At 43.0% G+C, this 60,016-nt stretch overlaps 1 long non-coding RNA gene across 1 annotated transcript; it reads right to left on the bottom strand.

Moving 5' to 3' along the window:
* Window positions 19,431-59,430, bottom strand: LOC110401585. Its single transcript, XR_002440443.1, has 4 exons — window positions 59,163-59,430; window positions 25,657-25,869; window positions 22,093-22,188; window positions 19,431-19,559 (listed from the first exon to the last, which is right to left on the bottom strand). It is a non-coding gene; the product is annotated as an uncharacterized LOC110401585 (long non-coding RNA).

Genomic DNA, 60,016 nt, shown 5'->3' with positions numbered 1-60,016 from the left:
TGACAATAGTCTCATAAAAAAACCTTCACTTATCACATCTAACATTTCTCTCTCCAAGTTCAAGTTCTTCAAACCTCAAACATGCTGGCCCAAAGTTGAAGCTGATGCCATTCTTTCTGAAACAGAGAGAGATGGGGATAATAAATTTAATGGAAAAAAAGAAATTACATTTAATGTGTTATATCAACAGTAGAGATTGCTGGCCGGTGGGAAGCAGTGGTTACATCATGTTAGATCTAACCTTGGCATTAGATCTGCCAGCGTATCTGAGTACTTCCCAGAAAGGCCTTGGTTACATGGTAAAGTGACACGAGCAGCTGCTCTTCTTCAGCAGGAACCAATGAAAACAACGGGTAAAAACATCTGTATAATGAGAACTGCGAGGCCACAAATACATAAAAAGTAATTGCTAAGAGATGTCACTCTATGAAAACTGACTATTCCCATAACTGATTATCCCCTCCTCGTTTATTCTCAGTCCTGTAATTTTTCCTCTAAAATGTCTGTAATTGTCTGTTTTGCCCCACCGATACACAGACTGTCACTAAAATAGCAGATAATCATTCAGAGCATGCGAGATGTCACTGCTTTCATGTTTCAAATGTACTGTGTAATTCAAGGAGTTGAGAGAATGTAATTTTATAAAGGACTACTTAAGAAAATTCATGATTATTTAAAACTCAACTTTAATGCATTGTTCTATTTTCTTTTTACCCTTCGGATAACTTCAGTCTTTATACTGCAATATAATTCGGTGCTGGGGAATGGAATGAGTAAAGATATAAGTTATTTAGTCATTCAGACCTGCTAAATGAAAAATAATGGCTTCGAACAAGGAAGGGACATTATTAACTGCTCATAACATATGCTCTTACAGATTATTATCATTCCAGCAACCTTTCCATTAATTCGTTTTGCTGACTATCTGGACCGAAAGCGATGTCTGCTTTTTTTTTTTCCAAATTCATCAACGTGCTCCTGGAGTCATCATTTCTCATTTGCAGTGTGAGCGCTCCATTCAGCCAGCACATCTGTCATGGCTGACACCGGGCGATGAAACCTTACAGCTCCCTATAAGGCGTCTAAAAGCAAGGAGAACGGCATGCCATGAGATGCTCGAGGAGCTACAAGTCTATAAAAGTGCATTAACTCTGGCGCTGTCATTCTGACAGAGGCAGCGCAGACCTCAGCAGAGTTTTATTGCCTGCAGGCTCAGGTGTTTGCAGTGATACTCGGGGCGTGTGACAGAAGGGACATCGGGGAGCCTGGATTATCAACGCTTCTCTTCCAGCGCTTGGAGCAGTCTTTGGCATGATGAGCCCTGCTGATCTAACACGGGGAATATTTAGGGAACGTAGGAAATATTCAAGGACACGCACGCACAATATAAAATCCCACACATGCACTAAAAGTGATGCAGGGCAATCTGACCTTACAGGAGTATGGAAGGAGACCAGATAACTGATAAGGGAAGCCCAATGGAGCGAGGAGGAAGCGATGCCCAGTGGGCAACGTTAGCATTTCTTAAAAATCAAATACGAGGCTTTTGCTAGAGGTAGATCACGTGGCTAATGCAGACATATCCTGCAGGTATCTCTTTGCCGTTGTAGGTGGAATTAGAGTTTTATCTTTGGCAGCAAGACAGATGTGATAGTATCTGCCAGAATCAAACACCTCAGATGAAAGGCTGTGAGTATCCTCAAGGAAAGTGTCGAGGCTTACGAATCACTGCTGTACTTTGTTTCCAAGCTGGGTTAATACACAACAGTTAACTGTTTTCTACTATTGTCCTAAGACTTAAAAAACAGGAGAGATGATCCAAAGGAAAAGAGTGCAGTCAGTACAGTTAATAACACCCCAGAATGTAGGGGATGTGTTGGACAAATGCTGTACCAAATAGGTGTCTGAGAAAGTGCTTAGGAGAGCTCAAGAGGAGCTTTTACTGATGTGATGGCACTGAGATTGTCTTCAGGGACGAGTTCAGCCATGAGCACAAAAAAAACAAAGGGTGCATCACGAGCTCCTCAGCTTCTGTATATTAAATCTGTGGAGCAATGCTCAATAAACAGATTGGTCAGCAGAGGGTTAATGCTTTCAAAGGCCTTATTGCAAGCTGCCACTCGCGTGCTTCAGACATTCCAGCATCTTTCCTTGTCTACTTCTAATTTCCTAATAAAACTGCTGACATTAAAAGCTGATTTTGGAACAACATTCAGTGGGCCTCAGCAAAGCTGTTTTAATGACTAGCTTCTGCTTACACGTGTGCTGGAGAGAGCGCATGAGGCTGGAGACACGCATGCACATAGATCAGCAGGAACTGCACAGCGCATCACTGAAACAGGAATTAATGTGATTTTAAAAAATAGAGATATATTACTTACCTTTTTAGATTTATCTTTGAATCAAAAGGACAAAAAAAATATTCCGATAATTCACTGAGATCTCCAACCACAAGAAATGTGCTATTTCATTTATGCACTGTGAGTTTCCTCAATTTTTTTCTTAGCCCTCCTAAGGCTAGGCTTCTGTGTTCTGCTCATCGTGCAAAGCTGTTGTCTTTCTTTGTCACTTCTCCTTACCTATATTAGAATTTGAACAAATAAACAGCTGGCATACAGAAAATAGATGGAAGATTCTTGCTATTTCATGTCGCTTCCTGAAGGCACCCAAATTTCTCCATCCAGCACATCAATGACCAGAGTGTTCCATAAATAAAGAACAAAGCAGAAATAAGAGAAGTTAAAAAGCAATGAGAGAAGGCAGGATACAAGTCCCTTTCAGTGTCACATGTCAACAGGTAGTAGGAGAGGGCAGGAGGAGAGTCCTATCGTAGGATCAAAGAATCACAGAATCATAGAATTGTAGAATGGCTTGGGTTGGAGGGGACCTCGAGGATCATCAAGTTCCAACCCCCAGCCACAGGCAGGGCTGCCAACCACTAGATCAAGTACTAGATCAGCTTGCCCAACCCCCCAACCCCTAACTTGGCCTTAAACACCTCCAGGGGTGGGTGTATGTTAATGTGCTATCAAGAGAGCAAATTGACAAAGCTCCTGTCCTGCTGTGGGCCACAGCTCACATTTCTCCTTGTTTCTGTGGCTTGTCATTTCAGGGACACCGCAGTAGCCCTGGTCATGTGCCAGCACATGTTGAGATGAGGTTGGCCACATCACTGAGGCTGCTCAGCCTCTGCCCAGCTGTCCAGATGGAGCAGGAGCCACAGGCTTGTGCCCAATCACTCCATCCTGCACTTCACCTAGACCCCCCCAGCATCTAATGAACCTAAAGAGGTTCAACAAGGCCAAATGCAAGGTGCTGCACTTGGGCCAGGGCAATCCTAGGTATTTATACAGACTGGGGGAAGAACTCCTTGAAAGCAGCCCTGCAGAGAAGGACCTGGGGGTCCTGATGGATGAGAAGCTGGACATGAGCTAGCAGTGTGCTCTTGCAGCCCAGAAGGGAACAGGTTGCCCAAGGAGGTTGTGGATGCCCCATCCCTGGAGGCATTCAAGGCCAGGTTGGACGTGGCTCTGGGCAGCCTGGTCTAGTGGTTGGCAACCCTGCACTCAGCAGGGGGGCTGAAACTTGATGATCTTTGAGGTCCTTTTCAACCCAGGCCATTCTATGATTCTATGACTCAGGTCTTCATACAGGTGTAATTATTTTATTTCTACTAGGTTATAATTACTCTCCACATTGCGCGATCTTTGCCTGGTAAAACTAAATAAAGAGCAGTAAATTGTGCTTTAAAGTACTATTGAATAGTCTTCAAAACAAACAAAAAACCAACTGCATAATTTCATTAAGGAGATGGCAATGATGTAACATACTGAAGCCTTTACAGAAAGCATAAAAATGAGTTGTAGAAATCTTTGTGTCAATCAAACATTGACAGCTTATGTATTTCCATGAAAATACCAGCATAATTCAGCCAGAAAAAGTAAATGGTCGCAATATTCTCACATTGTGTTTTAAATACCTTATGCAATCAGGAAATGACCTTGCAGATTGATTTAGCTAACTGATTACATATAAAATACGCTTTAGAAAAATCTTTCTCATTCTACTGTGTCTTTCACTTCTGATTCCAACAGCTGTTTAAGTTATTTTCCTTCAAAAGAAAAGCATTTTACAAACAACTGATAGGACTAAATTATAATTTTAAGTAGAAGAAAAACAATAACAAGAACCATAACGTTTCTCTCTTTCAGGATGGAAAGCATCACACACACAAACTTCACACTCTTCTTACACTGCACTACGAGATAAGGACAGAGGTCACAGAAACTGAAAGTTGTCTCACCTCAGTGCAAAGGAGTGAAAAAGCAATAATCATACGATGAGCAAAATCAAAAGGTATGAAGAACAAGAGGAGATCCTATGGGCAGAGAAACATCAAGGCCAAGAATAAATCACTCTGTTGAGTCTGTACATAGTTAAATAACAGCAAACTAGTCCGTTAGACACTGAAGTGTGAAAAAGCACATCTAATAATGCAGGGCATATTGAGATGTGTAATGCTTTTTTTCCAGTTACACCTAACAAAAATTCCCATAAAACTACTGGCACATATCCTGAAACAAGGCATTGGTCAAGAGTCAGGAGATGGCAAGGACGTCGTCAGGAGACAGCATGGAACTGTCAGGTCATGTCACGCCAAGACAATCTGTCTCTATGACATTGTAGTGTGCTCCATGGATGGGTGAGAGGTACCCATGCCTTGTACTTTCATTGAGCAGGGCTTCTGACCCTGACTTTTATGATATGTTTTAAAGCAGGATGAAGGAAGATGGTGCAGGGAGAATATGTACAACAAGTGAAAAAAAAAACTGGCAAAACATCCATTGGTTATCAGAGGTTCACATGTAAAATGTGACAAAACAGATTCCACTGAGATTTTGTCTAGTGGCACAGAAGGAAACATAAATATCAGCACCACTTTAGCTTATCTGTGGAGCATTCACTTCTGTTTTAACAACAGTTCCTACCAGTGGCCCAGCTCAGGGTCCAGGAGGTCAGGGCAGGTCTCACAGTTGATGGATCACACGCTCTTTAATGTATACTGAGATTTTCCCAACCATGACTCTACTTGGACGTCTTTGGAGTCTTGGTGGACGTAGCTAAGAAAAAAAACAGGTGACAAGGACACAACCAGTAGGAGTTAGATAAAAAATAAGCTAGTGGATTGTCTCCTGGAAAGAATGCAGTGCCTTCAGCTCTGAAGCAGGTACACTTCCCAAAGTACCAGTATGTCCCTTTCCTTCTTCAGTATTTCCGTACTGCCATTACAACAGGCAAGGTTGAAACTGTGCCTGATTACTCTTCTCTTTGTAACAAGAAAAAAGGTAAGACTATGATTATTCTGGAATAGGTTGATCTCGTCACCTGTTCCAGATCCTGATAATAAAATATAATAGAGGTGATCAGTTCCAGCTTCGACCAAAAGGAAAATAGCTGTAAATGCTGGCCAAAGGAGCAGCTTTGGTTTTATTTCAGGAAGCTGAATGCTTCCAGACACCAGCAGGAAATGTTAAGCTACTTGTCTCATCAACATCACCAAGAATGAAAGGAAACAACACTGAATTATGACTATCACCTAAGGAATTCACAAATAACAGAAAATAATACAATCTTGTGGCTTGCAATCCCATTGCACTACATACGCATCAGAAATGTGCCCGACTAAAGTAGGACATAACTAAAGTACCACCAGTTAAAGAATCGAGGGAAAAAAAGAATTCTCCTGAATGATCTTTTTCAATTTTCTGGTGATTTTTAGGGCATGTCACAGGACAATGAAGATACTAGAATATCTGGTAAATGCTTACCTTTCCAATTCCTGGACTCACAAAGAAGAAAATGGGGAAAGGGGGGAAACCAACAAGGGGGGAAACAAGGAGAAAGAAAGGGAAAGGAGAAGGAGAAGAAAAAAGGAAAAAGAAAAAAGAAAAAAGAAATGGAAAAAGAAAAAAGAGAGAAAGAAAATGAGAAAGAAAGAAAAAAGAAAAAGGAAGAAAAAGAAAAAAAAAGTAAAGATCAAAGTTGGTTTGATTCTGTAGAATTGAAATAGATCAATTCATTCATTTTATATTTCTATAAACAGGAAAAAAACCCCTCAAACTGTATGTTTAGGAAAATCATTATAGTAGTCAGTGTGAAATATTTATGGAATTGGTTTTTGAATAATTGAAATTGCTGGCAACCATTCTAGTAGCACTTTAAGTAAAATGCACATTCAAATAATGCAAGGAAAAAGATCAAAAAGGTGATCATTTTCTTGCTATATTACAAAAGGCACCATTTTATTCTCTTTATTGCAGAAGCACTTGCAAATCACTGAGTATGAAACACAGTTGTATGAGGCTTTTTACAAGCATACACTGCAATATAATACGATATCACATGAATTTAATGGATGTTTATTAAAAACAGCACCAGCATTTAGTCCCTCTTATCCTTAGCTGAATGTTTTTTCTCCTAGATTATGCCACTGCTTAGAAAAGCTAAAAAAGTGCACAATGACAGTGCTTTGAAGGCACCTGCATGTTTGTTCACAAAAAGCCTTAAACGTGCAACTTGATAGAAAAAGAAAAAACAAAACAGTTTCACATTCCTGAAATTTCTTATCTAGATAACAGGGGATTGCTTCCCTTTATAACAGCATTTGGAAAAGAACGACTACTGCCGTCAAATTATCCCCTGCTCCCAGGCACTGTGCATCAATGATAAGAAGCTCTTTCAGTTTTACAAACACACAGCAGTTTACTTCCTTGGACAATCACTGCAACAAGTTCATGCACCTCCTAATTAAGCCATATTTTTGAAAGGAATTGGTGATACCCTCAATTGAAAAGAGTTACCAACAACATATTTGAAGCATTTCTTTTGTGGGTCAGAGGGATGGTAAAGATCAGTCAGTAGCAGAAGCTGTCTGGTAGGTTCTCACAGGGTTAGTGGGCATGGGGGGAGTGGGCTGATGGTTGATCTTAGTGGTCTCCTCCAACCAGAAGGGTTCTATGAGTCCATGGTTCTAATAACAGCAACAACGTGGCTGTTTCATTCCACCCAGGCTACCATGGTCTGTGCTGGTACATAGCAGTCCTGTATCTCTCTATGTCTAAGCTTCCTCTTACTGATTTGTTTCCTTCACTTGCACCATGGCTGGCTAACCTTTTGGCTTGCCTGGGCCACACTGAGTGAAGAAGAATCGTCTTGGGCCACGTCGGTCGCTCTAGAAGTAATGCCTCCTATTTATTTCCATGGAAACTGCAACAGCTACAATGAGCACAACACCAATGTTTGATAGAGCAAATTCTCTGCTACAAAACACTATTTTTTAAACACAGTCATACTGTAAGCTATGCATTTTTGCCAGAGGAAAGCAGAAATCCTTTAACTTAGCCTGGGCATGAGGAGCAATGGATGGTCAGTGGGGATGTTCACATGAAACCTCGTGAGGAGAGCCTGAAGCTGATCATCTACCAGGGGCTTGGCCATTTCTCCAAATAATAGAATGGCTTGGGTTGGAAGATACTTTAAAGATTATCCAGTTCCAACTCCCTGCCGTAGGCTTGGAGACCCCCACCAGCTCTGCTTGCCCTGGCCTTGGGCACCTCCAGCAGTGGGGCACCCAAAACTCTGGGCATCCTGTTCCAATTGGTGAGGCATGTTCATATTTACATCTACTCAGACTTAGGTCTACAGACCCTCATTTTCATGACATTGCGGAATGGTTTCTTAAGCCTACATCAATTTTATAGCGTCCATCATGTCCTCAGAGCTGTGTAATGTGTGAGTAAATTCTGCTTTTCCTGTCTTGAACAGAGCATCTACTGGTTTCACAGGGCTACAGATTTCACAGCAAGCTTGGTCTAAGCTTGCAGAAACAGCATACAAAGTAAAGAAGCTCTCCAAAGCACGCATTCCTGATGCAGCATTGCCCTGGGAGATGCTGTGCCAATGCATCCACACCTCCTGTCTGTGCCATCTTCAGGTTCCCTCTAAATGCAGATTTGCCCTTCACCTTTTGGTAGGAGCCATTCTAGCTGACGTTTCCCTGCTTTACCTCCACCCCTCCACATGATTTCCCACCAGCACAATGTTTGCAGCTCTTCATGTCGGTGCTGGCTTTGTCTGTTGTCACCCTGGTGCGCAGGGAAGTGACTGAACCCGCAAGCCCCCGGCCTCCCTGACATGCCTGGGCACAAAGAAAACAGGCGCTTTAAACAAATCAAATCCAGCCCCCTGCTGCCATCAGACAAGGGGACACAGGGTTCATCCATTCTCATCGCTGTGTTCGTGACACACAGGTAGGTCTCCTCTATTTTCTTTCAATCCCTTAGAAATTGAATACAAAGCAAAACACAGGCCCTCCACTGCGCGTACTATTCTGTTACAAATCGGATGGAGAAAAGTCTTCCCCTCCAGCTATGCTGGCTGCAAGGATGTCTAGAACAGAGAGAGAATGATTTTTGATGCTGACTTCTCTTCTTTTTTTTTGCATCAGGTAGCTGCAGTGCATACCCATGGCCCCAGTATTCTGGGGAACCAGCCTGCCTGAGATGGATGGAGTCTCCTCAGTGCTGGGCATCGAGTGCTTCTCCAGCTGATGTGAACCCTCTCTAACTTAAAGGAAGATAAATATTTCCAAGGGGAAAAATTAATGGCTCAGCTTGTGTTCCAAACGACAATGAAAAAAAACCCACAAAAAGAAGACTGCGTGTATGTTTTGATCACTGCAAATTTTTCATTTGCTGCAGATTAAATCAACATCTCCAAAAGCAGCTGTGGGCTACTGGCTGAAGCCAGCTGTTCCATGACACGTTTTCAGTTTCAGGAATTTGGAATTTTCTGGTTGGAATTACTGGGCTGAATAACAATGAATTTTCTGCGATCTCAGTGGGCATTACCAGGATTCGGGATCTCCAGATCACATTGGTAGCTGTCCAGGCCTTTACCTTTCTCATGCAGTTGCTAAAACTTAAAAATCAGAGCTTTCAGCAAACTGTATTCCCTTTCTCTTCCTAGGAAACTGGGAAGGAATCTTCAGCATGGATGAAAAAAAGAGATGCTCCAAAAAAAACCCAAAGGACTACAAGAACTGCAGCTGAGAGTTTCTGAGCTGTTTTCTGTTATTCTGCATACAGCTAAATGACTAAACTTGGCTTTGGAACTTAAACGAATCTTTCGAAAAGAAATTTCTAAGTTTGCACTTCTCCAAATTCAGTTTTAAATGATTCAGTCTTAAAATAACCGTGAAATCTAAGACTATCAACATTTAAGTGGCTCTCCTTGGAATAGCCAGGAGCTCTCCTCTGCAATGCTGCTATAAAAAGCTGCCAGGATTGTAAGAGCAACATAAAGCCAAGGTTCCTGGATGTTAAGTTTTGCAATATTTCCTCTAATAAAATATTGAAGGAAAAGATCTAAGTTGTCGAAAAGAGAGTTTCTCACAGGTTTTAATGGAAATAGATACTTGAGTTTAACATCATCACATAAGAACATGTGCTCTAAGGAACTGATAGGAAAACACCCATAATTGCTGCACTTGAATGGGACGATGCCAGATACATGGACAGACTGGGGGAGGAGGGGAGTGACTTTTCATGTGGGCAGACAGCGATAGGACAAGGGGAATGGCTTTAAGCTAAAAGAAACAAGATTTAGGTTAGATGCGATGAAGAAACTATTTCCTATGAAGGTGGTGAGGCCCTGGCACTGCTGCCAAAGGAAGCTCCAGGAGCCCGATCCCTTGCAGTACTCAAGGCATTTGTAACAGGCAAAGCTTAAGAGTCTCAACCATACAACAAATGTGCGACCATAATTATTTTCTGCTTTTCACCAGAATAACATAATTCCACCTGGCTTTGCTTTTTCCGTCTATGTATCTTTGAAATTGATCATCATCACTATGGGTGGGTTGTTGCATTACAGGTAACAGAATCACAAAGTGGCTAGAAACAGAGTGTCGGGGCTTGCTCATCACCCATCAGGCACCAACTGACTGTGCTACATACAGTCATACTTCCCTACGAGAGGTTCTACTATATTTATGGACTATGCAGTTATTGCCCATTGAAAAAATATCTTTCTCCATTGGTTATCTAACACTGCGGATAACGGCACCATCACAAAAACTCAGGACAGCAGATGATGGACTCCACGCTATTGAGAAGACAATGCCATCCTTGTGCCTCCCTGAGTTATGTATACACTTACCAGCTCGTATATATTTAGGTGGATATGCTCGGATGTAGAAGCCTGCACATAAATTCAGCTGCTACAGTCATCATCCGCACAGTGGCGGTAATTATTCAAAAGGCACGTAGGCCTGGAGCACTCAGGTATGCTTTGTGGTGCACTTCCTTCGCATGTAAAAGACACTCTTGCTGTTCAGTCTGGTGGCACCATATAAATCACCAGCCGACAAACGATACGTGCTGGAGAGGGGGCAATGCATCATCAGGAAGTTTCAGGTGTCTGCGGTCCCAGCAATTTATGGTGGATGACTTTGGAAAACACAGCTCTGCTGCTGGCAGTGTATTTCATGCTGTTGTGTCACCCCAGCAGCACGTATTGATGGTTCTCAGTTTACCAACATGAGAAAGGCTGTGCGAGCATTGGGAGCTGTGGCCAGCTCATGGCCCACAGCCCGTGTTCTGGGCTTGGGTTTGAAATGGACAGAGGCAGCCCTGATCCCAAGCATTCACCCCAAGAGCACCCTGTGTGCTTTGCTCTGTACTTGCTAAAGCTACAGGCTGCCCAGCAAGCCTTGTGATCCCAGCGTGGGCAGGGTTTGCCCCTCCATTCCCACTGGTTCTCACACACTTGAACTCACCGCCAGCCTCACCAGCCTGAACCCCAGGGCTCTTCTCCAGTCAATCCCCAGAGCCCAGCTGCTTGCTCACTTCTGTCAGTGGCTGCTAACAAATCATTGGAGCAACTCTACAAGACACCAGCGCATCCTCCATTCCACTGGTTTCCCAACCCTGTTTCACTCCACCTGTGTTCATTCAAGGGAGCACAGATTCAGATGAGCTCCAGCAGCCTGTGTCAGGTGGAGGAACAAACTGTCAGACCCAACAGGTCCCTTCTAGCTACGTGCATCCGAACAAGGAAACTCTTCTGCTTCTACCCCTGAGTCCGTCACAGCTTCTTTTTTGCTTATTCCTGTTGGTACCTTGCTCTCCAGCATTTGTCAACAAGATCCTAATCTATAATTCAATTAAACCACTTTGATTTTCTTTCTCAATGGACAGGCTGGTAAAAGACCGTGAGGTATCCAAGACTGGACTAAAATGTAAATTAGCTTAATCAAATCTTTCCTTTTAATTAGAATAATTGTTTCTCCTGCACTTGCTGAATTCATAAGGATTTTCAGCCTATGGGGGAGTAAATTAAATTTAAAGGTATGTAATTCACATTGTGTTTTTATTGGACTCTGAGTCATAACTTATTTGTAATCTTAATTAGAACTGCAGCTCCTCTAAACAAGCGAAACATGGCAAAAAGGTTTAACACATTGCAGGGCTGGCTGCAAACTGCGCTGCTCAGAAAGCAGAGCTGAGATTCAGGGCAGTACAGCCCAAAGAGAAGCCATCCTCCCCATCGTGTAATCCTAATGCACTGAGTCCTCCAAAACAGTGAGCCCTAGAAGTGGCAAAGAATGGAAGGAAAAGGGCTAGAGTAAACGCTCTAAGTGCTAGATCTTACAGGAGAGAGGATTTAACAATTTATTGGGTGTTCTATAAAATTAACGACGCGCTAAAAAAAAAGTTTTGCTTTTTGTTTTGGGCTCCCATTCCTTATGGTGCCACTGGAACGAAGAGACAAATGGGAGAAAAGAGGAAAGAAAGAAAAGGCAGAAGGAAAGGGGATAAAAACGCCAAGTAATAGAAAGCGTTAATATTCATGAAACGCTTTGCAATAACACGAAAACACAACTCTTACATTTCTTCTTCAACACAGTAAAGAAAACCGGTTTTGAAATTTTAATCTTCTGCGGTAACTCATTATGGGTGGTTTGTTTTCTTCCTAGCTCTTATCACACCCCAGAGAACATAACGCAGTTAGTAGCAAGAGTCAAGAATATTGAATCTCCCACCTGTCGAACCAAGTGCAGCTTTTGGGCAATTGCAACAATAAATCACCTGTATCACTTACTGAGCAATCGGGCCCTACCTCAGAATGGGCATCTTGCTGGGGAACAGGTGGCTGCAGAAGACAAGGTAGGAGCAGGAAAGCACGACAGACATTGCAGTGCATAAGGTCTGATCGGCAAAAAGAAAATAGAAGGAATATTTGGATTTGGTATCAAAAATTCAGATTTCAATACTGACGAATTCTTTGAGCAGGTATATGGTTTAAATTCATAATCTATATGTGTATATATACACACAGTCCACCCTCAACAAGATTCTGGTGAACTGCGTGTCACAAAGCAGGACCTCAAATAACAGAACCAGCACAGGTCAGAGAAGGGAACACATAGTCATGCACAGTGAGGAATGGAGCACTGCCAGCTCTGTTATGCCAGCACTGGGCACCTGAGGGGAAAATTGTCGGGCTCAGGTGAGGGAGGAGGAAGCTGAATCCAGGTCATCAATAGCATTGTGTGCCAGTGGGACTGCTGGATGCTGCCAGCATGAAATCGTCACTGCCCGTGACCTTTCAGTGACAGGGAAAATATTAAAGAAGAATGTGTTGTGATGCTTCAAGTCGAACACAAAGCATAGCAGAGACGTCTATTTTAGGACACAAATAAGATGAAGAATGTAAGGGAAAGGATCAGAAGAAGAAAATAGCTGTAAAAATAACACGTGCTGAGTTTCCGTGTTACAGAAGCACAATGGCTGAAGATCACAGTGAACACATCCACAAAGGGCTGTTGCGGAAATGTTGCTAAGCAGCATCACAGTCTGTATCCCTCAAGTGGCATTTGGAATCAGGATCATCTCTACAAATTGCAGGAGAGCTTCCTCCCTTCCCACCTTGCCAGTTCATTTTCATTCAGGGTGCTGGAGGCGGCAAACTTTACAGCTTCCTCCTAAAGCTGAGCCTTTGAGCAAAGCGTTCCCCAGACTCTTGTCAATGTGCTAAAGCACATCTAAAGCATCAGCAGAGGTGAGCACTGTGCTGGATGATGTGCAGTCTCTGACTGATGACCTGTTCACAGACAGCACATCCTCTGGTCAGTTTATCCCAGCTGGTACTCATTAAAGAGAGAGCTTGGGAAACAGCAAGTAGGAAAAAAAAAGACATAGTAATGCTACTGTATACTATATACAAGTTATTTTAATTTGGAACTGAATTTGCATGAGAAGGGTGTGAATACCTGAGAGACTGTAATATGCAGATGCTTATGGGAGTTTGGCAGAAGAGCTTTCAGGCAGAGCTGGAAATGAATGTTTTAATAGACTTAGAAACTAACGCACAAGACATACACGTCTGACCTGTGGGATTGGTGCACAGACACAAACAGACAGGGCAGTGTTTTTTAATCTGGTGGCAAAATCTTTGTAAGTTCCGCCGCAGTGAAACAGGTGACAAAGGAAAGGAATGACAACGTTCCAAACTGCAAGAAAATCAGGCTGAGAAGATTAACCAGGAGTCTGCAAGGCCGTCCTGCTGACAGGGCTTGCTGGCAGCTAATGGAACTGTAGTTACTCCATAGACCCAAAGAAGAGCCCTGGAAGAGCATTCCCATAGCACTAAAAACTGCTTTAGGCCCATGCAGAGCTGCCCCAGCATCAGACCATACTGAAGTCATTATCACAGAATGGTTTGAGTTGCCAGCGACCTCTAAAGGCCATTGAGTTCAAACTCCCACATTGAACAGAGACACCCACAGCTCCATCAGGTGCTCAGAACCTGTCCCCTGACCTTGGGTATCTACAGGGATGGGGCACCACCACCTCTCTGGGCAGCCTGTGCAGTGCCTCACCACCCTCAGTGTAAAAAACTTCTTTATCTCCAGTCTAAATCTCCCCTCTTTCAGTTAGAAATCATTTCCCCTTGTCCTATCATAGCAGCCCTAAAGAGCCTGTCCTCTTGTTCCTTATAGCACCCATTTAGATAACATATTTATATATAAAATATCTATATAGATATTATAACTTGGATTCTTTGGTCTTCACAGGATTGCACAGAAACTGTTTGTAACAATTCAATTCATTAAGTACCATAGCTTCACTATTGCAGGTTCTCTCACACCTGCAATGGGGCATCACCAGGTTCTGCGAGGGAAAGTGCAGCATAAAATACTAATATTTTATGTGTGTGTTTTATCTCTTCATGGGCATGAGGTCCATCTGCTCCAGGTGCTCTGAGGATAACTTGGAGACAATAAAATCCACATTCAAACACAACCAGTATGCAGGAGTGAGACTACAACTGATTCACTGCCAGCACACCAGAAAACCAAGTATTTCAAGTCCCTTTTCCTTTCTAAGAGATATATGCTATATTAGTACTTTATGGGACCACGGATGATTTCAGAGGGAGTGCAGGAATTACAGGGAAATCATCCAGACAGCAGGTTCCCCCTCCTTGCTTCTTCCAAAGAAACACACCCTGATAGGGAGGGACAAGCAAAGCAGATCAATGCTCTGCGGGCTGAATGAATGCTGCCAAGGCACACCGTGCATGCTAAAGCCTCACAGCCTCCTTGAAGGGTACCACCCCTGGGGCAGGTGCCTGTGCACTGATCACAGCATGGAGATCAGCAGATGCTCAGGAAGATGGCCTACGAGCCATCCCCACCCGCCCCAAGACATCCTCCCTGCTGCCAGCAATAAGCAGCTTAACTTCCTTCCAAACCAGCACTTTTTTTTTTAAACACGCTCCCAAGAACCTACCCCCTGCGAGCATGCCTAATCCCCTCTGAAAACATCTCTATTCTGGGCCACTTGCTTTGACGAGGAAGTTGCAACTTCATTATTTACCGCGCGTTTCCCCGTTCTCAGGATCCGCACATCAGAGCTTTTTGTGCTTATGGGGGAGAGAGTCTGGGCTTGGGACACAGTTTGCCTGTTACAAAGGTAGAAGTGCTTCTGCTCTTAAGTGCTCTTTCCTCATTCTGGCTATAAAATAAAAAAGGATTATGAGGATGTTGCACGGAATAGGATGTACGTGATTTGCGCGGCATATGGATGACAGGGAGGTGGGGAAGGGCTTCAGGCAGTCCCCAGTGCTTTGGCATAAGGCACCAGCCCACCCTCACTCACTGCCCGGGGTGCCAGAATTCAGGCAGCCATCGCTGATCCCCGGCCCAGAGGTCCTCCTGGGCAGCGAGCTGGAATAAGGCGATTATCACTCCCTGCTGCAGGGGCTCCGGGGTCAGCCGGAGAGGGAGGGAGCCTGGAAGGAGCGCAGCCCTGGGGTTATGGCTGCCAAAAGGCACTCTGCCATGCCACAGCCTCCAGCCGGACCTCGGCACCCAGCCACGTGCAGCCTTCACAAAGGAGAGCCCTCTTCCAGCAGCAGGGACACGTTTCAGCCGAGCGCTCGGCTCAAAAATCCGCACAAGGCTGCAACCTGAGTGCCCGCCCGTCAGTCTTCCGCTGCGGATTAAACCTCTATCTTTTAAATGAGCGATGCGTAAGGCACGGAGACAAAACAGCACTAACAGCACAACATTTCCTGGCACCGTCTGCTGCTTTTCATGACAAAAATCTAGGTCAAGCTTATTTTAAAAGTAGCTTGCCAAGCGAGAAGTATCAGACATAGAACATTGGCCTGAAAATAGCTAATATAAAATAGGCAGAAAAGTGTCAGATAAGCACGGGGTGCAAAAACATTGTTCCTTCTCTTAGCAATGCCACAGCAGCTTCCCAGCACATAAAAACTAGCTGTAATCACACATTTTCCTTCGCTTCTCTCTATCACACTGATGGCCAATTTATCCACAGCAGCGTATTTACTGGCCTGTTTACCAAATTGAAATTCTTCTCTAGAGCGGCTGCTACATTGCCTCAGAGCGCAATAGGATTTAATTGAAGCAGCATGAGAGAGCTGATGAATGGGATGCTTGCATCGGGGGGACCGGGGCTGGGGCAGAATTTCAATGGGGGAATTAAAAACCACACTACCCATTCTACGCAGGTAGCAGAGATGATTCAAGATCATCTCCCAGGCATGCAGATTAAGGCTACTTACTTCAAACTACCCACAGTTTCCAATCATGGGCCAAAGTCAGCAGAATTTAATTTGGTTTGGGAAGGTTATATGTGCTTACCTGTGACGCACACAGTGCATGCAAAGCGCATGCAAGAGATAGGTAATACTAAGACCTCATGAAAATTATTGAAGATGGGCAATGTAAGGATATTTCTCTTTCCTATTCCAGACATACAGGGTTCAGCACTGCAATTCTTTCCCTCAACTCCAAGGATATCCATGCCACAGCTCTGGACAGCAAGCTTTTTACTCTACATGCAACACGCTCCCCAGCACCTTGCTAACAAAGGGACACAACCACAGCCTTCAAGACCAATAAACAAACATCGTTTTTTACATCTTTCCTCTTCATCATTCTGACAAAATTGTCTTTGGTTTAAAGGAGCCGTGCAGTATTTCTGATGGCCAGCTGTGCGACCAAGTAACATGTAGCATAGGCACACGGTCCATTCAGAGCCCCTTTGTGGAGATGTACAGAAAAAAAAAAAAGGAGTACTCAGATGCTGCCTATCACAGACGCCCTCCTGCAGGCCCTGCTGTTTCATCAAGGACCAGGTTTCAGAGCAAACCAGGTGAGCTTGAAGGCATCCCTACTCAATGGGGTTTCTGTGAAGACCACATGAGGATTTAAACTAAGACAGGGGAGGTGTAGGTTAGATATTAGGAGGAAGTTTTTCACTCAGAGGGTGGTGACGCACTGGAACAGATTGCCCAAGGAGGTTGTGGATGCCCCGTCCCTGGAGGCATTCAACCCAGGCCATTCTATGATTCTATGAAGCCAGAGAGAAGCTGAGGCTGTACACAAGGCTATTTTATCCTCTGCCATGGAAATGGACAGCATATCATCACATTCTTTCAATTAATCCCTTCTTGAATTCACACTGCAATTTACAAATTGCCTAGTAACGCATCATGACAGCAAATATTACAATGAAATCCCAACAAGTGCGTCCTACTCGGCTTCCATTGCCTATAAAATTACCTACTACAGGAGAAGCCATTTGGATTTTTGAAGCCATTTTGGATTTTGCTGACATGGGATTTGCTTGGCAGACACCAGTCACACTCACCTCACTTTACACCCGCCTTCACATCTCTGACCACACCTTCCTGCAGGGCTCATCCTGAAGCCACACAGAGTGTGCTTCATTGGCCACCTAAGGAACAGGCACGGCACAAGCGGTTCAAATGCAAACTCCAACCTCTGTTTCTTCTTAGTGAAGCTCCTATATAGGAATCTATTCGTTAATCCTATGAAAACATGCACATGCATACAGAGCATGAGTCACTGCCGTCAGCTTCTTCATCACCATCCAGGCAACACTGGGAGAGGTTAGCTCTGTTAATCTAAGGATGCAGACAGGAACACATGAGCCTCATTGAAGCACTCCCTTCTCAGGGACCTTCCACCCTGGCCTGGTTTGAACACACACTGGCAATAATCTCCCTCCTGTCAGAAGCAAAGACAGGTCTTCATGAGTCCAATCTTTGCTTCTCTCTCACTGAAGAAGTAGTTATGATCAATATAGACAATTTTCTTACTCATTCCTAGCCTAGAAACTTAAAATTAAAAACCACTTGGGGCGTAGATCCAAAACCAGTTAGAGATGGGTTGAAACACAGAAACTAATGGCTAAGGAATCTGAATGTCTTGTCACTCCCTGCACCATAATAACTTTTATTACTGCTGAGGCATTTCGCTGTTTCTGTGAACAAAACTTCCTTTAAGGATGCACATTATTCTATCATTCTCATCTCAGAAGCCTGTTCAAGATGCACTTATTCTCATCAGACAAACTGCAATCCTACAGTACGCAACCATTGAGACTTGCTACATTTATCACTTCTCATCGTGGATTTTTCTATCTAAAACACACGGACATGTAGCACAATTATTTATTCTGGAGCATGTAGCAGAGAAAAAGCTGATCTATTTATCCAAATGTTATTACATACAATAGAAAATAAATATATATTTTCACAGCCGAAGCTTGGTTTCAGAGATGAAAACTGGCCATTTTATTTATTTTTTCTTCTCAGCAGTTACCAAAAATGTAAAATGACAAAACAATTTATAGCACAATAGGCCCATTATTATGCTTCTGTAATAACTCCTGGCAGCGGGTAGATCATGGAAAGCTGTGCTTTAGAGGAGGTTCTTTCTTATAATGGTGTCAGAACATCAGAAATTATTCTACATTTTGCCCACTGTGCTGCCTCAAAATACACTGAAAGTATCTGCGGATTGAATCAGAAGTCTCCCAAGCGAGCCAGAAAATGCTAATTAAAATTCAATAGTTTTTTCATTACCTTCACAAATGCAAATAATGTACTATAAACACTTGCAAATAAGCGTTATTGATCCTTCTGAGTCAAAGCAGCTTCAGTGCAAATGGGACTTTTTGGTTCCCTCCCTACAGCTTAGGGACTGATAGCCCCCAGCCCTGGCAGCCCGGAGATGCCCAAGTCAGGTGGCTTTCCATGCCTCAGAAACCTTGCCAGCCTGAGCACGTGCTTTTGCACAACATTTCAGCTGGCAATCTTCCTTCCGTTTTACTACTTGGATTTAGGAAGGGATGCACTCTGCTGTGCAGCATATGACAACAAGAGAGCTGAGCAGGAGCTGCATTCCTCACAAATTTAAGAACGTTCTGGTTTCTAACAGACTACAGGCACAGATTTTGAAGATATTCCAATAAATGGAAAGACAATTTCTCTTTTTCTTCTTGTTTCATGTAATGACAAGTCAGGGCAGTCAGTTGAAACAAGGTACGAAGAACAGTTGTTCTCATTTGCTAGCTTGTTTGTCTCCCAGTGGAAAATGAATAATAAAAATCAACCTATCTCCATGAATTACTGCAATTTCTATTACCCCATAGGAAGAAAACAGCCCACACTACTGACTACTGATGTAAGCATATTTTGCCAGTTTTGCCCAGTCCGCAGCTGAGGTTGGAAACTCTTTGTATTCACTCTTAAGCCACTCAACCTGGGAAGCTCTGGAGCAAATCTCACACCAGTGCATGGCTGTGAATACAGCAGTGCTTCCACCTACCATTAAGCATTGCACACTTTTAGGCTCAAAGGCTGACTCAAGAAAGGTGGAAGCTGACATGTACCAACAAGGACTGAGGGAGGCTGAGGAGAAAACAAAGGCAGTCCCTGGGCACACCTGGGAAAAAGTATGGGCTGTAGCACAAATGCAGGCTCACAGATAGCAGCTGCAGAACTAGAAGGTTCCTTGCATTTCAAAACATTTCACTCTTACCTGGTTTCTGATGTCCTTTCTGGTGGGGAAGCACAGGCAGGTACCCAAACTCGTGGTGCCATTGCAGCAGGGCTGCATCCCAAGCAGCACTATGTACTTCACGGAGCAGGCTGAGCTGCAAGGACAGGCAGACGAGGCTGTAGGTGCAGCTGAGCCACACACAGGGCTGACCACCTGCTTTGGGGCAGCAAATTTGATGGCAAACGACAGCAAGACCTCCTAGGAAAACTAAGGGAGAGGTAGAAAGGACCTGAAAGGAGTTATATAGGGTCATGTGCAGCCTGCAGCCACCTGGAAGGGAGTGCCAGCACCTGGAAAGGAGGGGATAACAAACAGGGCTTGGGGGAGATTGACCCTTTCGTTCTTTTCCATAGGATTAACTTCATTTAGGTGAACTTGTAGGGAGTGACCGTGGAGAACCACTGCTCACTGAGGTGGAGCTGTTGATGGGGCTGGGAGCTCTGTGTATGCCTTGCTGCAGCTGGAGTGGAGTGTAGAGGCACCTGTCTGTCCCAAAGGTGGTTTTAAACACGTGAAAGAAACACTGAGGCATGGAAAGATACCAAAGATGAGGGGAAGCCCAAATGTATCCTTTTCTAGCTGGAGGAGAATTCTCAGCAAGTCTGTGGCGGGGGGGAAGTCACAAAAGGAAATAAAATAGTTCTTTGAAACATCTGACAATTTAGATACAGTACAGAAAGAGGTCTAAATCAGGAAAACATTTATAGAAAACGCTTGACGTGCACTGCTGCCTTGAATTAATTTGCTTTAATTGCTTGGAGAATTTTAGATTCCTAGCAGACACACGAAGGATTTAACAGCACTGTGCCACACAGGAGATGTCAGTGAGTCTAAAATACAACGCTTCTGCTCTGTTTGATGGTTCGGATTAAGTTCTAGGCATCCAGAAAACCTTTTCTTTTTTAAATTAAAAAGCGTTCTGTCACTCTAAATCGCTTTTCTATGTGTTTTCATCTTGCAAACAGCAAGTGGATGTGAACAAGTCCAAGCCTATTTCTATTTCGTAGCAATTCCCACATGCACGAGGTTAGCAAGGGACCGTTCAGAAAACAAACAGACCTGCGGGGAAAAACTAGACAGCTTTGGGTGAGCAGGCAGAGCTTTCATTTGAGATGAAAACAGAGCTGGCACAAAGAGATCCAGCCATGAGGTGATGTGACTGCGGGTATCCTTATTTTCACTTGAGTCACGTCAAAAAAGAAGGAAAAAAAAAAGGATGACTCCACCAAACTTGTGGCGGATTGACACCATAACGGCAGCTCCTCCTGCTTGAGAAACAAAAGACAGATTGATGGATTTTAGACACGTTCACAGCTCAGTAACAGCCGAAACATTTTCAGAATCACGGATTTGGACAGGAAGGGCTCGGTTTCCCCTGGAAGCTCCTTGCAAGCTGATGGTTGCTCTGCCATAGCACGGGGAGATCTGCTACTTGCAGAGGAAGGCACTGCATGGGATGAATGCAGAAAGCTGCAGGATCCTAGGCTAACATCAGGGTTTGCTACGGCAAGTGTCTTACAGGATGAATGTCTGCTCCAGCCATCCTCAAAGGGAAGGAATAAACAGAAGTACAAAGGCAGCACTCAAGTAAAGCAAAAATGTATAATCCTTGACTGACCATCTGAAAAAGAAGAAGAAAGAAAGAAAAAAAAAAACAACCTGTTGCCTTCCAAAGATACTGCACTCAAAGCATACAGAGAGAAAATGAGACTTCTGCAAAGACACAATAGGAGATTTTCAGCTTGGTACTGAACAAGGGGTCAGAGCCCAAAGCTCTGCTCTGCCCTGCAGCACAGCTGTGTGCTGAGGCACTCAGGGATGCTCGGAGCCCAGCTGGGAAGCTGGGCTAGAAGTGAAGTCAATAACAAAGAGAAGCAATTCAAATGAGCAAGGCTTTGGGCTGTACGTGAGGGAAGCAGAACAAAGTGGCTCCAGGAGTGATGGATTGCTCGGAAAAGCGACTTCAAGGCTCCGTATGCACTTGTAATAAACTAGCACAGCAAGAAACAATAAACATAATGAGCAAAATCAAACAGGACTGAAATTAGGACTGCTTTGTTCCTCCATGCAACCTGCAAAATGCCACAAGCTGGAACTAAGGGTGCTCCATGCAGAGCACCCGACCAGGGGCTGAGCCATCTTCTCAGCGTATCTGAGCTGCGATGCATGGGAGCAGAGCCCTCGAGTTGCTGCCCCTCAGCACTGAGCCCAAAAAGCACCTGTGGCTTTGCAGGATTCTCATTTGCTCCTCATCGCCTCAGAGTCCTTTCTTCTTAGAAAAAAGGCTTTCTGCCTTTTTTCCCTCCTCTACAATCAAAGCACGTGCGGAGTATATTCCTCTCCCTTTCCTCTGCAGATTTATTGGACTGCATTTCTTCTTTATTTGAAAGTTCATTTTTCGTGGCAGGTGCAACGCATGCAAGCCAGCCCTGTCAGTTTGCAGCCAGAGGTTCAGGGGAAGGTGATGATGGGCTCTGCAGCCAGCCCCATGGGATGCTTGGCCTGCACTGGGGGCAAGAGAGCACCGCAGGGTCTCACCCCAGTGGCTACAGGATCATGGGCAAGGCTCTGCAAAGCCACAACTGAGCTAACCATGGGCCATGGTTGGTAAGAGTACACCCTTTTACCTCGGCAGTGTCCAACATCAAATTCTGGTGGGTTCCTTGCATGAAGTCACTCCACTGGTTCCAGAAGTAGCCGGAGCATGGGGACAGGAAATGGAGCTGTAATGTAAACGCAGAGGTTGGTTGAAAACCAGCCTGTCTAGCATGTGATTTAGAGAAAATGAGACTGGATTTGCGGCTTAAAGGAAGAAAAAAGAAATGTGTGAGTTTGCTTGTCCTGGTCCATAGAAACAACTTGGAGCCTCTCTGCATATAAACCTGCGTAGCTGAATATACTTCAGCTACATGGGATATGTTTGTGCCCTGTTTTTGTCCCAGCACAAGGAACCTCAGCCAAGCCAGGAGCTCACGCCTTGTTTGGCTCCTCAAGTGCAGAGCAACAACCAGCAGCTCTCTGCTGCAGCTGCCAAGGTTAGAAATGGGTTTTGTTTGCACAGAAACCCTCCAACCCTCCCTTGCAGACACTCAAGCCCATCACTTGCTGGGAGATGTACCACAGGTGCAGGGTTAGAATCCAGAGGAATTCCTGCTGCTCACCCTGCTCAATTTGCTGGAAATAAGGAATAATTAGTTTTGTACTGGGAATGTAATGAAATTAACAGGAATGTACTTGTATTTGTTTCTGTCCTTTCCCTTCCCATTCAAGAAACTGCACTGTCACATAAACACATGCTCGCAAAACACTAGGGCTATAGGAAACAACGCACTGGTCCAGAGCAGAAGTTCATGTAGTGCCACCTCCCATTTCAGACAGAGGCCAAAAGGGAAACCTAAGGAAGAGAGCAACAGCAGCCATTCTCCAGATCACCCACCCCGCTTCTAGCAGCTCCCTGAGAGGCAAGGACTTCCTCCTTTCTGCGCCTTTGTCCAGTTTCCCTTTCCAAACTGGCAGTGAATTTGAGCTGTGGCAAATGAAGCATGATCCATGAATCCTCGTGTGGTGCTGTGTTTCCAGGGGGTACGCCCAAAGGTCGGGGATCTGCACCCTTGGGATTACCCTGTGCTGCTCCAACGATGTCCTGCGCTGCACAGAATTATGTCAGATGAGAGTGAGGAGCGGCAGCGAGCAGCTCTGCAGATGTAACCTCCTGAAATTCTACTGCTGAGTGTAAAATGGAATGAATTCGTACTTACAAAGCCAAACAAAAAACGGGTTCATCTGTAGAACGTTTTTCCTACTTATTGGATGAAATGCAGATTCCAGAAACCAGAGGTAAAACTGCAGAGAGCAGGTTGGTCAGAATTTGACCTGTAACCGTTTATTAGATTATTTTTAACCTCTATTTTCCACACTAACTTCAATGAGCAATTGGATTCTGGCTTCTCTGCCACATTTTCTTTCCCCGTGTCTCAGTGATTCGTATTAAGATAGGAAATAGCGTGGGCAAAAGCAAAGCAAACTTAACAGAATGTTGGCATTTTCAAGCTGAATGTCCCAATACTGTCTACCAAGATGTTCTCTGTGTCTTGGTTTAGAGCAGGCTGACTCAGTTAACTGTAATTGCAGCTCACTGCATACATTTATGGAGGTCACCTGGATGGAAACAGCATGCTGTGGCTGCAGGGCTGCCGGGGTGCACAGGCTCAGTGTCATAGCAGAGCATCTGAAAGGAGTTCATCTTGACAGGTGTTGATTTAGTAGATCAAATGCGCAGCTTGGCCTCTTCAGCACTGAACATTCTTGTTTTGGAGCTCCCTATACATTTTTTCAAAGTACAACAGTGCATTCAAAGGAAGAAGTATACAGTGATGGAAATGGAACTGTGTGTGTTCATACAGCCAACATTAAAACCTTGGATTTTGCTCCTTTCCCCCAACATTGGACTGTGGTCTGACGCAGCCTCCCAGGCTTAATGAGGGTCAGGAAGAACAGCACAAGCCCCTTGTCTGTGCTCTTCAAAGGTGTAACAGGGCAAAAGTTGTTTGGGTTTTGTTGGGCCTCCTATGTTGGCACGGAAAAGTGTTTTTTTTTTCCCTGCAGGAAATCTGTTAACTAGCATAAAAAGAAATCATTATAATGAGCTTTTCTTTAGACCTTGTTCTGATTGTTTAAGACTGAGGAATTTTCCCTTGCACATTATTTGCCTTTACTCCCATGCAGCTAATACGCTACTTAACAAAGCTGATACATAAACTACTTTGAATGGCTTTTCAGCTGTTAACACTGAGAACAACTTAATTAGGCATGGTGAATTCAAACGACCTTGTGGATCTTGTAATGCCTTCTGGAAGGCTATTGCCATCCTGCAGCAGCCACGTGTTCTCAATGCTCCTTTTTCTTTCACCTTTAATAGCCATGAATATAATTTAATATAGAGTAGCTATGTAATAATCTAAGTGTAGGCTGTGACTTGTTCAGTGCAGTGAGGTGATTATGCCTCGGACTGCAAGACTTTTTAATGTAAATTTATGATTTAATTAAGAGATGTGGAAGGAAGAGAGAAAAAAAAAACAGCAAAATGGCACAACAAGATATGCACACCCACCCCTCCAAGTAACGTGTGCATGTCCTGGCACAGACATGCCTTAGCAGTCTGTGGTCCAGCAACCAAAACTAGCACTGAAGACCTGAAAAACCACATTCTGGGAGAACAAAAGAGGCTGAGGGACGTGTGGTCTCACAGGGAGAAAGCTCCCAGCATACCTGGGACACTCACACCACAGTGACGTGCCTTGGGACTGAGGTTTTCAAGATGGGTCATCTCTGGCCATAGGGTGGCTAAAGGAAGAAAGATTTCCTGACATTATCTCAGAGATCACAAATGGGGAAGTCATTTCTGATTTTGTTAGATTTCTATACAGTGAGTTTAACTACGGGGAGATTTAATTGCATAATGGCAATCAATGTGGATGAGTGGTCTTTAATCTCCGATCAACTCCGCTTTTGGGAAGGAGAGAATTCTTTCCGATCCCTTGGGATCATTTCCCAGGTCCCTGCATATGGCTCTTCCACCAGCAATCGTGCTTATCTCTGTGTGTATCCTGCAACATCTCTCTTGCTAACCATGGTGTTCAGCCTAACTTGGTGCTCTGCATCAGGAAATAATGCATTTCTACATGACCCGACCACTGTTCCTTTCTAAAAGAACTCCACAGCCCTTGCCTTGACTGGACTGCTTCACTGTGACTCTTGGACCATTTCATTGGTTCAAAATTTTCATTCTGACTTAAAGTGTTTGTGGTCCTTCACAGCTGCCATCCACACATGGGATAGGTGAGCCCTTAAGTACTGAATAGAACTGAACCTGGGACTAACTCCTGGGGCAATTCCTTTGAAATGTCCTCTGAGCTTGACAGCAAGACACTGATAAATACTCTGACCAGCTCTGTGCTTACCATACAGCAGTTTCCTCTAACCCTCCTTTTTTACTTTCTGAAAACGCTGTGTAAAGGCAGCATCACAGACACCTCACAAACCATGTCTCAGTCCCAGAGCAAAAACATACCTTGGATGTCTGCTTTCACGTATTGTAAGACTACCAGTTGAAAATGGGACATGGAACAAACCGGAAGCCTGAAAGGATACAATTTCATCAAACGTTATTTCTTTTTCTATACGACAATTACCTTTATTGCTGTTCTGCATCCTCGGCCAGGCAGCTGTTTTTCTCCCTTACTCCCCCAGCAGGGAAATCACTGTCCTGTCCTTTGGCATCTGTGGGGAAGGCACCAGGGGTTCTCACCCGGAGCCCTCCCCAGGACCCTGCAATGCTGACTGCGGGTCGTGGGCACCAGCACACAGGGGATGTTGGAGTGTCACTGCTGTTCTCTCAGTTACATCTGTCGGGAAGAAAGATGAACACATGTGAGTGCCTGCCTTACATAGCTGCTTAAAGCACTTTCCTCTCCATGTATCCAACATGCCAATTCCTGCTCCAGAAGCTGGTACGACTCATTTGAATTCACTTTTTTCTGCAGCGTACTTCCTACCCATAGAATGCCTGCAGAAATGATGACTAAGCTACGGATACAGCAGATGTCATTGAAGCTAAAAAATCAAGAAAAAAAGAAAAAGTCGTTTGAAATCCCTGGCTGATGTGCATTTTGACAGGACAAGATCTGAAATGCTGGATGCTAGTGTGTAAAATAGCTCCAGAATATAAATCATGACAAAGCAATTAGTTGTGTTTCTAGTATGAAATGCAGTTTGCGGCATATTGAAATTCCGACAAGCTCCATCTGCTTAAGCTATGCTTACTTATAATCTAATTACACAAGGTATCCATGCCCGAGTCATTAACAGCATTATGAATAATGTGATTCATTAGCAGCGGCCTACATGTGCTGTTTGTTTCTTTTTGTCCCTGAGATATATATCAGTTACTTACAAAGATTTATATTTTGACAGTCTCCATCTGGGTTATTCTAATACAATTTTCCAGGACATATTTGTTCTATTTCAGTGAGTAAGGCATGCTGCAATCTTTCTCTGAGGTACAGGAACAGCTTTATAAGTGCTTAGACAGATGTGTAGTTCCACTGTGATAGCAGAGTTGCATTTTCTCCAAATAAAAGGGCCTTTTTACAACCACAAGCAATATTCTGCTGTGTTCTTGTTCGTAGGGTTTCAGTCAATATTCTGACTTTTTTTTCCCCTGAGTTGGGATGGTAGCTTTGCAGATAGGCAGCAATAGAACTGAGTAAATAAACTGCTTTTTTTTTTTTTTTTTTTAAATCGGCAGTATTGGAAAATAGAAAAAAAAAATCCTTAAAAGAATTTAAAGCAAAACATTTGGACAAAACCCATAAACAAATTCAATGTTTTCAAGAAAAAAATGTACGTAGTTTAAAGCATTTCCATTCCTGGTAGCATTCTGGTTGCATGGTAGGCGTTTCTTTTTGGAGTTACCTCTTCAAATAATGTAAAAGCAATCACATTGAGACTTCAAGGGTTTTTGTAGGAGTAGGGCAGCACTTAACTGAATATTGGTGTGGGACAACTGCTCATTAAAATCCAGTTATGATGCTGCGGTCTGTTCTCATACAGATGTAACTTACAACATTCAGAATTTTGTATATGCCAAACTTCATCCAAGAAGATGGTTTTACTCCTTGGTAATAAGGAAACAGATATTTCCCAGCAAGCATCACTACAGGTATTTGCACCTTGTTCTGCTCTTACCAAACCATTAATGTTGGGTGCACTCAAGGGCAGGATGCTGTGGTGAAGCGGTGGTCTGAACTGATTCAGCCAAGGAGAGTTTTACATACATAATCAGATTCCCTCCTCTACTGCTATTTAGAAACCAGATAATGAGCAAAGAATGCATTTTCTAGTGTTATGACTGAATCATCGTACACAGAGTACAACCCACACCAGGCAGAAATGGGCACTGGTGTTCCCTTCCACCTCTCTTCATGATACTGTGAATGCAGAATATATACTTTACTCATATATGCGGTACACATCGAACAAACTGTTGCAACCCAGAATTCTATTCTTTTGAAAGCCAATGCTGTGAGATGCAGAAGAGCCCCCATGACATCAACTAGCTGGTGGCACAGAAAGGAACAAGTTGCACAAAGACTGGGTTTTTGGTCTAGCCCTCTAGTTCAGGGTGGAAAGAAAACTAAAAGTATTACTTGACAAAGAAGGTGCCAGAGTTGAAGATGGAGAATTCTGTCTTTCATGTAGAACCCATTTCTGTTCCTGCAGCTGATGAAGAGGAGGACCCTTAGGGTATCTTGAATTCAGCTTTTGCCTGATTAGATGTAGCATATTTTGCTCATCACAAGGAAAATTTTTCAAGAATGGTGGTCCAAAGAGATAAAATAGCTGGCAGCTGATACTCTTAAAGTCTTTGCTACAAACATGCTCCATACTCTTCACACAGTCTCAAGCCACTTTATGTGAGGACAGAAGAACACATGAACAGTCCCATAAATAAGCCCCTGAAGTTCCCTGTTTTGAGAAGAGCTATTAGAATTGCAAAAGCAGGGTGGATCTCTCAGATCCTCATCAGTCTACAGTCTCAAGCAATTTCATGCCTATTAATCTCTGGATGTGCTTATTAACTTCCAGGGGAGGTCCCAGGCTGTAGCGGAGTCCATCTGGGATCACTGCAAGAGGTGATGCTGCTGCTCAATGACTTCAGATGGAAATTTTTTCTTTTCTAGAAAATCCTACACACTAGAATTGTTGTGGAGTTAAGGAGTAACAAATTAGGTCTGAATTGTCACAAATCATCTATTTAATATGTAAATGCAGCACTGTTTCTCAATAACATTTAGACAGTTTTATGGTTAGTGCTTGAAATAGGAGGGCCCTATGAGGGAAAAAGAGCAAGTACCTGAGCTCTCTGGGAGCTCACCTGATGGACAGCAGTGATTTGAACCCACAACTCTCAATTACTCTAAGTCAAGTGTGTTGGCTGATCAGATGGTTTTGGTACATTCACCTAATGAACACAACATCTGCACAGATATTCTTCCAAGAACATTTCATACGTACGTGCTTTGAGAAGCAAAACAGAGAATGCAATAAATATGGTAACTAGCAGGTGATGAGGAATCCGATGAAAATAAATTCAATGCAACTATGAAGACTAAATGAATGTCTTACTACATATATAAATCTTCTGCTCTTTATTAAGTCCTGAAAAGATTTATTAAATTTTGTATGGCTTAAGAAATACAAAAGAACTGTAATAAAAAAAGAGAGGGGGGATTGCATATAATTCACATTTTAATAATGGTCAACTGGGTTGATTATATCTTTTCTGATATGACGGATATTACAGAATATTATACAAACTAATATTTGTGGAAAATTTATGCAACTCATAGATGTTCAGGTTATTCAACCTTCGGTTATAAAAGTAAATCATTTCATAGCTTTAAATATCTTAGGCATCGAGGTTTCTACTTAAAAGCATATGATTTCAGCATTATTTTTATCAGAATCTCTTGCTTTATGTGGAACATAAATTTCATTTATATGAACGAACCGTTATGAGCAGGGTAAAGTTTTTATTTCTTCCCATACAGTATAAGCATAACTCTGCCATTTTTTATCCCAGAGTGTTAACTCAAGGTTGGGACCAGTTGTGAACAATTGGCATCTGATAAGAGATACGTGCTACAAGGGCTTCTGCCTAAGCAAGAGAAGGTGAGGTTGACTGCATGGCCCCCTGAGACAGGCTGAAGCAGTACACAGAATGCCATGATTGCCTCTTCCAAGACACTAGGGCCACATAAAATAAGCCTGAACAGCAAAAGAAGAGAACAGGAAGGAAAAATGGCTACCTAAGAATAGCTCACCCAGTTGGATGAGAGCATTTAGCAATCTGATTGTGGCATTTCCTAATTGTTTTATCAAGGGGAAAAAAAAATAAGAGCCAGATTCTGCCTTCAGATGTGAGAAAAGTGGGCACATTGCTTCAGCTGGTCCCTTCTAGTCTCTCATATCTGCAGTGTTAGCCAGGAGGTTTGAGGAAACTCAACAGAGATTGCAGAGAGAGAGCAGGTTACTGTGCATATTTTTCTTTGCTGGAGACCAGGACCACACTTACCACCCAACACGCCAGGCTGACTGCTATATGGTAACACTCATGTCACGAAAACACGTTGACAATTTCAAACCTTAATTTACATCACAAACAGTTTGGGATAAAAATTATGCTGTAAAAAGTTTTCAGTATCAAGAAAATTTACAGGATGAGCGTGAGACCTCTAGACAAGCAAGGCGAAATCAACTGATTTATTGAAAGAAAGATGATGAAGTAGCTGGAAAGTGAAGTAACAGTGTTTGGAATAACGTTTCCATTGAAAATACAACGCAAAATTTCTTTATCCAAGGACACCTGACAAGGGAGCTTAGACTGAAGACTCTGAGGAATCTATGAAAAAGGCTTAAATTCAAGAGCAGCAAAGCCACAGGAGGAAGAATGTTGAGGGTTCTGAAAGAAATAAATTATAACATAAAGGGGATAATTGGAAATCTTTGCACTGGTGAAGTATGATACACAAGAGGACTAAAATGCTAAGTTCTTTAAAGAAATAACATAAAATATGTTACAGATATTAGCGTATTACACTAATATCACTGAACGAATATTGCAGAATTATCTCTGTCCAGCACAGATAACTCTACATACTCTGGTTGTTTCAACATTTGAGAAAATTTATAGAGTTACAGAATCTGTTGAGTTGGAAAGGGTGCCAGGACCCAAGTGCAAGGCCTTGCATTTGTATTTGTTGAACGTCATGAGGTTCTTCTGGGACCACTGCTTGTGCCTGTCTAGATCTCTCTGGATGGCATCCTGTTTTTTCCCTGTAAGACCTGAATGTCATTTATGTTCCTTTCCTTCTCAGAAAAAATGTGAGAAACACAAAATCCCAAAGTAGCTGATTACTTCTCTGCAATATTGATGGATTTTTCCAAATAAGATTTCTAGTATATTTCTGAGTATAATTGAATATATGTTTGGCAACTTGAGTAACTAAACAATAAAATGCATCATGTAATATCTGCGTAAGTGTTTAACAGCACTTGTAATACATATCACATATGAAGAAACTGAAGAGTTGATTTCATCACCTCTTGAATAATTTCTTCTTTTTTTGTAATAAAAAGAGATTTTGAAGATGAGTGTCCAGAAAACATGTAACACACACACACACAGAGTATAACTATAATAACAATATAATGAGGACAACTTCTCTGTACAGATGCAAGATTTGGTACCACTCCAGAGGGAACAAACTGAGTTAATGTAATCAACGTGTGAAGCATTTGAAGATATGGACTTATTTTCCCTGAATTTACCAGGAAAGATGATAGTTGCAGAAGATTGTGCAGTCACAATGGAGATAGGGATGAAGTCCCATTGGCTACTTGGCTGGGTTGACTAATTCAGGAAGGAAAGAACAAACCCTGTATGAATAGCTACTAAAGCTTGTGGGAGTAGCCAAAAAAAAATGCTTGTGAGTAAATGGTTTGGCTTACTGCAAAATCTTCTGGGGCATTTATGGAATAAAAAGGACGGCAGTGATGTCAGGAGCCTGATGGACAGTTTGCACTGGTACTGACAAAAAGCCTGGAGCTGGCTGGTTTGCAGCCTCCTTGGCTCCAGCCAAGGCAGTGGGCAGGCACAGGTCCTGTGTCCACCCTGGCCACCCATCCAGAACACATGCTGGTGCTGCTTTGAATTTCTTGCTGTGATAGAATGGACCGTGCTTACTCTGAGTTTAGTAAACTCATGAACCGCTATAAGTAGCAGAACTAATAATGATGGAAGAGTTTGTGTGATACCTGTGCTGTTATTATTAATGCCAACTGCTAATGAAATGCAGAGAAGACATAACACCGTTGTACTGTTAGTGCTTGTGATCCCATATGAGCCTCAGAAGCAGCTTTTGCTTCATTGTTCTTCTATGCTTTGGCATAATTTACTTTTACAGTTGTCAATATTAATGTTTTTCTGGCCTCTACCTTCCTCCACGGGCATTATCTGAGGTTTGCCATGACAGCCAAATGTATTAGCTACATGGATTATCCTGCCTTCTTGATTAAAATCTGATGATTGAAAGTCTTTAGCCTGATAGATCTGGACAGTGTGGTTATTCTCTCCCTTCCCTATGGAAGGAAGGGAAGCTTGATAAATGCACAACAGCTTTCCATGCCTTGTCTGACATCTGAATACCAGCCAGCTCCTGGGGCTCAGCCACTGCTAAGCTCTGGCTGCTGCTGCAGAAATGCTTCCCGATGGTCCCGGCATTGCACCATGCTGACACGCACTCACTGCCAGTGGTTGGCTACCCAGAAGGACCAGGACAGCTGGTTTTAACAATTTGTTCAGCAAAACAAAATAAAATAAATCAATCATCGTTTTCCACTGGATGGACAGAACGCCAGCAATAGCATCATAGGACACCAAACCGTTTGTTCCCCTGGTGGAAGGGAAAGACTTGTCTAGAAATCATAGAATCACAGAATCATTCAGGTTGGAAAAGACTACTAAGATCCCCAAGCCCAATCCCAGCCCTTCCCTATGCCCACTGCCCATGTCCCTCAGTGCCACATCCCCACAGTTCTGGAACACCCCCAGGGACAGTGACCCCCCCACTCCCTGGGCAGCCTATGCCAGTGCATCACCACTCTTTCTGAGAAGAAATGTTTCCTAATATTCAACCTGTACCTCCCCTGGGAAACCAAGCTTCATTCAAGCACTTTGGGAACGATCCCTGTCCTGGATGCTGAAAACTGGAATAACATCTCAGAAGCAGGTCTGGTCCACTCCAGGAGCAATGCTCATCACAGCCCATAGAGATATGGCAGCTTCACTACGTGGTCAGCCACCAATGGAGGTTCATTATATCCTGTGAGCAGACAGCATAGAAATCTGGTCATAATGAAACTCTTTTACTAAGATGAGAAGCTATTTTAGCCTCAGGCTTCTACTCGGCTTCTTCTTAGTTCATAAAAAAAATATAATAAAACTCATCAGTACTAAGTATTTAAAAATAAAATGTGGAAAGAAAAATATTTTTTCTCATTGTCATTTTCAGGTTTATATTTTTCTTCACAAGTTTTTGGAAACTGATGCTGTTTAAATGTTATTCTCGGAATGAAAATTCATCCTTTAAAATGAAGCTCTGATGAGCAGCTATTTTTCTCCGAGGCAGGCAGCAGCCTCATGAAGATTCATCCTGGCCTGGTGCATGGAAACAGTGCAGGACCCAGGTGGAGTTTTCCAACTGTAATGCTGAGAATTTTCTCATTTTTTATCTGTAAGACCTTTTTTTTCTATTCTTATTCCTGCTGATTGCAAAGAAGGCATTAAAAATCTTTGCAATCAGCATTCTTTTCTCCTTATTAATTCATTAGTGCCACAACCCGTATTTGTGATCTCAAAATTGCTCCTGTGGTGACAAATGAGTAACGTCACAAAAAGTGGATTGTAACATTACTGCATGGGCAGGGCAGGAACATGGGCTGAGCACAAATAGAATGACTTCTGCTTACCCACAAATATCCTAATAAATAGTAATGAAGGCAAAAAAAATGTAGGCAGCTCAAGGTGTCTTGCATAATGTATTATTTTTACTCTTCCGAATGTGGCAATGCTTTCTTTTCATGAGAGGAAAAAGGTGCTATGCAACATGAGCCTTAATTCTGATGCAAAAATATTACTGAGAGGCAGCAAAATGCAAAGGTTTCCATCTTGGCCTGTATCCTGTGCATCTTATTTGTGGATACACAACCCATGGCCATTATCTTCTGGGGTGGTGAACCTCAGGAGGTCACTACTTAGCAGACAACACATGCTGGACCCATACAGGCAGAAGCAGGGCAACTTGCCACTCTGCTTTGTACTCTGTATCCCATAGCATTAAAGTACAATTGTGTTCCTCCTACATTGCTCCTCTGGACACCCCTAAACACAAATGGATCACAGTCCTCTCAAGCAGTTCCAAGATCTGCCATGGGGGACCTCTCTGCATTGCAGATTAAAGTTCTTCTACACCACCGAAATGGAAACCACAAGGTGAGATGAAGCTAATTAAGAGACATTGATTTGCTCTAAAAATCCTGCGGATGAAAATTGTAAAATTTTAAATGAAAATTGATTTTATGTGGGTTTTTTTCATTGTCAAGAGAAAGCAGTAAAAGAAGAGGGTTTTTAAATAGCTTTATGAGTGCATAGGCTAAGGAACTTTTTTAGAAAAAAAAAATCTTTCTGTTCAGGAGTGTAGCAAAAGCAGCACATGCAATTTTTTTAGAATAAGCACTTCTTCAGCACTGTAGTTCTCCCAGTTCCCATTGTTCAAAACTCACTTCTCCCAAATCTGCAGGATGTTAAAGTGGCCATTATACACATACTTGTGTTCCACTAAAAAAAAAAAATCTGAAATCAGTATATTCCTGGATGGTATGACTTGAATATTACAAGCTACTTTTGCAATAACTTTCCCAGCTGCCAGGAGGATTTGCTCCCAACCACATGGTCTGAACAGGAACACTTCCTTCCTAAGTAAAGACGGGGACCAAATCCTTTGCTATTAATGTTCATACTTGTTCAAGGATTCAGCTCAGTTCCCTTGATCTCCAAAAGGGCTGTTAGAAACACAGCTCTCTGGCCAAAGGGTGGTACTCTGCAGAGGTTTTGTACAAAGAAGTGTGACTAAGTGGGCACAGAAAAATGAGCGTCGAGGGCCAAGGCATCTCCTGCAGATGACACTTCTTAAGTAGGAGCCAGCAAAGGAAAGCCATATATATCTGCCTGAAGAACTGTATGATGCTAATTCATTGGTACTGAGGAAAGATGGTGATGAGTTACGCTTGGCAGAAAAAAGTAACCTAGAGTGTTTTGCATGGAGAAATCACTTGTGGGTTGTTTTCACTGCTGTTTCTTCTAACTGTCCTCACATTTTGATTTTCCCCCCCGTGTATTAATATCGTATTCCAGCAATTAATTTTGAAGCACTCACTTTGTATCCTTGAGAAATCAGCAGCTATTGATCTGCAAACTGATGATGCTGATATCCTACCTTGCAGTTTTCACTTTCCCCCAGCTGTTTGTAACCAGCTGGTATCCATGCCTTGGCATTGGGTCTTCTGATGCTGCTCCACCAAAGCTGGCAAAGGCACCAGCTGGGGAGACCCTGGAGGTGCTGAGAGATTTCAATAATGCCAAAGTAACAGCAATGGACCAGGACAGTATTTGGACACAGTTATATCCCCAGTCTTCAGCATCAAACCCTTGCAACGTATTAAGTGCTTGATTATCTTATACAATATTCCTTTCTAATCAGACAGAAATGACTTTCAAAAATCCTATTTATTTCTATTCCTTCACTTAACATTTCAGATTATTCACTAGAAATTGCCAGGCACTTTTCTTTCTGTGGTGGAAATCCCAGTATCCCTCCTGTGGAGCAGTGGCCCTGATGCAAATATGCATCAACTTTCATGAAAGGAACAGCACTTCTAAAATGTCACACTGGTAGAATTTTCCTCAATATATTCTCTTGTAGAAAGTGTTTTTTGTTTACGAAGCATCAGATAAAGTGTGTGAATCCCAAATTCAATGAGTTCTGCATACTGAAGTTCTACAAACAGGAACTGAACCCAATGTCTCAAAGATTCTTGTCATGCCTAGGAGAGCCCAAAGGGACCACCTCTGCAGGCACCTAACAGTGCAACGCTAGCCACACACTGTTCACATATTGGAGGACATGGTCAGGCTGCGCCAAATTCCTCTGAAGGAATCCTGAGAAGGAAATACTGGCCCAGCTTCAGAGAGCAGAATTATACTCATGAAGACCATGAAAAAACTGCAGTATGATGGTTCTTCACCATCAGTCTCTCTGCAAACTCCGCTGCCCACAACACACACATCTGTAGCACACTGAGGTGGTCCGTGACTCGTGTTTGATACCTTTATCCCTTCTCCACTGCTGTCAGTCAGCTGGTGTAGAATTTCATGGTGGCCAGTTCATGACCTGTTAGGTAGTAATTTTTCCTCCGAAGCCGTGTTGCCCTCATGAGTCGTGCTTCAGGACACCAGGCCTGACTTCAGGCTCCTTCCCCCTCCCCAAGCCCTAGGACAAATACAATCTTTCTTATCCCATGATACCATTATGCCAGTAATATTATCACACGCTACATTTGTGCTTTAGATCAGAAGAGGAAGAGCTCCTGCTAGGCTTTGTCCCACTGTAGATCCCTCACTCATTCAGCATGTGGGAGAGGACTGGCTCTGTCTAAAATAGCAAAGGCATATTTTAAGAATAAGACTGCTGATTTGTCCAGGATATTGCCAGCGACCTTCTTCTCTCTTGACAAAAACCCATCACATGTGGTCTCCTCTATAGTTCATTGTGTAGTTTTGCTTGACTTTTCCACTCTCGTCCTGTGCTATTTCCCAAGGACAAGTCATGCATTCTGTTTCCAGGACCTCCCACACTCGAGGAGCAGCTCTGCCCTCCCTCCATGCTGCAGTAATTGCTGCCTCCCCTGAAGGAGGGGTCTCACATTAATTTCTCTGAGGAGAATGCCAGTAATTTTTTTAGGCAATTTTATTTCCTCGGTAATTTTCAGTTCATCAGCTCAGTGTTGTGCCTTGACCTAGCTGAAAGCCCTCATTAGTCTGCCTTGCTCCTCTTCTCTCCCTCATCTTGGGACAAGATGGCTGGCATTGTCTTTGTAAACGACAGGCCTGGAATGCTAATTTCCAAAGAAGGAGACTCTTAAATATTCATTCTGCAACCTCAGAAACTGTGTCTTTCTAAAAGATCAGCATGTTGAAACGAAGATTTTTCAGTATGTTTAATTGTTTGACGCCTGAAGAGCAGCTTGTGACTAACATCTCAAGCAAGGTAGTGTCTTGCCAGCACCACTCTTCAGTTCTGGATGGGAGCATATATCTAAGTTTATGGTGAGGCAGTTCTGTTCCTTTTAAACTGGTAGTTGTTACAGCATCTTTGATGTAAGGATAGCCTCAGCTGCTGGCCAACTGTCAATAAAGGCTTCTGGCTCTCTGAATTATTCTTCCTTTAATGAATATATCATGCTTCAATCTGTCACCGAGTAACTATGTTGCAACATTCTTATGGTGTATTAAGTGCAGAAATATCTACTTTTCCCATGATTTAAAAAAAAAAAAAAAGGAGAAATCAGAAATAAACATAGTTGTTAAATTCTGGCATGGACATAGAAGAAACCTCTTCTTCTCAATCCCATTTGTTCTCTAAGCAAGGCGTTCTGTAACACCAATCAGAATTACATAAGGCACAGAGCTGGAGAGCAAACTTGCGGGCTAAAGAGTGTGGCGTTGGGCAGCTCACAATGTTTGTAAATTACTACTATATTCCTGCAAAGGCTGTCAGTGTTTGCAAGCAAGAAAATTTGGATTTAAGTGGCTTCCCATTTTCTCTTGTTCCATCCTTTACTCTTTCCTCAAGATTTCTTGAAATAATATCCTGTTAGGAGGGTAGCAACTTTAATGATTAAAACTGTGGAAAGTTACCAAGGTCAGGTTTTAATTTTCATCAATAAAAATTGTTCTAGCAGATTCTTTAGCTGCTAACTGGTAAGAACACGTGCATGCACGCACCATGATGGGAACTGCAAGTGCTGAAGCATTACCAACAAAGCAAATGTGATGCTTACAGAAGATGCCAAGAGGCAAGTCCTGATTCCATCACAGGTGACCTTATTATTTTCCTTCTCCACCACATTCCAAACTCTTCTACAGGACATTTCTTATACACATTAATTTGAGCTTTGGCCACGAGGTTTTTTTTTTGTAACAAACTAGAAGTCAAACAAAATTGCAAAATCAGTAACAGCTGAAATCAAAACCAGGGTGGTATGAGCCCATCTCCTCGAAACTTTGAGGCAACCAAATAATGTGTTTATTTGGAGGATACCTTCTTTCCACATCTGTACTGCACCCAGGATTCTTTCTTCAAATTAATTACTAAAATAATGCTTCAGAGGATTAACTAGCTTTAGTACTCCCCAGCTTAATGCAGCTGGTGCTTGTTCTTAGTATATGCAAATTAATGAAGTCCTACATTGTCTAGGTTTTGTTTGTTATGTCGGTCCTGAATACCTTAACAATGTCTCTGACTGTAGGAAAGAAATGATCGGCTGTTCTTCCATCACATGCAACAAATTAGCTTACAGCAAAACAACAAAACAATTTAGGAATATAAAAGATGGCAGTTAGCACAGAGAAATCATTAAACTTCTCACTTTCTATTATGACACGCATCCCTGTCTTTATATCAGATTATTCAGAGCGTTTATGATAACAGCATTATTGACTCTAGATGATCTTTGCGTACTCATGGAGATGATAAAACAAAATGCTTAAGAAAAAGGCAAAAAGAAATGCAGGATTCATCCATAATGTTGTAAACATAACTGTATCAGCATTTTGTCTCCAACGTCATCTGGAGGATGAATCTGAGAACTGAGTCCATGAAAGAAAGCTCCACCTAATGGCTAAATCGTGACCACTGTCAGAGAGGTGTTTGGTAGCCAATACGACTGTTTTATTCATCCTTTTCTTTCATTTTGGTTGTTTCTAAAATATCAGCTCTTGTAGAAGAAATAGAAATAGGCAAAATCAAAACTTGGAATTGCTTATTAATACTTTTGCATGAAGCGTCTTTAAGACTCAGCACAGCTTTGGCTTGCATTTTGGGAATCTGGGGAAAGTGCTGCTCGTCTCTGACACCACTTTAAAGGGGTGGCAATGCACAGTGCAGCTCCTTGAAGCTGTGAACAGAAGTCCCTGCCTCTATTACAGCCTCAATGCCCTTCTTGGAGCATCCCCACAGAGCCCGCCTGAAGGGGAAGCTCCAGGTGCTGCTGCCTGCAGGCAGCATGGGGAAGAGGCTAAGAGAGGCACCCTGGCACTTTGCTTTATTCTTATAAATCAGGAGAGAATTGGAGTACAAAGGAAAGCAAACACAGCTCTGCCTAATCTTGATGCTTTTGTAAATCTATGAGCTTCTGCCAAGCCCCTTAGGACTCCCATTTGCTGTGAGAGCTAGAAGCCTAATGTCTTTGAGGAACAGGGTTTAAATTTTCTGTTCATTGGCAACGACTGTGTTTACCTCCACCACTTTCCACCAAAATTTTTTGCTGCCTAATCCGCAAAGTCTTCAGAGTGAGAATCCCTCTCAGTGGATGTGGTCTGCACTAATCATAAGTCTCTATGAAACAACTGAAAAGTGGCTGTGATACATCTCGTCCTAAGGAAGACATCTAAGACAGATGGAAAGATTATTTTTCTGCAGAAGCATTTCTGGTGTTCTGCTGAGTGTAGAGGGAAACAACTTGTAAACTACATTCCTTATCGAAAGTCTAGCAATATGAATCCCACTATTTGCTCTCAAAAAAAAAAAAAACAACATGGATTAATAACTCCACCTTGGCCTCCCTGGAACTTCAACCTCAACCTCCTTTTGAGGAAATAGGATGTGAGTGCAGTGGGCTTGAGTTATAACTGGGACACGTTGTGCAGATGCACAGTCCCACCAGCACCACACAAACTGCTGTAGATAAGGGAGCAAGAAAAAAGGAAGTAAACACGTTGTCCCTTCTGATTGCAAATGATTTGTCCAGGATCTATCCCCACTAGTGGCCTCTTCTTGTACACAGGGATAGGAAAATCAGGAGCCCTTGAAACCTTTAGGGTGTCATTACTTCATAAGGGTAACTGAGATGTGGTACTGGGTACTCAAAGAAGCTACTGCACAGTGCTGAAAGTCAACATGGGAAGCACACAGTGGAAACCAGGGACATAGATGTGTAACAAGAACCTGTGGATTCATTTGCTTTGTTCCAGGCAGCAATCTGAACCAAACCCTGTGGTGTCCCAGGGCCCTTTGCCAACAGGCCTTGGTGAGCCCAGCACTGCCGTTACCGCTCCAGACAGTCCGCTTCAGGGAACTGACTGTGATGGCCACAGCAAAACAAGAACAGGAACTCTGCAACAGCAGCTGCCTGTGTCGCACAGCATGGCCACTCCTGGCTGGCAGGGACTCGCTATGCCCTGAGCACAGAGCCCAGCAGAACAGGCCGCGGGCCAACAGGGCCCAACAGGCTGCGTGACCCGGCCCAGGGCCGCCAGTGCCCCATCCAGAGCCAGCACTGACAATGAGACAGTGGCTGTAGATGGCACTCTGTACTGGCTTTACACAAGTGACCTAGTGCAAAACCACACACCTATCAATTATGTATAACGTGAGACACATAGCACAGTATTTCAGCATACACCACCTGCCCAGTACAGGTGTATTTATAACAAAAAGGTTGTTCCGGCACTGAAGTGCTTTCAAGCTCAGTAGTTACGACAGAAGCTGAGAGAAAAGAAGAATTATTACACCCATTATTCCCTTTTAGAATTGAAGACTAAATAGACCAAATAACATGCCAGGCACTCAGCAATAAGGCTCAAATCCTTCTGTCATTTACAGGCCCCAAATGGGAGGCTGCCAGATCCTCCTTTGAAACCAGTCCATTTCCAGACTGAGATTTGTTGTTTATTCCAAGCATACTTTTTTCCCAATATTTCTTTCTCTGCAATGTTGGAAAGCAGACCTCAGAAAGTGCCCCGTCAGCACATGGGTAATGAAGGGCATGTCTTTTGCTGACTCCTGTTAGCAGGGTCCCTGGGTGCCATTTCGGTTACAGGCAGTTCAGTGAGCAGGCATGCTTTGCTTTTTTCCTTCTGATTCGGTTTCTTTTTTTACCGTTTTTTCAGTGTTTCATAGTCCAAAGCACCTGATTAATTCAGCACTGTCTGCATAGCTCTCAGGCAGCTGTATGATTAGCCTCTCAATGCATTTTAAGCTGTTACGTGCTGAACTGCTGTGGTCTTCCATAAATTCTTTTATTACTGTGAGAGGCAAGTACCCATTTAATAAGGACGGTCTCCATAATCCTATGATCTCACAATGCTCCAACATTTCCTTCAATTAAAAAAAACACACACACACACACACCTTCACACCTTGGAGTTTCAGTAATCAAATTGTTTCTGCCTTCCCCAACCTTTATGCAGAGGCATGATTTGGTTTATCTCACACACTGCAGCCCCACTCCTCTCATCGTGTATCAGCCAAATGTACTCCCAGTCAGTCAAGAGGACTGGGAGACTGAGCTACTAAACAGGGTAAAAGACAAGTAGTGACCCATCAGCAGATATTTAGAAATGGAGATGCTCCTTCATGTCAGTGGCCCCTAAATCAGGCATAAGAAGGAACCAAGGAAGAAGTGAGCAAGAATGCAGCCATGCCGATGTGCTCCATAAAGACCCATATTAATGAGATCTGACCTGTAACAATGGAAGAATAAAGTAACAAGAATAAAGCAATGTATGAGCTTTTTTATGGGTCAGATCTCAAGACAAACTACTGGCCACATCTGCAGTTCAGTGCAATGCAGTGATGTGAATCCCTCATGTTTTCAGGCTAAAAGAAAAGCACATGACAAAGAACATGCCAATTCTCAGAAGTCCTGAAAAGCAATGCAACTTGAATCCTATACAGGCTGCAAGAAATCCTTGACAGAACTGACGACTTCCCTGAAAACTGGTTTTGGACTGCAGTGCCTCCCACGGGAGAGGTGTTTGGTGAGACTGTTAGGAAAGATGGGAAAAAAACACAGCTTACTCCAAAGCTTTCAAATGAGGATGAATGTGTTTATCAGTGGTCAGTGATGAACCTTTGATGTTCTTCGGAGGAGCAGAGATCTCATGCATAAAACATAATCACCGTGCAGGGCCCTGATCTGGAATCTTCATTAATATGATGCATTTTGCATTTGCATCAAGGCATGACAAACCTGCTTATTCCAAAATAGAAAATTAATTTTGCATCTAGTTTCCAGGGCTACTCTGTTCACAGCCTCCCTCATACCAAAACCATTTGATAAGAGTTAAGTAAAACGATTCAAGAAAGATGTAAAGTATTCATAAAGTGCATGTAGAGAAACAAGGAGTAAGATATGACAGATTTCATATTTGGGAGATGTACAGTTTTAGATTTTAAAAAGGCTTATATATTATTTGCAACGTTACTGTTGCTAGACTCAAGTCACACTTGCATTGTGTTGGGGTCTGCACACACACAAGTGAAGGTGGAAATGACCTGAGTAGCTTATACTATGAACAGGTAAATACTGCAAATACAAAAGAAAAACAAATCCACATAAGGTTCCCGAATCAGGCTGCAAATATCCTCCAGAAATAGTCCTTCATCAGTCTGAGGGTTCCTTGGTTTTGAGCCTGGCTGTTTTTCTCAATCTCTTGTGGAGACGTGGATATCATGCTGGTTACACGCTAATCTGAAGCAGCACTGCCACTCAGGCAGCACAGATTACATCTGATCATCAGTACGAGGTTTTTATTTTTAATTTTAGACATTTTAATGAAAACAGCTCCTAAACTCCAGAGTTGTATTTACAAACTGGCCAGGCAGAGGGTCATGTTTTGAATAAGCTCTCATTCGTGTTTGCTTTGCTTCCTTCCAGCTTTCACTCTCCTCTTGCAGTTTCTTGTCCCTAAAGAATGCTCAAGCAGCCCTCTGGCTGCGATCCAGGAACAGCAGAAGAGCTGAGCACTTCTTCAGTGACTCCTCTTCGGCCATTCACTTGAATTTTCATGGCATGCAACACTCCCAAGTGCTTGACCCATGAGTTGTCTTCAAGAAGTTCAAAGTGTGCATCTATAGATGCTACAGGTCAGCTTGAGTATCCCTGAAGGGTAAGCAGTGTGCACACACCCCATGTCTGCAGTAGCTTTCTAGCTCCTTTTCAGAAGCAATCTGAATTTGCCCTTTAGATCTTTCTTGTGCAGCTACAGCTAACTTGGCCATGTTCTCATGTCATGTGGATTATAACTGTGCTTGAGTGTCCCATGTTAATGCTCCTGTAGTTTAGGAAAGCTGAGGCAAGAGACTGAATGAAGAGAATTTGCCTAACGTTGCCTTGAATATCATATTCTATCTGTAATAATCTTCTCAAGGTTGCTGGCATATGTGAAAATTGTGGGGTTCTTTTTTACTGCTTTATTCCATTTTTTTTTTTAATTGGGAAATGTCTTTCATAAGTATGAGCAGTGGGAAAGATTTATTGATTCCTGTAGATTTGTAAGGGAAGAAAAGTGATGGAAATGTAGGGTGGAATTAAAGCAGATGTAGGAGGAAGACCGAGGACATGTTGCTCTGTTATTCAATTCCTTTTTACAAGTGTTTTATCAGTTCTTTTCATGCATAATAAGTGAAGAGCTCTTAGAAGAGCATGCTGGGATGCAAGACACAAGCACATTCATCAAGGAATTAAAATTATTTACAACAGAAAAGGGAAAATTTTGTTACTGTGTTCGGCTAGTTCAAATGGCAAGGCATTGCTCTCTTGTCAGTGTGTAGTCATCTGTAGCCTAGAAGCTCACCAATAATAATCAGTGAGATTGTTGGATGCCTTCAGCTGTTCCACAAGTAGGATCCCTCTTGCTTTAACAAAAATAATCTATCTTGTCCTAGCTAATGCTATTCTGATTTCAGTGACAAAGAAAGAGCTCTCTCCCTTTCTCTCATAAAAAAAAAAAAAAGAGAGGAAAAGGAAAAGGAAAAGGAAAAGGAAAAGGAAAAGGAAAAGGAAAAGGAAAAGGAAAAGGAAAAGGAAAAGGAAAAGGAAAAGGAAAAGGNAAAGGAAAAGGAAAAGGAAAAGGAAAAGGAAAAGGAAAAGGAAAAGGAAAAGGAAAAGGAAAAGGAAAAGGAAAAGGAAAAGGAAAAGGAAAAACAATTGTAGAGATGTCTTTTTAATTTAAAATCTCTTATAAGGAATTTTAATCAGGTGAGAGAACAAATAACCCTAAATTTCCTTGTTTCTTAGAGAAAGTTATCACTGCTACTAAGACGTATCTTTTAGCCCTTCAGATAAGGACTGTGCTCTTTCCAATAGAATGATATTTTTAAGTAGCTGGCACTTCTGCTCACCTTGGGAAATTCCCCTGAAACTTCTGTTTGAGCAGTTTGAAATGTTCCACCAGAATCTCTTATTTCCCCAAACAATATTTACGATACAGTGATTTTTTTGTGCTTAGAAGAATTACTCATGATTTACTCTGATTGATTCTGATCCTGCTTTGCATCTCATAATGCTAGAAATTGGTCTTTATTATTGGTAATTCCCCTGACAGTGCTGAGTTGACTCTTATTGCTGCTAACAGCCCAATGTGTAACACGTTAATGGCCCATGGCTTTGCCTTAGGAAGGCCGACTAACGAACCGGCTGTTTATGGCTGGTAATGATTGATTTGTCAGTGATTATATTGCTTAATTCAACAGCAGCATGAATCAACGATGACACTTCTTTTTTAGGCTGTCACTTAGGCTTTAGTGCTCTTCACAGTAATGGGTGTTGAAGGGTGTTTATTGTGATGGCCTTTCCCCACATTCCCTTCCTAAAGCACTGCCATAAACTATTTTTTTAGTGCATGTGGCTATGGAAATAAGCAGCTAATGACTGAATTGCTCAGAGAAGGAGAAGGCCCCAAATATTAACCTCGCCATGATAGCCAGCTTGGATGTGGTGTTACTCATTCTTGGAATACAGCCATAGAGTGAGGTCCAACATGATGCCACGCGTCAGCTGAGCCAGAATAGCTGCCCATATGTGTATGCATTTAGCCTGCAACAAACACACTAATTCAACCTCGCTCAGGATGCAGGGAAGTAAGCTTAAACAAGTCAAATGACACCATGGTGAAAGGCACATCATTGAGCACCTCCTGAGGCTCAGCCAGCGTGCACTGATACACTCAGCCTCAATCATTCAGTCAGGATCCTTAGAAGCCACTTACGTCAAAGCTGCTTTAGACAAATTTGGCAACAACTTTGGGACCACTGAAGAGGTATAAATTATAAGTTTATGCAGTTTCACTGTCTTTAAAAATCATTATATGTTCACGTAGTTGTAAAGGGATCCCAGCGTTGCATCAGGCCCCAGAGCCAAGACAAGCGCTACTGTAGCCTGCGTGTTAACCAGTGAAAGCCACTTCTCCAAAATGCCCTTTGCAAAACTGCTCGTTCACCACGCACATGCACTTTCCCAGCAGCAGAGGGTGACCCAGCAGCCCTGATCAATTGAGGATGCTGGCACCTCTGCAGAGCACAGCCCCCTCCTACCGCTCCTCTGCAGACTGGGGAAAGGAGAGGTAGTGGGAATGGCCCTATCCACGAGATGCAGCTGTGGCACTTCTCCTACAGCTCTTGGTGACGTATGGGGACAGCACTGCAGGACATCCTCACCACCTGCCTGGCAGTGCCGACAGTCAGGAGCCTTCTGGAGGGCAATGCACAAGAGCGGAAGAAGAGGGCAGGCATGGTGGCTGGAAAACTCTGGACAGCATTACCCAAGCCTCAGAACCAAATGTCATCAATTTTTCTCCACATGACTGTAGGCAAAGTGAAACTGCTTATTCACATCTCTCACACACACGCAAAAAATCCCATTTCTTTCCAAGGCAGGTACATAAAAGATACTGCCACCTATATCTCATCAAAATTTGGATTTGAAAATTTCTTGGCTGAGATCTACAAAAAGCTTTTTTCCTGTACTGTACAAGCACAGATATATAGCTGGAAGTTCTGTTCACCAAAATAGAGACCATAACATTACCATTTCAGTAAGACAGATTCAGTGATTCTTTTCTCTGCTGTCTCCAGACATATAATTGCAAGATGATTAATAGTACAGTAAAAAAAGACACATTCTTCATTCCCAGGGTAGCATAACCACTACTACTTCAAATGCACAGAAATGACAGGAAAACGACAGAAAATAAAAATGCATCAGCTGTTATTACTTAACAGACCAATTTAACTGAAATGTTCATGAATTAGTCTGGATAGAACTGCTCTGGAGACGGTCTGTCTGTGAAATAAACCAATTTCTAATTTTTTTTTTTTTTTTTTTTGCCAAAAATCCTGTTGTGCCTGCTGCACAGGCTTCCTGATTTGGCGCCAGACTGTATAACACTTTCAGGAAGAAGTTAGTTTGGAACCGGGTCTTGTAGCAATGATGTCACGTTGACCAGCGCTAACTGTTTGGTAGTATGACACAACTATGGAAATCTACTTTCTGTATAAACACTCGTCTGGAAGTGAACTATTCCATTTCCCTGCCTTTACTTTGTTCTTCTTTCAGCAACACATGCCTTAGAAAACCAAGATACACATTTACAAACCTCAGAGGCATCTGATGAATTCACGCTTCTTTCCAACCCGTCTTCCAAATAAATATAACTGTAAAGAACCCAAAAGCTCAGCTACTTCTTCCACCTGGAGACGTGTCAGTCACTCTGGTGAATACAGCCCTTTGTTTTAAAGGAGTCAGCTTACTGTTCTGTATATATATACTTACGTATAAAATACACTACTTTTCAAAATATGCAATTATAGCAGAAATGCTGGAGATGAATTGATATCAACTAATGAAATGGTGTGGTCGAGCCACAGATCAGGGATTTTTTCTTTCCTGACTGCTATTAAGATTGCCTAAATTCAGAGAATTTCTGCAAGAACACTATTTCAAGCTGCTTTATAAAACTCATTAGAATTATGGATGGAAACAAATACCTCGCTTACAGCTGTGCATTTTGGATTGATACAAAGGAGGATTTGGACAGAGAGAGTGTTCAGGTGCTTCTTTAATGAGCTGTAAGCAAGCACGCACAATGCCCAGGCTGAGTATGCCAGGAGAAAAATGGTAGCAGACGTGTGCAGTGGCAAAGTCCCATCTTGTTTTCTGCTCCACTATCAACTACATTTACTTTACAGTGACATTGCCTGGAGCAACTTTTAAAATTCTCCTCTGCTCTCCCCTCACTCAAACTCTTGCAGTGCTGCAGCTCAGCTCAGTTTGGCACTGAAGTGAATAACTCAGCCTGGGAGCCACGGCGGTACCTAAAGAAAAAGGGTTTTCTTGAGGCCAGCCCTCACCTGTGTTTCATCAAAGTTAGTTTCCTCACCTGGATTACTTCAGATTACTTAGGGAGGGGGGTTTTACCAACTTCAGTCTGAGGTAGCAGGAAGATCCTGCGTCCCATTTAAGCCATTTTAGCTTCAGAGAAGCCCACCCAATCTGCCTACTGCAAGTCCTACCTTTAAGATTGAAAGGCAGAGAAGGAAGGCAGGAATGTGCTGAAAGCTAACAGAGTGAGGCTGCACGTGAGCAGGAATGAAAGGAGTGAGAAAACAAAATGCAGCGTGCAGGGGACATGTGAACCAGAGGGACCAGCAAAGAGAGAATGAAAGTTGGAGAGGCAGAGAGAGGAGAGAGGGGCAGAAAATCAGCAGGAAGGCAAGCTAGGGAGAACGTAACCAGGAGCAGAGCAAATCTGTTCTGAGAGCGAGAGCAAATCGTGGCATGAAGATAGACCAGGCAAAAATATATGGCAGACCCAAAGAAAAGGAATGAGGAAAGCCCAAAGTAGAAAATGGAATATAAAACCACATCTCCCCACATCTCCCAGAGTTAAGCACCAAAACCAGCCCTTAAAAATATCCAGAGGACGCATACTCCTGTCACAGCAATCAAATGGCCCTACCACCCACCTTGGATCTAAAAATTGTTGAGTGTCTTAAAGCTTTTGGCTACAAGGCTCTTCAATCTTCCAGTTAAATCTCCTCTAATTTTCAGTTCAAAACTCTCTAAAAGATGTCTCCAAGCTAAATTAGTCGATGTGTATGCATGGTCTGTGCTCAGAAATCTCATTCCAAGCTATGACTTTGTGTCAGAGCTGCTCTGTAGAGCTGGTTTCTGTTAAGTTGAAGTAGCCTGGATGGAAACTCCTGCCTGGATGGAAACTGTCCTCTGCATCTCAAGAAGCAACAACACAAAATGGTGACACTAAAATAAATTTTGAAGGTAATATTTTCACCTTCTTCTCTAGCCGAACCTGCAAAAAGTCTGCAACATAGAAACCCTAAATTTGAGAAGTCCAAGGAAGGTGGGCAAGCTCTGTTCAAGCCCCTACAGAGTCTGAATGAGGAACCAAACTAATCTGGGAAGTGATTAATCATTGCCCATAGGTACAAAACATGCACTTACGAACTAAATGAGCTCGCTCTCTGAAAACGTAGCTTCTCCATTGCTGAGATTGACACCATGACTTTTGAACAGCAATTCACACACTTAAAATTCATTGGCTTCTGCTGTGAAATGAGAGAGATAAAACATAGCCTTTGATTTTCAGGCTGTTTTCCTATTTTCTCTGATCCCTGGAGCCCTCTGTCTTTTTCTAAAGTTTCTGTTGTTGTTGTTTTTCTTTAATTACCATTTTTCAAAAACTCATGCTTTACTTATAGAAGACTTAAAAAATAAAGAAAAGAAACAATGTGGCATGAAGGGGTCACAGAGAGAAATGTGCTCTACCCTCATGAGCAGGGGTACCACTCTTTTCTTTCTTCTGTTTTATAAAAACGGCTCTTTCATCTCTTTGACCACAGCCAATGAACTGACACTTGTGAAATGTCAGAGGAGGTGGTGTGGGTTTTGGCCAAATCCTATCGTGTTTGATATCCAGAAATAACTTATTTGTCTTAATGGAGATATCATCATCCAGGAAATGCAAGAACAGGGCAGGAGCCAGCACCATTTCAGGTTGTACTTTAGTTACCAAAAGGTGGCTGGGAAGGCAAGCTGGACTCTCTCCGTCCCGAAACCAAAGAAATCTTTCTTCTTAATTGTGTACAGCCCAGTAGACACACACCTGTGAGTCTCCTTTGGCTCTGTCTGACCACCAGAGGCACTCAAGAAGTAGCACAGCATCAATTTGTGAAAACTCAATAACCACATATACAAAAGTTCAGAACTATCCTGCATCCATTTACACAGTTCCTCGCTTATCCTTATAAAGTCCAATATTAATTTCCCAGCTTCTGGTGGAATCCAACCCCAAATACACTGTGAACCTGCATTCAGGACCAATGGCATCCAACACAACCTAGTGACCATCATCTGCAGCTGGAGGAGATCTGAGATCACAAGGCTGGGCTGTGCCAGGCTCCAGATTCATCATCACTGTGTCAGCCCATATGCTTACACAAGTAACACTTGCTGTTAGTCTGAAGGATCTTCACCAGGAGCATGCTTGGGGGGAGCTAGGTCCTGGATAGTGAGTTGAAAATCTATAGAAATGCCTGAAAGTTCTGTGGATCTTTTCTCATCGTCAACGTGGAGAGGGGTAAAATCTGAGGGCAGGCTTAGAGTGCTGCACAAAAGTACAGTATTTGGCTATTAAAATACAAATTACAGTTAAATCCCAAGTAAAAAGGGATAAGACCAGGAGCACTAGAACTAGATCCAATCACCAATATCTAATTAAAACGTATATGTAATGCTCCAATGGGCATTAGTAAAGATTTGAATTCAGCCTGGCATTCCTAAGCTTTCATCAGTGCAACCTTTTGCATATGCAGACATGCATATGCATACATAAATTTACTGGATGTGCTCTGTGCACTCAGTAAAGAGGAAGAACACAGGGACATTAAATAATTCTGACCAACTGCATTAGGTCTGACAAACAGAGCTTTTGGTTTTGTATTTTCCTATGTAAATAAGATGAGCACAGGGAGAAAAATAGACTGGATGCGTAGCTAATGATACTCAGGGAGGAATCCTGGGGTAACAAGCTCTGGAACTGGGACGCTTGGAGGACGGCTGTATGGTGGGGGCAGCAATAAAAGAACAGAACTGGTGATGGTACTTTGAGCTTCTGCACGATGGAGGTACCACAGGAGTCTCCAAATCTTGGCTTCCCATCTTGATATTAGTTTTATAGAGCCTTGTGTTTTCAGAGCTATGCATCACGTTCTTAACAAAACTCCCATTGTGTTTTATCATTTAAATTCATTAACTCAACCAGAGGGCTGTTATGTCCCTTAGCTGCTGTCAGGCAGCTGGAAATGGCACTCAGCACACAGCCAGGGCAGGGGGGGAGAGTGACCAGCAAGAGCTGTGCTCGGAACATGGGAGCTAAACTCAATGAAACCGGGGCCATGGCATCCCAACTACAGCACCCAAAGACAGGGGATGCTTCTCATTTGATCCCTTTGATCCTCCATTTCTATGTCTGCAAAGCAGAGATGAAATTTCTGCTTTCTTGCCTCAGAACTTATTCAAAAAGCACATCTACAAAGCACTTTGATCCTGGAGCAAGACACTGAACTCTTCCGCTCCCAAGAAATTCTGACCCACTGTGGCACCCTCAAGAGCTGCGACACGTCAAGAGCCAGGGATGAATTCTGCACAGCAGATGATCTTTGAAGCCATGCATGGTGTAAACAGCATACAGTAAAGCAGAGGAGGGATGCTGAGTGACCATCGCCACCTCTGTACCCTTCACAGGGTCCACTCTTGGGGAAAAGACACAGTGTTCTTAAATGCCTGTTCTTAAACCCATAGGAAGAACAAATAAAAACCCTTAATTCTGCCCCGTGCTACCTGGGGAACTGACTATAAACAACACCGGTGGCTTGTAAGGTAGGTTTTGGGTGGTAAACATGCACATATATACAAAGACTACTAGTAATCTCGCCTGCCCTCTGCAGAACCAACATTTCTCTTATTTTCCATCATTTACAAGGAGCTTGCACCAGTGACCTTGCACAGGGACGGAGCCCTCGCTCCCCAGATAGCCACTGCTCCGTTTTTATGAGCACAAGCCTCCGGGCTGCAGCAGAGAGAGTTACAGCCGTTAGCTCACATCTTTACAGAATCCTGACACAGAACGCACAAGAGTTCCAAGTCTTATTGATTTTACCAAGCGACTTGAAACAACAATTAACCTTTCTAACTATGCGTCTTTCTTTAAAATGCATCTCTGTTGCTTTTCAAAGTTTGCTTTTAAAAATTAATGAATCGATGCAATTTTACAGCTATTGACCAATTTAAAATGTCAAGGTTGTAGCAGGAGGGAACACTAAAGAGATGCAAATCCTGTTATGCAAGCTCGTGGGCACTGCTTGGTTGGACACTGAGGGCTCCGTTCTCAGCTTTGGTTCTTGTCTTTTTATCTCCTTTAATTTTCTTCAGCAAACTTAGTAGATGTCATATGCATTTATAACACCTTGGAAAACATCCTGGCCTTATTTAGAAATGTGCGTGCATATGTGCATTTCCAGTCATGGAAATGCAAACTGTCACACACAGCATTTATTATTTAAGTAGGGGCTCAGCACTTAGCTTTCATCCAGGGATATGAGCACAGCTATTTAGGGCTGAACTCTACAAGCCCCTCAGCAAACTCAGAGTCCTACCAGGATTCAGCCTGTACCCAGACCTCCATCTTGGGCCAACTTTTCACTCCCCAGCCACATGCTAACAATGTACCAGAATTTTCCTGCCCTTTTCCTTTTAGCTTCGAGAATATAACACTTTACAGAGAAAAATAAAGCACTATTCACCCTAAAGATATCTGAATGTAAAGAGAAAAGGCTGCTGTTTGTTTTTTCCTTTCCTTAACAACCTGCAGTTTCTGTACACTGGAGGCCACTTTGCTGAGGCTGCCCAACAGCTGATGATGCAATTATCTGCTGATTAACGTGGGACAAGAAGTCAGCTTTGGTTTTAACTATTTAGACAGAACGGCACATCCAAAATACCTAGATTACTTAAGGTTAGAAGCATCTATCCATGTAGAGTTGATGCCAGCAAATAGCCTTGTTTAAGATTTCAAATCAGCTAAATTAGCTAAATTGCTGTTCACATCAGTGGCGGTTTGCTTCATTGAAAGTACAAAGGATGGACTGTAATTCTCAGTGAAGTCCAGAGCTTTCAGTTTGGTGAGGCACTGGTGAGGCCGCACTTAGAGCGCTGTGTTCAGTGCTGGGCCCCTCACTCCCAGCCCGACAGCGAGGCCCTGGAGCGTGTCCAGAGAGGGGAACGGAGCAGTGAGGGGTCTGGAGCACACGTCTTATGGGGAGCGGCTGAGGGAGCTGGGGTGGGTCAGTCTGGAGAAGAGGAGGCTCAGGGAACACCTCATCGCTCTCTACAGCTCCCTGACGGGAGGTGGGGGCGAGGTGGGGATCGGCCTCTGCTCCTGGCTAACAGCACCAGGATGAAAGGGAATGTCCCCGAGTAGGGCCAGGGGAGGGTCAAGTTGGATGCTGAGAAACATTTCTTCTCCAAAAGAGCAGTCAGGCATTGGAACAGGCTGCCCAGGGAGGTGATGGAGTCCCTGGAGGTGTTTGAGAAAAGTGTAGATGTGGCTCTGAGAGACATGGTCCGTGGGCATGGTGGGGATGGGCAGGCCCTTGACTTGATGATCTTGGAGGTCTTTTCCAACATTAATAATTAATGATTTTATGATTCTGTGACTGCTCCCTGTGTTTGTGTTGGCTCCTGAGTTTAGCTGGAAAGGATAAGGGTAGGGGGAGAAGCACCCAAACTCTTCTTCCTATTGTAAAGAGCAATATCCACATTCAGGAATCACCACTACAAATACCTCTATTTTTTAAATTGAGGTTAAGAAAAAAATCAGCATCCAGTCAAAGTACTTAGCTGAGTGGGCATCCCCAGTGGTCAAACATCTTTCAGAGACAGAGCAAGCCCCACACACAGGATGTGAAGAGCACTTTTTTAATTCCAGAGACGTAACCCATTGGCCACATGCAGGGAGCTTTTCCAGGAGACCATGAAGAAAAATCTCTAAGAGAGGACCAGCCAAAATTAACTCCCATCTTGAAGGCATGAGATAGTTAGCTTACTTCAAATTAAATTTCCCCACAGGCGCTACTGTTATTTTAATTGAAACTAAACCATGTATTTTTCTATGGGCCCACTGACATACCCCAGAAGTGAGGAGAGCCGCCTGAGGCAGCAGCAGGCACTGGCTGGAGGCACAGCACTTCTGCCTGGCAGCTCCCCACAGTTCTGCAGGACATGAAGGACACAGCCTCCACATTCTGCCCCGGGGCTCCCGAGGAAGCAGCTGGCTGCCTTAGAGTATAAACAAATTGAAATCTTCAGTATAGAAAAAAAAAAGTCAGCATGCATCTTATCAGGTGAACGTGGCTTATAATTAGCTCACACTAAGCACTGATGAAAGAAGAATCTTAAAGAAAAAGGAAGACTGAATTTTAAATGACTTAAGGTGATAGCAATGATCTGCATTTACTTGTCCTATAGATTAGTTTGCTGACTACTTTTTTTTTTTTTTTTCCTGGAGGGCCTTTTAATTATGCATAGAAATCTCATCAAATACAGATGAAGAAGGTCAGAACAATTAGTATAAAACAAACACTTCAGCATAATGCGCCATAATGATTATTTTTGCAACAATCAGTTAGCAAGCTCCAAGAACGCTTGATGCATTTTAAGCTAAGTCATTATCAGATTTTCCAAAACTTACAATCACAGCAGCACTTCAGCAGATCAGCCAGCCATGCTCCCCATACAAGGCTGGATTTCTGCAGCTGTTCCTGGGACACCGAACCTGGATCACACACTGACGGAGCTACACCCTGGTAAAAGTCAGATTCAAAAATGCATTCAGAGATACATACGGATAAAGCAGGCTGGTGTTAATATATACACTCAGTTTACTGCTGCTGTTATTCTGCAATCTTTAGGAGCCACCTCAAGTCCAGAAACTTCATATTACTATTTATTGTTGAAATACAGCTGGTCACATCAGTGTTGCTTTGCAAGGGGCTCTTCCCATCCTGGAGGCAGGTATGTCCATCTGTGTGGCAATGCAGCACACACTAAAGTGTCAATAGGGTGGTTAAATAGTTAACAGTAAGAAGGAGTAACAGGGAGCAGGACTGACAAAGAGATAAAACCTTACATTTCAAGCTTTACCTGAGTCCTAACTCCACCAGCTTTCTGCTCAGCAATGATGGGACAGGAACTCTCAGTTTGTGCTAATGAGAAGCCATGTTCCTAAAAGGTTTTGGCAGGCTGTAGGCTGACAGGTTCTAGTTCACTTTGAAGGAACAGCTTATTTTACTACTACCTGACTGCCTACCGTGCTCACTAGCACAGCGAACGAAGCTGCAGCTCCCTTTGCCTTTCCATAGATGCACCATCACTCCCTGTACGTGTTTCGTGAGGCTTTGCATTTGCTCACTCCCTACAACTCCCTGAAAGGAGGTTGCAGCGAGGTGGGGGCCTGCTCCAAGGTAACAGAGATAGGGCAATAAGGAATGGCATCAAGTTGCGCCAGGGGAGGGTCAGGTTAGATATTAGGAAACATTTCTTCTCCAAAAGAGCAGTGCTGCACTGGCACAGGCTGCCCAGGGAGTGGTGTGGTCGCCGTCCCTGGAGGTGTTCCAGAGCCGTGGAGATGTGGCACTGAGGGACGTGGGCAGTGGGCATGGTGGGTTGGGGTTGGGCTTGGGGATCTTGGAGCTCTTTTCCAACCTGAATGCTTCTATGGTTCTATGATGCCATTGTGCTGCAGAGGAAGCTCCTTGTCCCTGGGGAGCTCTCAGCAGTTCAGTGGTGACCACGGTATGTCAGTGCCCGGATGTTTGAAGTCTACTCGTGGCTGACATCAGTGGTGTACACTGGGGATCTACTACCAGTGCTGTGAGCTCAGAGTGCCCAAGGAGTTACTGAACATCTGAGGAAATGAGGAAAATGCTCAGGAAGATAACAGCTCCTTTGTATGATGGCTTTCACTCCCCACACACTCACCAGAAGCACAGGATATATTTGAGAGAGTTTTGGTATCTGAGAATAACAATGGGAAATGTCTCTGTGATTAAAAGTAAATGGGTATGTGGTGATGCTAACACAATGTATGTTATTAGTGCTACAAGAATGACCTTTTCTTACAGCAATGCTGAGAGAAATTGTGCCCGCAGGGTCTACTCTAAAGCATAATGGAGTTAATAGGACTCTTTCTGTTAGCTGTAAGGAATTGCACTAGGTCTGCACAAACAGGGCTTTGCTTTGAAAAGGGAGGAGGACCATAGAGAGAGTGAAGGAGAAGGAGGGATGATGAGAGTGGGTGCTTGCTGGACACAGCAGTGTGCCTGCATGCACTGGGATGTGCACAGTCACACCCTAGCAGGCACCAGAAGATCTGCACCTTTTTGTCTGCTGCTCTGGGAAATGGCCAAGGCAATGGCTAACGTAGCCCTTGGAAAGCTGCAGTTAGCATTGGCCATGTGTTTGTACCAGTTGCCTACTTATTAATTGATTCCTATGACTGTTTTTAATTCATAACATCTCGGAACAGCTGGGAGTTAATTTCTTCTTGAGTTAAGCTACATTAATAGCAAGTCACCACAGGAAATGTAAATAATTTTTCAGATGGATGCTGTAAATCTCCTTAAGTCCATTGTTTAATTTTGAGAATGAGCTTACGCTCTTGCTTATTAGTGCCTCATTAGCCTTTACCTTGATTTTCATTAGCTGCACACAAACCAAGACAGTGCGGTGACAGGTCTCTTAAATGAAAAGAACAAAGCAGATTTCTGTGCCTCTGCAGAACACTCCAGAGGTGACCAGCCATGAATCCCTCCTGCTGCCTGTGCTCTCTTCTGGGGCTCTGGTTCCCAGTTACTTCCACCATTGTTTCCTCTCTTCCTTGGGAGCTTCCATGGCTCCTTTTCCCTTCTTCACCACTCATCTCATCTCATGTTTTCACTTCAACCTGCAGAGTTGCAAATGTGCTCCCCTATTCATTTCTGGGTGGGCACCCTTTGCCTTGTCCTCTCAGTCACATACTTCACCCAGATGCTGTTGTCCGTGTTCCCTCATCCTGAAAACCTGGATTGTCTCCTCTTTATTTCCTTCTGTGCTCCCCACACTTCCTCCTGAGCTCCACCTCTGTCAGGCTGCTGCCTCTCCCCTCCACATCTCCTTGTCTATGAGCTGTAACAGGTAGCAATTCACATGTAAAATCTTATCCCACTACCCACTCAAAGAAAACGTGCAGCCTTCCACATGGAAGACCTCTGTCCTTTTCAATAACACAACACAGCACAATGAGAACCTAGGGATCTAAAGCTGAATCTTCATTTCCACAACCATGCAAGGCATCAAAGGCAGGTAAATATATCCAGGTGTCCTTAAGGATTGGGCAGACCTGCCAGACCCCAAAAGAAGCTTTAGGAAGTACCTCTCTTCTCATGAGCACAACATACTCCTACTCTCAGAAATGCAGTGTAACACCCGTGATTTCTGATTTGCATTTCTTGCAGTATAGAGTCAGCAATAAACAATTTAGGACCTCCTTTAACACTTTTTATAGTCAAGAAAGCTCTTATGAAACAGTGGGAACCAGCCTGGAGGGTGACACCGTAGTTCACAAACTAAGTCACTTGTATAGAGACCCAGTTCTTCCCTATGCGTGTACAGGCTGCGTGTTTCAAAAATGGCCTTTCCTGTGGCTCTGATTTCTTTTTGACCCAGAACTGACCCCTAAACTTCATCAGGTGAAAATTCAGACCGCTACATCACCTACATGGATGACTTGACATGATGAGCCATGTAACGAGCAGATTTTTATTAATACAAATAGTACTTAGAGCACAATCTGTCAGCTATGCAGATTGATAATGATTCTGACTTCGCAGAGAACTCATTATTTTTTTCCCTCTAAAACATTTTCTGGCAGTAAATCTCGCACAGCCAGCATCTGGCAGCTAGGAAAAATAAGTTGTTTTTCAAGGGGTTTACTGAAGTTCCTCTGTCTTCATTATGTTTATCTGAAACAGTCATAGCCTCCTGACTTTATAAATAAATGTCCATGGAAATGGCAAGAGATTCAAGATGCTGATGATACAAGTAAGAGAGGAAAGAACAATACTTCTTCCCTGGAGAATACGCTTCAGTCTCAGATTTTACATCTGAAGAACTGAAACTTCTGTCTCTTCCTATTCTCCTTTCTGCCTTCTCCCCATCTTCCCTTTCCCGAGTAGAAAGTAACTTCCTACATGAGGATAAGCTGAAATGCAACCATGCAAAAGAGTAAAACAAAATACATCAACCCTCTGCCCCCCGATTTGGCTTATAATATGACAAGTCCTACGTGAAAATCAGACTGATATACCTGAGGACAAGTGAGTGTCATAGTCCTTTCCTCTCTGATGCAGAGACATCAGTAAGGAAGCAGAGACATCAGTTTCCTGACCAGGAAACACAAATGTCCAGTGTCAGCTATACCAACACAAGGTCTGGAGGTCCTCCAGCTGCACATTCACACCAGGCTTGGCCCCCAACCTTCTCTTCTTTAACAAAAATACCTTTAAATTTTCAGAATCCTCAACTCCTTGCAGTCCTCGTCAGTCTATTTAAGTAAAAAGGAATTGTGTGTTCTTATAGTATCTTACATAAGGTCTACTCAAAAACTTCAGCTCACTGTTGCTTAGTAATTCTATTAGCAATACCAGGGCTAAAAAATACAATATACTCTTTCTGTAAATATGTTGTTTTACAAGTCACCCACTGTAATGGATGCTATTTGCTCAACCAACAACTGTCACACAAGTTCTCCTCTGCCTGTCCAGCCAGCCACATGCTCATATGTCCATTAAGAGTACATGCACCATAGAATCATAGAATTGCTCAGGTTGGAAAAGACCTTCAAGATCATCAAGTCCAACCTGCATCCCACTTCTGCTTCTCCCCCTAATATATATACATATATATATTGTTATTTTTGCTTGAATCATGTGGGCAACCTAGATAAGGAGGGGCTTCAGTGTACCCAGTATCTTAGATAAAATGTGAGCCTTGCTTTATCAAATGCGTATGGTTTGTTTTATATATTCTTGTTAACTACAGACGAACATCCCTTGCCTCCAAACCTGAGTATCAGTAGAGCCCATGAAGCTTACAGTCTGAACAATATGCCTGTTCCTCTACAAAGATTATGTGCATACATAAAATTAAATCAAGAAAGGAACTCGGTGCTAAAATACCTTTTATATGGGTAGCCATTGCCAATAACTGTGCTGTACATGCAAACATTGTGCTTGTCCAGAAGATGGGTTTTATAGACAAGCTCGCTGGAATAATGCCTATATCATGTTCTTCTTTTCTTATATACTTGGCATGGGTTCTGTCTCCAAATTTCTTTTCAGCCATCCCATTGCATTGCTTATTATTTTTGAAACACATTAACAAGAATGTTGAAAGGAAAGGTGAGCAAAGGACACTGTCAGCTACTGAACTGTGCAATAAGGAAGTGATCAATCCAGATTTTGTCCATTTAATTTTCAGTCAACATAATGAGTGCATTTGTTTTGCTGTTCTTTTAAGCTTTGTTGTCAAGGATACAGCGATATTCTCTACATCAGAAGATGAATTTGCTATGAAGGACTACTTTTCATTGGCATTTACTCAATCAAACTTGACATGAAGGCAGCATCTGTCCAATAATTTTTTACTTAAAGTCATTAGTTATGATATCCAGCTCAACAACAGAAAACATAAATCTTTCTGAAAGCCAGCTGAAGTGGCATTGAATTCTTATTTTTCGTCTGAGATATGTCAGAAGGATGGACTCTACGGCGGTCATGCACTGACATATTCTCTTATGACAGAGGTGAATGGTTCAAACATGGTATAGACAACAAGAGAGAGAATTAATGTGACAATCTCTATGCACAGGACCACCATAACTGTGGCTACCGAAGCATACAACAAACAGGTGGGAAGGTTGCATCCAGCCCACATGCAGCATCTCCATCATGCAGGCTGAGTGTTCAAGTCTAAATGCTCCTGTTCCATCAGCAACACCCTATAATGAGATACATTACACACTGCATCTTCCCAAATTGATGCATGTTATTGCGAGTTGCTTCTGCTTAGAAAACAAACAATCCCATCTATGAGCACAATATACTAAACATACATATATTAGCTAAGCACACAGCAGAGCTATAATCTTTCCATCATTCACCGATCACTTGTTTGAAAATGAAAAGATGAGCTGTTCACTCTTTGCCCTCTTTCGAAACTCAAATTGTGATCTAAGATGATGTCTGATGGCAAACAGGCAGCTCGGGCAGCGCTTAACCCTCTTGCTGCAATGGGAGATGGCACAGAGAGGTGGCACAGCCTCAACATCTATTTTTTCTCGCCACAACGTGGTTTGAGAGGCAGTCTCTTTCCACACCAGGAATGACTGAGATCTTTTCATTCTCGAGTGGTTCAGAAAAGCACCGGCAGCAAAATGTATCAAAAATCTACTTGCTAGCCAAACCTGATTGTTTTTTTCAATAGACTTATCAAAGAAGATTCAAGGAATCTGTATTATATCTGGAGTGAAGTGGCAGATACTGTCTCAGAGAAATTCTACCTTGAAAACTAATTAAATAGGCTTAGATAGAAGCTCTTTCATGTGGGCTGGAAATTAATTGAAAGGCAGCATGCAAAAGGTAATGATGAATATTAATGTGCTGAATTGGTGGCCATATCTAGTAGGGTGAGATCTTTATCACAGCGGGCAGGGAAATATTACAAAAAGAAGTTAGAACCCACGTGATTTCAATTAAGAAAAAAATCAGGTTAATACACACACGGCTTGGAAGGAAACACGCTCAACAGAAACGTGAACTTTTAAAGTGAAAAGGGCTATAGTTACCATGAGCAGCCCGGGCACAGCAGTAGATGTTCAGTCAGTACACGAGCTGCCCCTCGGGGTCTCTCCTTCACGTGTGTTGATATGGAGCACACACAGATGAAGACAGAGCTGCTGAGAAGGACTTGGGCAAGGTCCTGTGCAGCCTGTGGGTACAGTGTCCACCCTGCAACCACGCAAATGCCTGACAAAACTTCAGTCAGCAGATGGGGATGCAATGCACTGTAGGGGGTTGGTCCTTCTCCTCATTTGACTTTTCTTTCAGTGTGATGAACCTGGTTTCAAAAGGAAAAATGATTAACTACATGATTAGTCATAGAATCATAGAATCATAGAATTAGTTAGGTTGGAAAAGACCTACAAGATCATCCAGTCCAACCATCCACCTACCACCAATAACCCCACTAAACCATGTCTCTCAACGCTGTATCTAAATGTTTCTTGAACACCTCCAGGGACGGTGACTCCACCACCCCCCTGGGCAGCCCGTTCCAGCGCCTGACCACTCTTTCAGAAAAGCAGTATTTCCTAATGTCCAGCCTAAATCTCCCCTGGCGCAACTTGAAGCCATTCCCCCTCGTCCTGTCACTAGTTACAAGAGAGAAGAGACGACCCCCATCTCACTACAACCTCCCTTCAGGTAGTTATAATCATGTAGTAGTCCTTCTCTTCTGAGAACCAGGTACATACACTACATGATGTTATGATGTGGAATACCAATAACCAAAAATCATAAAACCATGACACGCACATACAAATATATGTTCTTCATGACAGCAGCTATAGTCAATATATAGCTCAACGTTTTTTCCTCAGTTATTTAGGTCCTTGTTGTCACATGCACTACGTAAGTTTCC

The sequence above is a fragment of the Numida meleagris genome, chromosome 6, assembly GCF_002078875.1.
Source record: "Numida meleagris isolate 19003 breed g44 Domestic line chromosome 6, NumMel1.0, whole genome shotgun sequence".
NCBI classification, from domain to species: domain Eukaryota; kingdom Metazoa; phylum Chordata; class Aves; order Galliformes; family Numididae; genus Numida; species Numida meleagris.
This window is presented reverse-complemented; position numbering and strand designations above follow the sequence as displayed.